The sequence below is a fragment of the Piliocolobus tephrosceles genome, chromosome 15 (assembly GCF_002776525.5).
Source record: "Piliocolobus tephrosceles isolate RC106 chromosome 15, ASM277652v3, whole genome shotgun sequence".
NCBI lineage: Eukaryota > Metazoa > Chordata > Mammalia > Primates > Cercopithecidae > Piliocolobus > Piliocolobus tephrosceles.
This window is the reverse complement of record NC_045448.1, coordinates 37,695,642-37,767,730: the sequence shown is the minus strand read 5'-3', so window position 1 is coordinate 37,767,730 and position 72,089 is coordinate 37,695,642. Positions and strand designations below refer to the sequence as shown.

At 42.5% G+C, this 72,089-nt stretch overlaps 1 protein-coding gene across 2 annotated transcripts; it reads left to right on the top strand.

Moving 5' to 3' along the window:
- Nucleotides 1–32,398: 32,398 nt before the first annotated feature.
- Nucleotides 32,399–62,795, top strand: CDC42EP3 (CDC42 effector protein 3). 2 transcript variants are annotated; one of them, XM_023216326.3, is made up of 2 exons: nt 32,399–33,065; nt 57,893–62,795. In XM_023216326.3, exon 2 carries the CDS (start codon nt 58,128–58,130, stop codon nt 58,890–58,892), a length of 765 nt encoding a protein of 254 aa, XP_023072094.1. In that variant the 5' UTR covers nt 32,399–33,065; nt 57,893–58,127; the 3' UTR covers nt 58,893–62,795. The 2 variants fall into 2 exon arrangements, with proteins under 2 accessions (XP_023072094.1, XP_023072093.1); XM_023216325.3 differs by having other exon boundaries at nt 32,399–33,728.
- Nucleotides 62,796–72,089: the final 9,294 nt, after the last annotated feature.

Here is a 72,089-nt window from a genome sequence, read left to right as displayed (position 1 = left end):
AGCCGAGCCCAGCAGATCCATGGGATAGTGAAACTACTATTGCCCTGAGCTACTAAGTTTGGTGGTATTACATTGGTGTAAAAGTAATGTGGTTTCCCATTAAAAGTAATGTTTGTATTCCGCAATAGATAACTAAAACGTGAAACATCCCCTTTCTTTACTCTCCGATCTCCCCCTCACCAACTGAGTATGTCCCTGGTCATCTCTTATGCTTCTTTTCTGTGCTATCATCTCTGTCTGAGGAAAAGGGAATGTTCTTTTGACAATTCCTCTCTGCTCAACACACACTTCTCAAGTCCTTTCTCTGAGCTGGTACTGTGTGAGGCTTTGGGAATATGAGAATGAATAGAACACAGCCCCTGCTTTATGTGGACATTGACCAGGGGAAGAGACACACCTGAAAAGTAAGCCTCACTCATAAGTGCCCCCCAGCCTGTAGCCCCGCAATTGTTAGCACAGATTGACCCTAAAGTCCATTCTCAGAGTCATACAGGTAGACAGTGGAGAGAGTAGCCAATATAGGCTATATTTGTTTAATCTCATTCAAAAATGATGCATTTTACCTCTATCAGATATGGGGGTATCTGGTCATTAGGCACCTAATATATGAAAATTAAATCTTAATAGACAGATGAATGAAGGGACAATTATCCAGCATGCAAACCTAGATCTTTTATTTACCTACAAGTTCCTTTTAAGTTACCTAATTATAAGATACTGGGTGGTCTCAGGGAAGCATTTTGAACCGGAAATTAAGAAAACAAATCATAAATACTAACTCTATTGCCAAGTAACTATCATGTAAGTAAGTCACTTGAATTTTCTCTCTCTTTACTTAAAATACCAGGAAATCTGACTCAATGATTACTAAGGTTCTTTTCAGTTCTGAATCCCATGATTACATGTAGATTTAAAGAAATAGATGTGAGAGAGACAGAAAATATCAAATATTACCATGAAGTGTTAGACTCATGGTCAAATTGAAGCTAAATTGCAATGGAAAACATCCCTGGGATAAAACTGTGAATCCAGGGGAAAGCTAGACTATATCTTTTTGGGCCATTGTCCCTGTGAATCATACCCTGTAAAGAGACAGAGACAGACAACGAGGATTTAAAGAACGGGCCTAAGATTGGGAGAGGATAGTCTTGGCACCAAGGGGCAGAGAAACTGGGGACATCCTGGATTGCCTGCCAATAACGTATCATCATAATTGGTCATTAAAGAAAATGTGACCATCTTAGCCCCCAAGTTAGCATGACTTGAACACAATGGACACACCAAGTTAAGGAGTTTGGAGTTTCTTCATAGACAGTAGAAGTCATGGAAGGTATGTTAAGTAGGAAACAGACCTAAGAAATGAGATAGACAGTAACATAATAATAGTGGGGGGCTTCAATACTCCACTGACAGCACTAGACAGGTCATCAAGACAGAAAGTCAACAAAGAAATAATAGATTTAAACTATACCCTGGAACAAATGGACTTAACAGATGTATACAGAACATTCCATCCAACAACTGCAGAACACACATTCTATTCAACAGGTCATGGAACTTTCTCCAAGATTGACCATATGATAGGCCACAAAATCAGCCTCAATAAATTTAAGAAAATTGAAATTATATCAAGCACTCTCTCAGACCACAGTGGAATAAAACTGGAAATCAATGCAAAAGGAACCTTCAAAACCATGCAAATATAATGGAAATTGAATAACCTGCTCCTAAATGAGCATTGGGTCAAAAATGAAATCAAGATGGAAATTAAAAAATTATTCAAACCGAACGACAATAGTAACACAATCTATCAAATCCTCTGGAATACAGCAAAGGCAGTGCTAAGTGGAAAGTTCATAGCCCTAAATGCCTACATTAAAAAGTCTGAAAGAGCACAAACAGACAATCTAAGATCACACATCAAGGAACTAGAGAAATGAGAACAAACCAAACCCAAACCCAGCAGAAGAAAGGAAATAATCAAGATCACAGCAGAACTAAATGAAATTGAAACAACAACAACAAAAATACAAAAGATAAATGAAACAAAAAGCTGGTTCTTTGAAAAGAAAGAAAATTGATAGATCATTTGTAAGATTAACCAAGTAAAGAAGAGAGAAAATCTAATTAAGCTCAATTAGAAATGAAACAGGAGATATTACAACTAACACCACAGAAATACAAAAGATCACTCAAGGCTGCCATGAACACCTTTATGTCCATAAACTAGAAAACCTAAAAGAGATAGATAAATTCCTGGAAAAATACAACCCCCTTAGCTTAAATCAGGAAGGATTAGATACCCTGAACAAACCAATAACACGTAGAGACATTGAAATGGTAATTTAAAAATTACCAACAAATAAAACTTCCAGGACCAGACAGATTCACAGCAGAATTCTACCACACATTCAAAGAAGAATTGCTACCAATCCATTTGACACTATTCCACAACATAGAGAAAGAAGGAACCCTAATTCATTCTATGAAGCCAACATCACCCTAATACCAAAACCAGGAAAGGACATAACCAAAAAAGAAACTAAAGGCTAATATCCTGGATGAGCATAGATGCTGAAATCCTTGACAAAATATTTGCTAACCGAATCCAACAACATATCAAAAAGATAATCCACCATCATCAAGTGTGTTTTATACCAGGGATGCAGGGATGGATTAACATACACAAGTCAATAAATGTGATACACCACATAAACAGAATTGAAAATGAAAATCACATGATCATTTCAATAGATACAGAAAAAGCATTTGACAAAATCGAGCATCCCTTTATGATTAAAACTCTCAGTAAAATCGGCATACAAGGGACATACCTTATTGTCCATCTATGACAAACCCACTGCCAACATAATACTGAATGGGGAAAAGTTGAAAGCATTCCCTTTGATAACTGGAACAAGACAAGGATGCCCACTCTCACCACTCCTCTTCAGCATAGTACTGGAAGTCCTAGCCAGAACAGTCAGACAAGAGAAAGAAATACAGGGAAATCAAATCGGTAAAGAGGGAGTCAAACTGTCACTGTTTTCTGACACTATGATTGTTTACCTTGAAAACCCTAAGGACTCCTCCAGAAAGCTCCTAGAACTGGTAAAAGAATTCAGCAAAGTTTCCAGATACAAGATTAATGTACACAAATCAGTCGTTACACATCAACAGTGACCAAGTGGAGAATCAAATCAAGAACTCAGCCCATTTACAATAGCTGCAAACAAACAAACAAAAACCTTAGGAATATACCTAACCAAGGAGGCGAAAGACCTCTACAAGGAGAACTACAAAATGCTGCTGAAATAAATCATAGATGACACGAACAAATGGAAACACATCTCATGCCCATGGATGGGTAGAATCAATATTGTGAAAATGACCATACTGCCAAAAGCAATCTACAAATTCAATGCAATGCCCATCAAAATACCACCATCATTCTTCACAGAATTAGAAAAAACAATTCTAAAATTCATATAGAACCAAAAAAGAGCCCACATGGCCAAAGCAAGACTAAGCAAAAGGAACAAATCTGTAGGCATCACAATACCTGATTTCAAACTATACTATGAGGCCATAGTCACCAAAACAGCATGGTACTGGTACAAAAACAGGCACATAGACCAATGGAACAGAATAGAGAGCCCAGAAATAAACCCAAATACTTACAGCCAACTGATCTTCAACAAAGCAAACAAAAATATAAAGTGGGGAAATGGAACCCTTTTCAACAAATGGTGCTGGGATAATTGGCTAGCCACATGTAGGAAAATGAAACTGGATCCTCCTCTCTTACCTCATACAAAAATCAACTCAATATGGATCAAGGACTTAATCGTAAGACCTGAAACTATAAAAATTCTAGAAGATAACATTGGAAAAACCCTTCTAGATATTGACTTAGGCAAGGATTTCATGACCAAGAACCCAAAAGCAAATGCAATAAAAACAAAGATAAATAGCTGGGACCTAATTAAACTAAAGAGCTTTTGCATGGCAAAAGGAATAGTCAGCAGAGTAAGCAGACAACCCACAGAGTGGGAGAAAATCTTCACCATCTATACATCTGACAAAGGACTAATATCCAGAGTCTACAACAAACTCCAATCAGTAAGAAAAAAACACAAACAATCCCATCAAAAAGTGGGCTAAGGACATGAATAGACAATTCTCAAAAGAAGATGTACAAATGGCCAAAAAATATATGAAAAAATGCTCAACATCACCAATGATCAGGGAAATGCAAATCAAACCCATAGTGCAATACCACCTCACTCCTGCAAGAAAGGCCATAATCAAAAAATCAAAAAACAGTAGATGCTGGCATGGATAAGGTCAACAGGGGACACTTCTACACTGCTGGTGGGAATGTAAACTAGTACAGCTGCTATGGAAAACAGTGTGGAGATTCCTTAAAGAACTAAAAGTACAACTACCATTTGATCCAGCAATTCCACTACTGGGCATCTACCCAGAGGAAAAGAAGTCATTATTCAAAAAAGATACTTGCACATGCATGTTAATAGCAGCACAATTCACAATTGCAAAATCATTGAACCAACTCAAATGACCATCAATCAACAGTGGATAAAGAAACTGTAGTATATATACATATGATGGAATACTACGCAGCCATAAAAAGGAATGGATTAACAGCATTTGCAGTGACCTGGATGAAATTGGAGACTATTATTCTAAGTGAAGTAACTCAGGAATGGAAAACCAAATATCATATATTCTCACTCATATGTGGGAGTTAAGCTATGATGCCACAAGGCATAAGAATGATGCAATGGGCCGGGCGCGGTGGCTCAAGCCTGTAATCCCAGCACTTTGGGAGGCCGAGACGGGCGGATCACGAGGTCAGGAGATCGAGACCATCCTGGCTAACACGGTGAAACCCCGTCTCTACTAAAAAATACAAAAAACTAGCCGGGCGAGGTGGCGGCGCCTGTAGTCCCAGCTACCTGGGAGGCTGAGGCAGGAGAATGGCGTGAACCTGGGAGGCGGAGCTTGCAGTGAGCTGAGATCCGGCCACAGCACTCCAGCCTGGGTGACAGAGCGAGACTCCGTCTCAAAAAAAAAAAAAAAAAAAAAAAAAAAAAAAGAATGATGCAATGGACTTTGGGGACTTGGGGGGAAGAGTGGGAGGGGTCGAGGGATAAAAGACTACAAATATGGTGTAGTGTATAATGCTCAGGCAATAGGTGCACCAGAATCTCACAAATCACTACTAAAGAACTTACTCATATAACCAAATACCACCTGTACCCCAACAACTTAAGGAAAAAATTATTAGTTCATTAAATGGCACAGTATTTGCATATAACCTATGCACATCCTCCTGTATACTTTAAATCATCTCTAGATTACTTATAATACTCAATACAGTTTAAATGCTCTGTAAATATTTGTTATACTGTATTGTTTAGGGAGTAATGATGAAGAAAAAGCACATACTTGTTCAGTAAAATAAAAGGGCTTTCTATTTTAGGGCATTTATCTGTTGTTGAACTTCTTAATTAGTCAAATGCTCAGCTACAATATCCGTATTGGTAGCATTCAGTAGAAATAATCAGATTTCAGAGGGTTTTAGAAGTTGGATTGTATAAGGAAAAGGTGTCTATTCTAGAAACTCATTTTAATCCTGCAAATGACTTCAAAATCATTTCTGAGTAACAAAGCAGGAGTTAATTTATGTGGTTCTCAGCATTTATTTGTTTTCTTGACCTCTCTATTTTTCCTTACTTTGTCTCCATTACCAGTGTAGAAGAAAATTTGAAATATTCTGATTAATTAAATGTGAACCTTCTGGTTAACTTTCTGATTGATGTATATTTTTAGATAAAATCACATAGATGGCTGTCTTGGAGCCAGTCTGGTTTCCACTCACCACACAGCTTATAGAGTTCATGGGGACTGCTGCCTGGAGACCCTATCACAGACTCCAAAGTCACTACCAATATTAACCGCCCTTGGCTGGAGCCACCCAAAGACGAATTCAGACTCTGTCCTGCCTAAAATCCTAAATTCCATGGAAGATCCTTAAGGCCAGCTGACCCTACCAAGACAAAAACCATATCTTCTTCAGTCACCAGACCAAGATGACTGCTTGATGATGATGTTTCTGATGCTCCCTGACTGTCTCATACACTGATTTCATGGGACTCTAAGCCTCCTGTCTGCATCCAATCATTCTTTCCCCACCCCTGCCTCCTAGCTATCAGCTGTGTCCTCTGGAACTTTCTTTCCATGACAGCCCAACCATCCTACATCTTCAATCTCTTTGCAGACACTCTCTTCACTTCCTGACCTTAACTGAAACCTGGTTCTCCCTTAAGGACATGGCATTCCCAAATAGCCTTTCCCAGTTGAAGATATTCCTCCATTGACTTGAATATCCTCAAAGGTACCTCCAACTCAACAAGTACAAAACCGTACATGATGTCTTCACAACATCATCCATTCTTTTTCTCCACCTCCATGACACAATGACGCAAAAGTTACTCTGTCTCCCAAAGCAGGAATCTGGCGGTCAACCTAGACTCATCTTTCTTTTTCATCTTCCATATTCTATCACCACCAAGTCCACCAATTTTTCCTGCTAAATAGTCCTCTAATCCATTCCTTCTCTGTGTTTCTGTTATCACAGCCCAGTTCAAGTCCTCAATTATCTCCTGCCTAGATTTTCACACTTTTTTCCTGCTTTTAATTTACTCAGGAAATCCATCCTCCACCTGGCTGCCAAAGGAATTGCTCTAACACAGAGTTGACCTTTCTCCTTCTCTCCTCTGCCTGTGGTAATCCAATGACTCTTCCAAGCCTCGCTGAGCCCCTCCTTGAGCCCCTTCTTGGGAAAAACAGGCCCTCTGTGATCTGTTTCTACCTACCCTCCAGTCCTAACTCTCCCAAATTGCCACTTCCCACTTTATACTTTCATAATACTAAACAACTTGTTCTTCACTGCAGTAATCATGCTAAAAATGCTCCTGTGCCTTCCTTTGGCCCGAAATGCCCTTCTCGACTCTAGCCCATTCTTGGACTGGCTGACTCTTACACACTAAGCTTTGATTGGTGTCATCCTATCCAGGAATCATTTCCTGAGCTATCCTGCCAAGCTCTGCAATCTCCGTGAGTGCTCCCAGCATCCTACTTTTGGCTTGTATTATCCATGTGAGTGTGTGTATATTTCCCCCTGTGTCTGTTTTCCTGGGGGCCAGAGACTGACATTTTTAAAATTTTTTACATTTGCATCTGTGGGTCTAGCAAAGTGACAGGAGGAACACATTAGGTACTTAATAAATATTTGATGCACCAAAATAATTTCCACTGAAAATGGATTTGCCAAGCCCTAGTGGTCTTCATGTATGCAGGCATTAATTTACTCTTAACTCATTCAGCAATAGAATACCTACTAAATATTTATCTTATTCATCTAGCATTCTTGACCTCTCTGCTGTTTAGATATGCTGTAACTTTTTGAAATGCCCCAAATTCAGTTTCACTCAGAAGCACTCTCACATGTAAACTACAGTGTCTGGCTTGTGGAAAATAACTGATATAGGTGATCTGGGAAGAGGCAAAACTAAGACTTCCTGTGTCCCAGTGGAATTTACAATCTGCACATGTGCAGTGTTTGGTAATACATAGTTTTTGAAAACCTTTCAGCAAATATAAATTACTAAAACACAAACCAAATACCTAAATTTCTAGAGAACCTGGAGAAAAAAGAATGGTCAGAACTAGGTCAATTTAATCAGAAACAGCTAGATAAGGTGAGGTTTGTTTTTAATGTAAAGACTGTGAACATGAATCACTTAACAGGAAGGAAAATAGTATTTCAGTTTCAAGAAATGAAAGGGGAAAAAAAAATGAAGATAAAAGCTCTATTGAAAAAAAGAAAAAACCAGCAGGCCCATTTACTTGGCTGAATGACGAACCTGAAACAGAGCAGAGCAGGTTGTTGGTATGTAGGACCTGCACAAAATACATCTATGAAGCTGAAATTAGTCTTTAGGGCCAAGTGTGATAGGGAGTCTCCAAATCCATATTTGAATACTTCTGAGACATTGTAGTAATTGTATTTTATTGGTAAAAATAACAAAGTTCAGGCCGGGCGCGGTGACTCACGCATGTAATCCCAGCACTTTGGGAGGCCGACGCGTGCGGATCACGAGGTCAGGAGATCGAGACCATCCTGGCTAACACAGTGAAACCCAGTCTCTACTGAAAAAAACAAAAAAAACAAAAAACAAAAAAAAATTAGCCAGGCGTGGTGGGGGGGCGCCTGTAGTCCCATCTACCCGGGAAGCTGAGGCGGGAGAACGGCGTGAACCCAGGAGGCGGAGCTTGCAGTGAGCCGAGATCGCACCACTGCACTCCAGCCTGGGTAACAGAGCAAGACTCCATCTAAAAAAGAAAAAGAAAAAGAAAAAAAGTTCACTAGAATGCAATACAAATAGTGAAGCTTTAAGGACAATGACAGCAACCAAGAAACTTGCCTCTGTTTCAGCTAATATACCATGTAATATTAGATTAGATGTGGGAGGAATGTAAAGTCTTCCAAACTGTAACTTCTTGAAGGGCAGGTTTCAGGTTTACTATATGGATATTTCTGCCATAATGCAACATAGACATGGCTGAAAACCCTGAAGTTTGCAAAAATTATGCACAAAAATGAAATGGGAATTATGGAGCTAGCTAAGGACACTGAGACCCAAGGAATAACAAGTGATAAGCTCCCCAGGTTTTCTTTTTACTTCGTATATGTCAAACTGAAGAAGCCAGCAATCCTAGAAACGTTCAAGGGTACAGACACAAAAGCCCCCCCAAAACACCTTTTAGCCAAAGAACCAAAAAAGGAAAAGTCTAGAAACACAGAAATTGAAAATACAGTATCATTTACAATTGCTCAAAAACTGGAATACTTTGGTGTAAATATGACAAAATGTGTAAAGCACATGTATGCTGGAAACTACAAAATGCTAATAAAAGAAATCAAAGAAAATCTAAATAAATGGAGAGACATACTGTGTTCATAGATTGGAAGACGCAATGTAGTAAAGAGGTCAATTCTCCTCAAGTTAATAAATAGGTTTAACACAATTTCTATCAAAATCTCAGCAAGTTTTTATTTTAGATGTAGGCAAGATTACTCTAAAATTATATGGAAAAGCAAAGTAAGTAAAAGAGCTAAAACAATTTTGAAAAAGAAGAAGAAAATGGGATGAATTAGTCTCCCCAATTTCAAGGTATGTAGTCAGGACTGTGTGGTATTCACAGAGGAATAGACACATAGATCAATGGAACAGATTAGAGAGCCCAGAAGTAGACTCACATAAATACACCCAACTGGTTTTTGACAAAGGTACAAAAACACGTCAATGAAGGAAGGCTAGCCTTTTCAACAAATGGTGCTGGAGCAGTTGGACATCTAAGGACAAAAAATTAATGCTTGACATAAACTCATACCCTATACAAAAATTAACTCAAAATGGATCACAGACTCAAATGTCAAATATAAAACTATAAAACTTTTGTTTAAAAAATAGAAAATCTGTGGGATCTAGGGCTAGGAAAAGTGTTCTCAGATTTGACTCCAAATGCACAATTCATTTAAAAAATGATTAATTAGACTTCATTAAAATTAAAAATGTTTGCTTTGCAAAAGACTGTTGAGAGGATGAAAAGACAAAGTATAGAAAGGGATAAAATATTTGCAAACCACATATATGACAAAAGTGCTAGAATCTAGAATATATAAAGGACTCTCAAAACCCAATGGTTAAAAAATTCAATGAGAAAATGGGCAAAAGACATGAAAAGCCATTGTAAAATGTTCAATCCTATTACTTAGTGGCACAAAATGTGAACATATGGGAAACACAGAAACCAACATTACTTTTGCATTATTCTGATATCATTCTTCTATTTACCACTCATATGTAAGCTAACTTCCATTACAGAAATGTGCTGATACAAGATGTTGTGTTTCTTTATTTCCAACTGATTATACTGGCATAAAGCAGTAAGGAATTAATGTCGAAAACAAAAGCTCAATGAATGAATTAACTGAAGTCAGAGATGGGATATGTGGATGAAACTGGAAAATGATATTTGAAGAAGATTCAGTTAACTGCTGACAATAGGACGTAACACATAAAGTTAAGACAAAACAAAAATTATCTAGTTTTTACTTCTGCTTCATGGTTAAGACAGAATCAGAGGCCTTGGATGCTGACAGTTGATGTGTCTGGTTTTTCTGTCTTTTTCCATTACTGTAACTACTACCTCAGCTTGATTTATAAGCAAAACCTGGAAAACATACAAAAATAAGTGTTTTGTAGTTTATCTAGAAATAATGTGGAAAATATTGCTGTCATTTTCGGTGAAGAAAATCAATTTTGCATAGTTTTATTTCAATCTAAATAAAATGTAAATTTTGTTCAAAAAATAATATTGTAATTAGGGGTAATGAAGACCTGAATTAGGTTAATCTGTAGAATGTTATGTAGTAGAAGAATCAGCAAAATTGCAACACAATTAAGGCCAAATTCCCAACCTTTCCCCTCACCAAATCTCCAGCCTAATTCTACGATATGGTTGGAAGCACTGGCAAAGATTTGTTTTAATTTTGCAGCAACAACACTATCTCAGGCTCTGTTTCCTTTTGCACACCCTAAACTGCTAAATCCTACTTCTGCAGCCATATCATCTCAAAAAGAAATCCTCTGAGACCTCCACAGCTACTAAAATATTCCACATCTAAGTGTAACACTGCTATAGCAAACCCTTCCACAAGTTCCCTAGATAATTAGTTTCACAAAATATTGCTTTTGCTGGAATGTTCTGCCAACAGCCCCAACTTGCCTAGTAATATCTGAAATAAAGATCAGGTATTTCTCTTGCCAACACTCTCACTACAAGATTATTTTAATAGAAGTTTAATTAACAGGAAGCAACACATAATAAATAGTATCAGTAAATGGGGAATGGAAAAAGCAATTCCTAATCCTGCCAAAATCCTACATCTTTATATGTGCATTTTTCCACTGCACTATAGTGACTGATGAGGTAGAATGACTTTCTGGCTTGGCTTCCCCACTGGCTTCTGATGGGTCCTTCCTGGCTCTCACCTTTTCCATGCATTTCCAACCTTTCTAGAATCCATGCATAGAGTTCCTGTGACAGCCTCAAACAAACATGTACGCAGCTATGTGGGATCCTGAGAAATCTGCCTTTCCAACGTATTCATGAAAGAGTAGGCAGAAAAGTCTCCATTGTTTCATTTGTGTATTCCAATTCATGTGCTTTTGAAGTAGTCCAGCACTATAGTTTGCTTCTCCCAGCTCTGCCTTGAGCCTCTGGCTCCTCATTGCTAGTTCGCCCCCTGGACCTCCAGGATACTGTCCCCTCCATAGAACTCTGCTGCTGTCACACTGACCTCAGCAAAAGGTGACACTTCCCTCTATTGTCACATTCCTTCATTCACCCCAGTCCATCGATAACACAAGGCTGTTGGACTTAACTAAGGGTTTGGAGATACATGTAATTATAATTTTTAATATTAAAATTTTAATATTCAGTTAACCTTAATCATCACTAATGATCCTAAAAATGACTGTGTTCCCAGGATCTATGAAAAAATCAAGTAGCAAGTTAAATCGTTTGCATAGATGCTCTTAAGAGTTCCACCCTCTCCTAGCCTTACTCTCCTGTCCTTCAGAAATATAAAAATAACTTTTTTTTTTTAAGTGTCTCACTCTGTCACCCAGGCTGAAGTGCAGTGACACGATCTCAACTTATTGCAGCCTCAACCTCCCAGGTTAAGCAATCCTCCCACCTCAACCTCCCAAGTAGCTGGGACTACAGGTTTGCACCACCACACCCAGATACTTTTTGTATTGTCTGTAGAGATTGGTTTTCTCCATGTTGCCCAGGCTGAGAAAGAATTTTCTTTTCTTTTCTTTTCTTTTCTTTCTTTCTTTCTTTTTTTTTTTTTTTTTGAGACAGAGTCTCGCTGTGTTGCCCAGGCTGAAGTGCAGTGGTAAGGTCTCGGCTCACTGTGATCTCTGCCTCCCAGGTTCAAGCAATTCTCCTGCCTCAGCCTCTCAAGTAGCTGGGATTACAGGAATCTGCCACCATGCCCACCTAATTTTTTGTATTTTTAAGTAGAGACAGGGTTTCACCGTGTTGGCCAGGCTGGTCTCAAACTCTTGACCTCATAATCCACCCGCCTAGGCCTCCCAAAGTGCTGGGATTACAGGCATGAGCCACTGTGCCTGATCAAGAAAGAATATTCTTAAATCCATCATGTTACGAGCTTCTACCTTCCTCTAGAAAACTTTATTCCCCTACTTAAGGGGGTTGGTCTTCTCCTAAAACACAATTGCCCAGTCCCTGCTAGGACAGCCATGAGACATAGCTCATTACAGCGTCTCCCCAAAGACTGAGTTGTTCAATCTGGGACACCACTATGGACCTTCAGCCAAACAATACATACTCACGTCTCCAGAACAAGTGTAGTAAAAAATCCCTCTACAAATACAGAAGACAGAAACATTGACCTGAAGGAGTATTATCTGCAGAATTTGTCTGAGGTCACAATGAAGATAGCATTTTAAAATTATTGGCACAGAGACTTCAATTCCTTTTTCATATTGTTCTGTTTCCAGACCTTGTCCAGGCTTTTCCTCACGTAAACCAACCAACAAAGAAGCCCCTTACGGTATCTTTGAAAACATCAGTGCCATTCGCTTAATTGCCATTCTTAGCTTTTCTTTTCTTTAAACCAAATCTTATTCTAGTCAAGACTTCTTCCCCATCCTAGTCCTGTAAGAGAGCAAAGACAGACATAGGGTACGTATATCACCGAAGCTATCTGTTCCTTCTCTTCAGGATTGCCGTTTTTCTATTTTGCTGGGCATGGAGGAATACTTAGCTTCCCTACAAGTCTCTCTCTCCCATGGGTCCTCAGGTCTCATGCTCTTCCTGGGTTGCACCCTGTCCCCCATCAATGAGAATCCCTGGCTAATCTGGCAGCTCATTATTTATGCCTAAAGTTCCATAAACTTTACTAGTATAGCATTTTATTTAAAACATCTCTCTAAAACTGATCTTTCTCTATCCAAAGTCATTCAAGATCTGCCAAAATCATCTTTTATCTCTTGCATTTTAAATTCCTAATCTGCTAACTCCACATTGTCTAAGTCCCTTTATTAGTTCCCAGTTCCTTGTCAGAGTTTACTTCCCATCCTCAGCTGGCTGTGACTCTACCAATTTTTCTTTCTCTTTTCCTCCAACTCCTCTGTTTATACCATTTTTCTCCAGTATTCCTCTTCTCTTACCCTTTTTCTACTCTTCATCTACACTTTTTTTTTTTTTCCCAAAAACTCCTGACTTCTCTTTAGAGTAACTTCTGACTTCCCACCTAACAGACTAGTTCTCTGGGCTATGAAACTTCAGGAAAATTTCCCAGCAACCCCTAAGCACTCTGGAGCCAATAGTGGTGAAATCACTACTGCTGTCAGGAGACAGTTCTACAGAGACCAGGACTCCAAATACACATTCCTTAATTAATCAGAGCCTTGATTATTATGTTGCAAGAGCATAACATATACATTACTTCAGCTATCTTATGAATTAGAAATGTACTCCAGCTGCATTATTAGTTAAACTGCTTTTGTGAGCTAGCCCAAGAATCTAACCACCTTTTATAGCGTTATCTGTTTAGAAATGAGGCTTCCATTCTAAATAACCACAAATGAAGTTTTAGACTTGTTCACACTGGCACCTATAGACATTGTCGTAATTTCCCACCCACGTGCAAGCTTCATCTGAGAATGAAGCAAAAGCTTTTATGTTTCAAAGACCTGGTTAGCAACAGAAGAAATGCGTTGCTACATACTGGAGAAAGCCCACGTGCTGCTCATAATAACAATAAAACCTTTATATCCTGTGTATTTTTTACCTTTGTCAAGCATCTAATTGTCAAAGCTACTCATAAGACTTTTCAGAGCAAACAGCATGGATTTGGGCAAAGAGCAAACTATTAGAGACAGGGGTCTGCTCTTTATTAGACAAGTAATTGGCCAAGTCACTTAATCCTCTGAGCCTCAGTTTTCCAAACGGTAAGGCAATAGTAGTAATAACAATGCCACCACTATCTTCCCTATCACATTTCAAGATTTTTTCAGTAAGGCATTGACATTAAGACAAATGGGGGTGGGAGTGGGTGTGGAGCTGCAGGGACAGGCGGGGACTGGAGTAACAACAGAAATTCAGACAAGCAGGTGGGGCACAGCAACCAAGGCAATTGAGCAATGTCCAGATACAATGCAGGCAAACACCAGGTTAGAAGGCAGGAGTTACAGAATGGTTCACTCATGGTCAGAGCTGGGTGAACAAAACTGAGTGGGTGCCATCTGGAATCCTAGTACTTCATGGAAATCTATACCAAAGCCAGGCTCCATTCCCTGAGGAGAGAACCCAGCAATAAGAATTGCAGGAAATAGACTAGATACCCAGAATGAGAACTCAAGGGAAGCCCAGTTCTATAAAATGAGGTGGACATAGGACACCTGGAAACAAGTGGCAAACTGTAGAGCATCTAGTGATGGTTTAGAGCATCTAGTGAAGGATTCTGATGATCATCCTGAGACCACATGTCCCAGCAGCAAAACCTTGGACCATGACATTGAAGTTCACACATTACCAGGGCAAGATACAGGTTATAGGAATGTGCATTGATTCAGCAGAGGGTGGTTTGACGAAAAATAATTTAGAGCAGAATTAAGGTTGACTTATCAGTTAGCTCAGTTGGCTGGGTTCTGTGTGGGTGGTGGGGTGCTAACGCCCAGAGCGGATGACTCCATCTCACTGCCTTATGGCCACAGGCCTCTTCTTTTCTCCTGCCAGTTACCCTATAAATGCAGGATGCCAGAGCACCATGGGCATGAGGTGAATCTGACTAGAGCAGGTGCTCAGCAAGTGTCAGATGAATGCAGGGACATAGGACTGAATAAATGAATGCAGCAGCTTTTACTGCAAAGTTATGTCATAAGAATAACAGAATCACATCCTTTGTAATTAAGCCTGCAGACATCCTTAGTGCTCTGCTCTCTGCACTTTGGAAGACAGAATGCAGTCCTCTGAAAGCATTTTAAGAGCTGTGTAGGAAAAGACAAGCTTAGAAGAATTCAGTGAAAGATGAGAAGCCAACTGTCAACAACAAATTCGAAATTCCTATTTAAGGCCAGTAGCAACTAGTAAACAAAAAAATGTGTTAGAGGGAGTTAATCACTTCATTAATACTTTAATGCCTATTTGAAATTGACTGACTTATCAGTCTTGGCATATCTCCTTTGCAATGCATTTAAAGAGGAGCATAACATAGGATGGAATCCAAGGTGTCACATTCTCAGCTTACTGGTGATTATACAAGGAATGTGGACTAGACCAGTAAAGTCTGTCCTTGAGCCCTGCAGGATCCAAACCTGTGTGTGAAACTCAGTGAATCCCTGTGTCGGGAAGGCATGTGGACCTCTGCTGCCCCAGCACTCATCCCTAGCAAAGGGCCCTTCACATTTCCTAATTAGGTTATATTCAGTGTTCACAGGGCTGGTAATGGATGAGATACTGAAGTGTAATCACAACCGATATTATTCACGTCCCAGGAATGTGCAGCCGAGGCTGCTCTGCTAGCTCCAACAGAAAACAATGGTGTGGTTGACAAGTAGCCTTTTTACATTTCAGATTCTGATCCAGATTTAGTCCTTCTGTTTGGTCATGATTGCAGAATATATATCTAGAAAGAAGAAATAAGCATGCTGTAAATTCCATTTCTTGGGTGTTTGCGGCTCATTAAGTCCTATACAGACTGGCGTAGCCTGCCTGTTAGAATGTTCAGAAATGAGGCTAACTGGGGCAGTCTCTGTGTCTGGTTTGTGATGTCTGGTTGATTAGAGGCCCAAGTAACCACAGAAAAGGTAATTAACTTAATCAACAGGTGTTGTGCCAGGCATTGTCCTAAAATAAAAGATGAAGATAAGTGCCTATTCTAAAATGGTTTGTGATCAGGTGAAAACACCAGACAAAGCATGCTAGCAACTATCTCAAGTCAGATGCAACTCAGTACTATAATGGAGGAATAAACAAAGTATTAGTGACTGGCCAGAGCAGAGGATAATTAACTCTGACTAAGGAAAGGAGGGCTGACCAGGGGGAATCTTAAAGCATGAGTGAGAATATATGAAGGAAGGGGCTGGAGTGTACATCCCAAGAGATATGAAAAGGAACAGAGTCATGGACAAGGAAGGAAAATCACCCAGTGAAAATGACCCCAGAGCACTTCACAGATGAAGTGATGCTTCTATTGAGACTTGGAGGATATGGAGGTAGCAGATAGTCAGATGGAGAGCAGGGGAAGGGCATTCTAAAAAGAGGAGGCAGCACGGCACAGAGTGAGGTGAAAGAACATGACAGTGTGGGATGTCATGTGATATGGTTTGGCTGTCCCCACCCAAATCTTACCTTGTTGTTCCCATAATCCCCGTGTGTCATGTGAGGGACCCAGTGGGAGGTAATTGAATTGTGGGAGTGATTAACCTCATGCTGTTCTCGTGATAGTGAGTGAGTTCTCACGAGATCTGATGGCTTTATAAGGGGCTTTTCCCCCTTTTGCTTAGCACTTCTCCTTGCTGCCGCCATGTGAAGGATGTGTTCGCTTCCCCTTCCACCATAATTGTAAGGTTCCTAAGGCCTCCCCAGCCACGCTGAACTGTGAGTCAATTAAACCTCTTTCCTTTATAAATTACCTGGTCTCAGGTATGTCTTTATTAACAGTGTGAAAATGGAGTAAGACACTGGGGATGGTAGAAGATGAAGTTAGAGAGGTAGGCACAGCCAGGGCATGACAGGATATTTTTGTAGTCAGCTGAGTACTTTGTATTTTATCCTGACGGCTATAAGAAGCCACATGAGGTGGTCCAATCTATTTGACTTGGTGGCTAATGGGATCTGGGGAGGAGGTGTAAAGGAACCAGGTGAGATATGATGAGCGCCTCAACCAAAGATATAATTGACAAATAAATGGCCTCATGTGATCTCATAGGTTTCACTAGGCAGGAGAAAAAAATAGAATAATTCTCCTTCAGTAATATTATTATCCAGTGACTACTCGGTACCTTTTTTCATTATCTATGCAAATTGTATTGCCCCTATTCAATCATCAGGTCCTTGAAGGAATATCAGAGAGACCTGTGTCTAATTCATGTTTGTGTTGCCCACACTTTCTAGCACAGATCTTGCACATATCAATGATGCTGTAAATACATATTGAATAAACAGAAACACAGAATTTATGTGGGGGGGTGGGGCCAGAGTCAGTATTTAAATCAAGAGAAAGCCCTTCCACTCCCTCCTTTGCAGAGAGATTCCTCATTATGCCATACTGCACATCCATAAGACATTTACAGCCTTCCAGAAACCTTTAAAGGTTTCATAACATCCCTGCTGACCATCTTTTTGGAGATGGTGGGTACTAGAGTCTATATAATTTCTAGAAGATTCTAAAGTAGACTGCCAGACATTAGAAAATGATCTGAATTTATGAGTCAGTCACCCATAAGAGCTACATGCTTGTCAGTGGCAGGGCCAAAGTCAACAGGACCTTCTTGCCAAAGTTTCAAGTTACCCACTCACCTATTTATTGATATCTAAAGGTTCAGGGTCACCAGGATTCTCTAAAGTCATCTGTTTGCACACATGTTCCAAGACCAGCAGTATTTTGTATATGAAAGGTATCTTGCAATATACACTAGCTGAATGTAATGACTGTCTTTGCCATGAACTTGAGATCATGTTTTCATTTCAGTAATGCAAACCACAACAGTGCTATGATCAACCCTTATCATCAGTATAGAAGAAATTATCTAGTCCTAACCCATGTTCTTACTGGTTTAATCATTTATTTCCAGCTTTCTGCTCTTTGTTTATTATTTATGTAAGATGTTTTAGCTCTTTATGCTGAGTTAAAATGTAATCATTTTATTAATATTTTTTAAAGAGTTAAATTTCCAATCATAAATTATAGAATGATTAGTTAAAGACAGAAATCAACTTTCAGCAAAATAACTAAGGGCATATCCTCTTCCCAGCATTTTTTTTAAAAAAGAAGTGTTTTATTTTAAAATATTTCTAGACTTAACAGAAAAATTACAAAGATAATGCAGAGTTCCCATATATCCTATACCCATTCTCACTTATTAATATTTTACATTAATATTGTCCATTTGTGATAAGTAATGAACCAATATTAATATATGGTTTTTAATTAAAGTCTATTATTTATTAAGATTTCCTTAGTTTTTAGCTAATATTCTTTTTCTGTTCCAGGATCCCATCCAACATAACTCATTAAATTTAGTTGTCGTGTCTCTTTAGGCCCTTGTTTGCCATGACTGTTAAGACTTCCCTTGCTTTTTATGACCTTGACAGTTTTGAGGAGTACTCCTGTCATTTCTCCTCACGTATTTTGTAGAATGTCCCCTAATTGGCAGTTAGATGATGGCTTTCTCATGATTAGGCTGGAGTTACGGATTTATGAAATGAAGACCACAGAGGTAAAATGTCATTCTCATCATATATCAAGGCTGCATACTATCAACAAGATTTATGACTGCTGATATTGACCTTAGTCACCTGCCTGGGGTAGTGTTTGTTAGTTTTCTCCACTGTAAAGTTACTCCTCTCATCTTTTATTTGTATTTTATATTATTGTTATTATTTATTTGTTTATTTATCATTATTTTAGAGTCAGAGTCTTACTCTGTCACCTAGGCTAGAGGGCAGTGGTGTGATCATAGCTCACTGCAACCTTGAACTCCTGGGCTCAAGTGATCTTCCTACCTCGACTTCCACAAGTGCTAGAATTACAGCCCTTCTCCCCCACAGCACCTTCCCACATTTTTATAATATACTCTGGAAGGAAGTCACAATGCATAGCACACAATTAAGAAGCAGAGATTTATACTCCACTCTTTGATGGCAAAATATCTACAGAAATTATTTGAAGTTCTTCTACCCAGGAGATTTGTCTATTGTCCCCCATTGATTTATTTATTCAATCATTTATTTGTATCAGTATGGTCTCATGGATATTTATTTTGCACTTCCAATACTATTTTATTTTGTTACTCAAGCTGTTCCAGCCCTGGCCATGGAGAATACATCCAGTTGGCTCCTGTGTCCCTGTAACATAGCCCTGTCATTATTGGATTTGGTTGAGTACTTTCTTACTTTTAGGAGCTACAACATGCTCTAGGTTCTTCTTGTATATTTCCTGTTCCATCCTAGAGTCTATGTCTCCAAGGAGCTTGGTTCTTTTATTGGAGAATGGTATTAGGAACCAAGACTTAGACGTGCTCCTTGTTGCAGAGGTGTTACTGCTTCTAGGCTCAGCTGACAGAGAAATAACTTATATGTGTGTAAATTCACCCATGTCTATACACATATATCTATGAATCCTTCTCTTGGTAACCATCTGTATCTATATTAAGCTAAATATGAGTTGATACTCATGTCTCCAATCCCAGCCCAGTAGCACATAAATAATTCTAACTTTCTCCCCCTTGCTTGTTTCCTCCCCCTCCTACAATGAAGAACCTGGCTTCTGCCATCAGAAGGAATAAAAAGGATAGCACACGACACTGGGAACAAAAAAGAAAACAGAATACAAGATGATATACAGATAAAGGAGATCTGTAAATATTTAGATTCTCAGGGAAGTGGAAAGATGTGAGAAGTGTTACATTTATTTCATTCATTTATTTCGTTGTTCAATTCCAGTGTCCTGTATAGTACTTCCATAATTGTTAAGCCATCCCCACATAGAAATAACTTGATAAGTTTGAGTGCTTATATAGAGCTCTTTTTGCCTTTAATCTTACAGACTCAATCCATTTCCGAACTTACTTAGGTAAGCATTTTCTCTCACATCCCCTTCAGTAAGCTTATTTCATGCATTTCTAATACAGTTAGATTATATTGTCATGTTTTGCATTTCATCCTGGAATCCTCCAACCTTCTAAATATTTTTTAAATTTTGTGTAATTAAGTTTCTCTCTGTATGCTGTAAAGTTCTATGGGCTTTGACAAGTGCATAGTATCATGCATCTAGCATTATCACAATATCATAAAAAATAGTTTTACCACCCTTTAAAAAATCCCCAGTAGTTGACCTATTCAATTCCTTTCACCAAGAGTTTCTGGAAACCACTAGTCTATTTGCCATCTCCATAAGAGTTTTGCCTTTTCCAGGATATCACTTAAATGGAACTGTACATTATGTAACCTTTTAAGACTGGCTTTTTTCACTTAGCAACATGCATTTAAGATTCATCTACGTCTTCCTGTGGTTTGACAGCTCATTACATTGTACGGATGTGTCACAGTTTATTTAACCATTCACCTACTGAAGTTTACTTCTAGTTTTTGGTAGTTATAAATAAAACTGCTATAACATTCTCATGCTGATTTTTGTGTAGACATAAGTTCTCAACTCAGTTAAGCAAATACTTACGAACATGATTGCTGGGTCCTATCATGAGGCTATGTTTAACTCTAAGAAACTGCCAAACTATCTTCCAAAGTGGCTGTTACCATTTTAAATTCACACCAGCAGTGAATGAGACTCCTGTTGTTCCACAAAGTTCTGTTGATCCTTGCCAGCAAATGGTATTGTCAGTTATTTTTGGATTTTAGCCATTCTTATAGGTGTATAATAGTACTTCGTTGTTGTTTGACCGCTTTTAAAAATATTAAAAGTTTGTCAAGAGTGAGGAGTAAAACTTAAAAACTAAACAAGAAATCTGAGTCACCAGCATGAGCCATGGAGAACAGTATTGAGATAGCTCAGGCTATAGAAGAGGTGCTCCTCTTCTGGGTCCTATAAGAAGCGGAATGTAGAAACCACCACTTGTTTCCTCCACTTGACTTTAGCTCTTATGTTCTCCATTATCAAATAAGAGAGCAAACAAAGTTGTGGGAGCTATTAATGCTTTACAGAAAATAAATGAGAAAGAGAGGAGAGAAATGCAAAAAGTAACTTCTCAGAACACAGAAGAGATTATCCTTTCCAAACCAAAATGAAAAACATGCCCAAAAAGAGAAGAGAAGGCTGTCATCTAGATAGAGGAGATGATCCTAGAAACCCTGATGGCTCCTTTTTATTAATAGAAGAGTACCTGGGATTTGTTTTAATCAGGTATGGTAAGACGTGCAGAAAAGACAGTCATGAAGGAATAAGTTTTTGTACTTACAGATACCTAATAACAGGAGGCACAGCACCCTAGGTAGGGCCATATGGAGAAGGGTGAGTCAAGAGAAAGAAGGATTGAGGGGGGATCATGGACAAGAGCCTTTATTGAGAAGGGAAAGGCAGAGTAAGCAGGTTTTGGATTGGGTCGTTTGAATAATTTCAGCAGGATCTGGGGCATAGGGGCTGTCTCTGGTCATCTGGTATCCTGTCCTGGCCTAGGGTGATTAGGACAGCGGGATAGTGGGTCTGCACATAAGAGCCAGATAAAGGAGGTGGTAGAGGTGTGGGCTTTGGATTGGCTGGTTTGCATATGAAAGATAGGCTCCCAGGCAAATTGCTATCTCTAGGAATTTCATAACCCTGGGAGGGGCAGTTCCTTTCAATGTCAGCTAGACTCGAAGATGTTGAAGAATCAGACTAAAAAGACATACTTAATACACTTCTCACATAGTTTTTATTGTTGGGTCTATTTTTGCTGAAGCTGCCTGCGACTCTCCTCAGTCTCTTCCCCCTTGATCTCCCTGGTTCCTGAGATCTGAGCAGTGTAAGCTTCTCCAGATGCTTGAGGCAACATTGTCTTCTTGAAATTTTAGTAAGGTGTGTTTGCTTCTGGTACTGATGGCTCCTATACACCTGTTTTGCACTTCATGCTTTGCAATGCATGTCAAGTACACCTGTTGTCTGACCCTCTGTGACCACCCCCGGAGGTGGAGAATTCATTTTTTACTTTCATTGCTCTTTAACACTTCTCACATCTTTCCCCTTGCCTGAGAATCTAAATATTTACAGGCCTCCCTTATCTGTATATAATCTTGTATTTTGCTTCCTTTTTCATTCCCAGTGTCGTGTGCTATCCTTCCCTCTAGGCCACTCCTGATGCTTCATTCATCCAACACATTTTGTCACACACAGACTGGAACAGGAATTGTGCCAGGGCCCAGGGACAGAGACAAATATGGTATCCTTGTGCGGTGGGAAGAACAGATAAGAGCATATGTTTTGAGGCCTGATAATGTGTCAGTCACATCGGTAATAATTGTTTCAGTTTCACTTAATCTTCACATCACACTCAAGGTGGGTTCTGTGATAACCTCCCCGTACCACCACCATTCTTACAAATAAGAACTCAGGCTTAGTGAGCTTAAGTAATGACCCAAGGTCACAGGGCTAGCTGATGGAGAGCAGGGGTCTGAACCCAGGTGCCTGACACCAGAGCACTTGCTCTTCATCTGGATTTCATTAGCCTCCCACAGACGTAACTCAGAGCACTTTCCCATCCTAACCCTCGCAAGGATGAACCTCCTTTTTAATACAGAAACAAAATTATTTAGCAAAACAACCCGTCTACAGTAGGAGCCTCTGCTACTAACTAACTGGACAATCTTGAGAAAAATCACTAATTTCCTTTAGTCTCTGTTTCCTCTGCTGTAAAATGAGAAGGCAGGACTAGTTGACCTCTAAGATCTCATTAAGCACTGATATTCTTTTAATTGATCAGATACATCTGCGCCTCTATTTTAAATAACCATTTTGCTTTGAGGTTCAGGAATACGGGAGAAGGAAAGTCAAGGATGGCAAGGAGCTCACTTGGTGAAGAGAAACATCTTGAAATATTTTTAGCTGGTTTCTCTAACAAAATATGTCCTTTAGTGTTGCAAACTTACTGTACTAAAACCATTGTATACTGACATCAGGAATAAAACAGAAGAGAGCCAAGACATTTTAAAGACTGGCATTCATTGACTTGAAAACATGCAAAATACAAACATCTCCTGTTACCAAGCCACCACCTCCAAGGCTGACCGAACTCACAAGGGCGATCCTAGGGGTCATTCCATCCCAGCACCCTCATGGACTCCCCTCTGCCGGCCTCCCCAAGGCCAACAACAGCCTGGTGAAATAGCCCTGAACTACCAGCCGACCTGGGCTCCATCTTGAACAAAGGCATGTGTTCCAGCCTCTGAACATTCCTCATGCCCTTCTTACTGCTGCATCACTATCCTTCTTGTCTTCACAATTTTATTCATTTCCTAGGGCTGCCCTAACAAAATATCACTATTTGCTATGAGTCTGCAATTAGGAAAAAGAAAGAAAAAATGAAATAATCACTAGGTATTTCGCTAGGTTGCTTGAACAGCAGCAATTTCTTTCCTCATAGTTCTGGAGGCTGGAAGTCCAAGATCAAAATGCCAGCAGCACTGGCTTCTCCTGGGTCTTCTCTCCTTGGCTTGCAGACAACCATCTTCTCGCTGTGCCCCTCACACATACCGCTGGATTCTGTGTGTGTGTGTGCAAGTCTCCTCTTCTTGTAAGGACACCAGTCACATTGGATCAGGGTCCGCCTATATGACCTCATTTAACCTTAAGCCCCTTTAAAGGCTGTATCTCCAAATACAGTCCTTTTAAGGTACTGGTGGTTAGGACGTCAATGTATGAATTTGCTGGGGGAGACACAATTCAGCCCATGCAGTGTTGGAATTCTACCCATCCTAATCCTCCTCAGATGCATTTCCCTTCAGGAAGCATGAAACTCAGCCAGCTGGAATCTCTCCTTCCTTGAGACCCCATTTCTCCACTCCACCACTTAACAAAGGCCCAAAGGAGTGTAAGTTCCTTGAATGACAGAACAATGCCTTGTTTTATAAGTAGTGTCTTATATTATTATGCCTCCCAATGGCATATAGTTTAATACCCCATTCAGAGTAGGAACTTTACAAATGTGCAATAAATGAACAAATAAAACACTGTGGTACCTCCATACAATGAAATATTATTCAGTGCTAAAAAGAGATGAGTTATCAAACCATGAAAAGATATGGAGGAATCTTAAGTGCATATTGTTAAGTAAAAGAAGCCAATTTGAAAAGGCTACATACTGTATGATTCCAACTATATGACATACTGGAAAAGTCGAAACTATGGAGACAGTAAAAAAAATGAGTGATTGCCAGGACCACTGGGGTGGAACTGGGGAAGGAAAGGAGGAATGAATAAGTGGAGCACAGATGATTTTTGGGGCAACAGAACTGTTCTGATACTAAATGGTAGATACATATCATTTTACATTTGACAATTCATAGAAAGCATAACATAACAAATGAAACCTAATGGAAATGATGGACTTTGGGGGATAACGATGTGTTAATGTGGATTCTTCAGTTGTAACAAAAATACCACCCTGTTGTGGGATTTTATAGTGGGGAAGGTGTGCATATGTGGGGGTGGTGGGAAGATTATGGAAACTCTGTTCTTTCTGCTTAATTTTGCTGTGACTCTAAAACTGCTCTAAAAAAATAAAGTTTACTTAAAAAGAAACCCCTCAAAAATACAGTTTTTAATTGAATTGAATTTTCTGCACAGCCCTCATATTTTTACAAATATGAGTATGGCTTCCATCTTTGGGTTTTCCATAAGCCCCGCTTTCCTTTATAGCAAGCTAGGTCATTGACAAGGAATAATAAATCAATTAAAAAAGAGAATGGTATCTAAGACTTCATCATTCCTCCATCATAATCCTAACATTTGGAGATTTCAGGACAGCATGAACCTCAAAGTATGCAGCCTCCCTCCCAAGCAACATGTGAAGCTTGTTAACTCTACTCCAAGATGGTATAAAACTTTGATTAGCCTGAATGCTACACTAAACGACTAGGGTTCTAGTTTATTGGTCTATGGCTCTGGAGTTCATGCCTGCCAAGCCAGCCCTCTTTGGAAGCAAGCTCAGCATTCCATCCTTGGGGATGGCACTATTCATCCAACATTGCAGTGCCCAGGGTGTGTGCTTCTGGGATCCATTGCTAAAGAAGAAATATTAGCCTCCACTATGAGTACTGCTGCTGACAAAAGACAAATATCCAGAGGACCCAGGGCTTTAGGCTGAGAAACGGATGGCAGGAAGCCACCTATAGTGGACAGAGAGAAGAAAGAGGAGGATTGAGGAAGAGGAGGCCACAGGAGGCTGGAAATGAGCTTCAGATCCTTCACCACTTTACCTGAAATCCACATAGGCTGTGAAACTCACCAGTCAAGTCCTGAATCCTCACTGACACCCTCTATGGAGGCCATTACCTGAGTCATAAAGATCTGTACCACAAACAGGTGCACTCAGACCACATGCCCCAGCCCTATACAATGGAAAGCCCAATAATCACCCCATGTTAGTCAGGTCATCCTGGTTACTCTAACCAGAAGTATTCTATTTACTGATCATCTCTCTGTAGTTTCAGCTGTTTCTTGGAGTCTTATTTGTTTAAACTAGTTCAACAAAAACACCATAAACTGGGTGGCTTAAAGAACAAATATTTATCTCTCACAGTTCTGGAGGCTAGGAAGTCCCAGATCAAGGCCAAGATTGGTGTCAGATGAGGGTCTGCTTCCTGGTTCATAGGTAACCCTTGTTGCTATGACCTCACCTGGCAGAAACAGCAAGGGAACTTTCTAGGGTCTCTTTTATAAGGGCACCAATCCTGTTCATAAGAGCTCCAACCTAATCACCTACTGAAGGCCTCTCCTCCTAATACCATCACCTCAGGGGTTAGAATTTCAACATATGAACTTTAGGGAGATATAAATATTCAGCATAAGCGAGCCAATGAGAATCAAGAAGGAGTGTCAAGAACCCCCTTGACGAGAGAATGGGAGTAGGGGGACTAAGAGCGAAGGACTCCTCACTCGCTATAGCTCAACCAGAGCAGCTGCACATTCACCTGTAATAAGCATTGAGGTCTTGCTTACAATTCCATTCAAAAGGGAGAAAACTTCAAAACCACCAGTGTATAGTGAAATATCAGCATTAGTGGGCCACATATCCCAGATAATCCCAATTGCAATACATATTGTCCCACTGTCAGATAACATATCAGAATATGTATCCCTATTTGGCATTTGGAAAACAGAGAATTGATCATGTTTATTATATATTATCTGGTCTTATAGTGAGTGGGTGCTTGTTTTATCATCTGTACAAGTTTAACCTGCTTAGGTGTAGGAAGCATATTTCATCTTTGTGCCTTTTAGAGTACCTGTCACAATGCCTTACACTCTGGTGTTCAATAAATATAAGTTGAATGACAACAAGAGTGTTAGGTCATATTCACTAGCAAACAGATCCATGCAGCAGATTCTAAGGGCTACAATATAATAGAATGAACATGCAAAATTCTACCTTTGTTTTCTAGGCAAACCCATAATTAGAAACAATTTAAAGATAAGACTTCACAAAGCAAAAAGGAAGTCCTAGACCACTCTTAGGCACAAAGATTTTAATACAGTGACACAGAGGAGATGACTACCTTGGAAGAAGCAGCTCAGCATTCAATGCTCACTTGTGTCAGTCTAACAGCATTTCCAGACTAAGGGGCAAAGCACAGGATGACCAAGTATTGACTCTTGTATGGGTGCATGTCCTGATGCTCAGACAAGTGACCTGATTACAGTCAGGGGCATCTAGATGTCTCTGGAGTGTTCAGATGGAGGCTTTTGACAACATACTTTCCACATCTAGTCCACAGGGTTGAAAAATAAGAGGAATATAGGTCAGTCCAAGGAGAGTGCCAGCACTGTTGGCCCAATTCCTTGGCACGAAGTAGACACCCAATAAGTATGTGTTAAATGTGCAAAATGGTTCCCCTCCTCTCTGGTTCCAACCTGTTCAGTCAGCAGCCAGGGAACTCCAAGTACTGTCAAGGCCCCGCATCTATCTATCTGCTATCTTTGTTGAAGAAGGCATCACAACCATTGTTTCTACAGAGTTGACAACCAGTTGAACATTTCTGAAAATCAGGCATGGCCAACAAGGGGCCTTCAGAGCATCCACAGTACTAGGTTGAAGAGGCATGCTCAAGAGCCCAGCACATCAGAGACATGAGCCACAGGGAAGGATGCTGGCCCCAAGTGTAAGCCACCTTGGGGCCCTAAAAGGAGGAAGAGACAATTGTCTGATGCAACTTGCAAATATCCCTACGGGTTATTGTTTGGGAATAAATGCAAGAACAATCCTGGGTGTCCTCTACTGCACATTTCCTGGTTCTCTTTATGGGAGTCCAAATGAAGTGATCTGTAATTAACCCTCAGAAGATGATCTGTTCTTTGTGCACACTGGTAGGTGTAGGTGTGTGTGTTGGGGGTGGTATATGAGTATGTGTTCTTCTATCCATGTGCGTGAATGCATGCAGGGAAGCAGAAGTGAGAGGGGGCGTATCATTGCAGACCTTTTTTTTTTTTTTGAGATGAAGGCTCCCTCTGTCACCAGGGGTGGAGTGTAGCTGCATGATCTTGGCTCACTGGAACCTCCGCCTTCTGGGTTCAAGCAATTCTCTGCCTCAGCCTCCTGAGTAGCTGGGATTATAGGCATCTGCCACTGCACCTGGCTAACTCTTTTGTAGTTTTAGTGGAGACGGGGTTGCCCCATTTTGGCCAGCCTGGTCTTGAACTCCTGACCTCGTGATCTACCTGCCTCCGCCTCCAAAAGTTCTGGGATTACAGGCATGAGCCACCGCACCTGGCCAACCTCTCTCTTTTTTATTGTTTCTCACTAACCCAGAGCATTAACGGAAATAATCATTTTTTCTTGCTCATCCTGTAATCACTATCAAAGCTGTATAATGTTCAATTTTTGTCAGGTGCCAGAAGGGATGAACAAAGAAATTTTGACATTACAACAGACTGGATTTACTACCAGGTATACAAATGAAGACGGCTTGGAGAAAGAATTAGTGGGGATTCGCATCCAGATAAAGCAAGTTATCACTATCTGCATAACCTTGAATGAATCCCAGGCCTTTCTCAAGCTCATTCATTAAAGCTTTGTTTAATTCAACAAATATTTATCACATGCCAGGCGCCTGACCTAAGCACTGGGGCTTCATTCATTTATTCATTCAACAAATAGTTATTAAATCCCTACTATGTGCCAAGCACTGATCAGGGGGTTGGGATACAGCCATGAATAAAATAGGCAATATTTCTACCCCTCATGGAGTTTATATTCTAGTGGTATGGGGAGCGGGGAGGCAATAAACAAAAAAATAGACAATCAACATGTGAGGTGTTAAGTGCTATGAAGAAGAATAAAGCGGGTACTGGGATAAAGAAGGCCATGGGTGATACTTTATCTAGGATGTCTTGGAAGGCAGTCCTCTAGGAGCTCAGATTTAAGTAGACACGGGAAGAAAGCTAAGGAGGGAGACATACAGGTATGTGGGGAAAGAGCACATAACAAAGAGTACAATAGGCATGACTCAAGCAATTATACCTCAGTAAAGCTGGGAAAAAAGGAATGACTCATTCTATACAAAAGCCTTCTACGTTGCCTCAAATCCCTTCTGGAAAGAAGAAATGTGTAAATCAACCATAAATGCCTTACCTACCCAGCAAGAACAAAATGACCTAAAATGAAGATGAAATGAAAAAGTGTTTTTGGAAGTATAGAAGGCTATATAAATATACAGTAATGCTCTTTATGAGTCACTGGTTTGCACTAACAGGATCAAGTATGCATGTATATTTGAAGGTGTTATGCAAAAATTAAATTGGTGCAGGCCCAAGTTCAAGAGCTAATACAAATGCCAAAAACGTATTTGGTGGTTATGGTGAGTGACTGTGTAACCTGCTTAGAACTGTATCCTAGGCCCGTAGTCCCCATGCAAACATAGCCTCTTGTAGTATATCTCATAGTATACCATTTCCTGCTGCATTTGATTAGGCAAAGCTGAAATCTCCCAACCAAGATGTGACCTAAATTTCTTTCTTTACAAGGAAATCACTGGTTAGAAAATTCCTTAGGTTGGCAATTAGTCAATCAAGTTCATTAGCACAGGTTGACATATTTCCAGGACTGGTGAAATTTTAATTGGGTAGCAAGGAGGGGAATACTCAAGTTCTAAGGAAATTCTCATTCAAAATGTTCTAACCTTCCAGCTTCTCCTACATTTTCCTTAAATCTAACTTAGGGCGATAATCGAGACCATACACACATGAATTCAGTCTGGATGTGGCATTTTGGAGGAAAACCCCAGCTGAGTACACACGAGTGTGTTTCAGCTTTGCCAGAAGAAAAATAGTTATGCATTATACATGGACTATACAGACATTTTTTGTAAGCCTTACTTTAAAATGTTTGAATTTTCAACCTTAAAATGTTCCATGTGTTTAGTATTTCTTGTTTCATTAGACTAAAAGAGAAGTGGTTGAAAATTCAGTCTCAGCAAACATGTGGTATATTCCAAGAATGTTTCATATATTATGATTTCTGTAGCTATAGAGTTTGTAAACACGGCTTTTACACTCATTACTGGTGGTAGTTAAAAGATCATTTATTCAATAAACATTTATTGAGTACCTACTGTATGCCAGGCCCTATTCTAGGTACAGGAGATACAGCAGCAAATAAAGTTCGTACATTTAAGGAAACAGGCCATAAATGAATTTATAAATAAATATAATGGCAAGTAGTGAAGCAATTGTTCTTCCTGTTGTATTTAGGGAAAGGGAATGTGGGAGGGACTGCTATTTTAGAAAGAAAGCCTCTCCCTTGAAGTCTTATTTGAACAAAGATCTTAATGAGCCTTCTGCTGATTTGCGGAAGAACTGCCCCACGCAGACAGAGTGGGCCAGGCTCTGTTGTCGGGAGTGCCTGGAACAGCCTGAAGGCCAGTGTGACTGGAGCAGGGTGAGAGGTGAGCAAAATAGTAGGAAATGAGATCTTACGTGAAACCCCCACGTCATAGGGTTCTTGCACACCCAAAGTGGAATGACTACTGAGTCCACAGTCTGGCTTCATTTTCTGGATGTTCAAGTGACGATAAGGAATTGCAGGGAAAGCCTGCTATCAAACAATCTCCTCATTAAGTTTCACATGAACACATACAAAAATGGACATTCTCTCTTTTCCCTCTCAGGACCATTTACCTTTGCATTTCAACAGCTTGAAATACTCTTCTTTACTCCTCTTCCTATCAAATTCCTCCAAGTTTAATTTAAGCTCTGCCCCCTGTGAGAATCTTCTCTTAACTCCTCCAGCTGACGCTGAGTCAATGTTCTTTGTGACTAGGGGGTCTTAACCTAGGACTTCCCTGGCATCGATAGATTATTTATAGGAACGCTGAAACTGCATATGAAAAATTTAGTATCATTCAATATGTTTTTCCAAGGTTGTTCATAAATCCCATGAGATTTTCAAATGAGTTTGTAGCTTTAAAAGGTGGAGAACCACCAAGCATTCACGGAAGGTGCTTCTCAAACATTAAATCTGCATGCAAACTATCCACATTTCATTACACTGAAGATTCCAATTCGGTAGCCCTGGAGTGAGGCTTGGTGCTGCTGGTCCTGGGACCGTACATGGTAGCAAAAGACTAGAATGTGGTCAGCATTATTTGCTTGTGTACACTGGCAAGGTGCTCTCTGCACTTAGGTAGATCACAGGTTTCTGGACAGCAAGGGCACCGCCACTACTACTTGGCTTCTCCCAAGTAGGGACTAATAGAAAAACAGTCCACTGTTGGGCCTCACAGGTGTTCTACAGATAGCAGTCTCAACTAGGCTTCTAAGGTTACCACCAAATGTTTAAGGCTAAACTTTTCCAAAATTCACAGCAGAATCTCAAAACCCCTATAATCTTTCTGAAGCGAAGTTTTTCCTCTCTTCCAGTAGTAGAGTCCCATAACATATTGAAACCTAAATCCATCAACTCTACAAGCTATTATAGTTAGCACGGGAAATGCACTCATTTAGAATAATAATTCACTCTATGAGGGCATCATTTGCTCACTAAAAATGTTCAATACAAAGAAATAAGATAAGGCACAGGGTGTGGTGGCTCATGCCTGTAATCCCAGCACTTTCGGAGGCTGAGGCAGAAGGATCACTTAAGGCCAGGAGTTTGAGACCCTGGAGAAAAAAAAAAAAAAAAAAAAGGAAAAGAAAGGAAGGGGAGGGGAGGGGAACAGAGGGGAGGCAGGGGTGGAAGGGGAGGGGAGGGGAACAGAGGGGAGGCAGGGGAGGAAGGGGAGGGGAGGGGAGGGTGAAGAGGGGAGGGGAATAGCGGGGAGGGGAGGCATCAAAGGAACCAAGATAAATCAAACCACCAGGCCCTTGAATGAGCAGGTCCTGGATAACTGTTCCGAGTCCAGCAGTGAAGTCTCATTTAAACACAGCAGAGGGAGAGAAAGCCTCTAAAAGGCAAGGGATAATGTAGAAAAGTAAAAATAGGTTTTAGAACAAAACTGCCACTTCAGACAACCTGCCACTCTACATTTGCACACACTGTAAAAGAACTTATTTGGCCATGTAGAAATAAAGTACTTTTAACAGCAGCTAACAATAGATCACATAAAAAAAATTACATACAAGACATGTGTGTCAGGAATGTCTTTATGTGTTCAAATGGAATTTTTCATGTGGTATTTTATACATATATATACACACATATTATTTGGACTTATAAAATACCATATGTAATGAAAACTATGCATAAATATTTATAAAATACCTTTTTCTAAGTAGGCCAGGAACATTTAATATTTTTCAATAAATTAATATATAAAATATATACATTAGTGCCAAATGGAACATATATTTTGAAATATGAAACCCAAGTAAAATGCTCAGGAATCTGGAGTAGAATCCAGGTATCTGCCAAAGGAAACTTTGGACGAGTTGTCTTTTGAAGAAGGGAAACAATGCTGGGTCTCTTATCTTCATGGACTGTTTTGCTTGTCAAACTTCTAACATCACTTCAGCCGAGTTTCGTATTTGACTTCCAACCTCATGGCCATTTGACCTGCCAACTATTATTTTTCTTTGAGGCTTTTAACACCCCACCCAAGTATTTTGCTTTCCAGATTGTGTCCGTTTCCTTTTCACTTCACCTTAAAGTCAGCCTGGGTTTACAACATCGGCTTAAGGTGCACCCTCTAGGGTTTCAGACAGACCTAGAGGACCACGGTGATGACTGAAGCTAGATAATCTCTCGGCAAAGCCAAGGTGCCCGGAAGGTTCTCCGCGTTGTGCCAGGATTTCCATCCAACCTGAGAGTCTCAGGGCAGAGACCAGGCCCCGAGCATCCGACTCCCCGGGGTCCCAGCCCCCTCCCCAGGCTAATCGTGCGGGCTGGGACCTCCCAGCCGGAAAAAAACCGCCCTTTCCTGTCGCCTACTCCTTCCCCAGGCCGATGACTCGCGGAGGAGGAAGAGACGGAGGCCGATTAAGAAAATTAGCATTCATTAACCCGGTTCACGCTCGTGCCCCGGCGGAGGGGAGGGGTGCGCCAGGCGGCGGCGCCGGCTGTGGCCGGCTGACCGGCGGGCGCAGGTGCCACCACGGGCGGAATTTTACGCTCCCGGGCCGGCAGCTGCGCCACTTGCGCCTCGTCGCGCGTCTGGGGCAGCCGCCACCAGCTTGCTTCAGCTTTAGGCAAATCCTTTTGAAAGACCCTGAGGGAGAGGAAACGCCTCCCTCTGGACAGGAGAACCTGTAGCGTCTGCTGTTCGTCGCTGGTCCAGTTGCTCAGCCCCGAGCTCCGGCATCTCCAGGGCGCGAAGTCCACTCTCCGGGTTTTGGCTGCAGCTCCAAGGGGAGCGAGCTGGAAACTGACAGAACGCGACCCTCCCCCTCCGCGCCCACCAGAACACGGGCTGCGAGGGACCTGGGGAGCTGCGGCCTGACCGGGGAGGCGCGCTCAGGTGGCCTCGCTTCCCTGCCGGTCACCGCCTGCCACGCCGGAACTTAGCACAGCTAGGTCGGCCTGTTGGGATCGGGAGAGGTGGGCGCACGAGGTTTAGTGCGGTAGTCCGGGGTGCGGGCGGAGTCCTATTGTCCCCGTGCACCCGGGCGGCAGCACCTCCGGGTCCCTCTTTAAAACGAGCGTCCGGCGACCTTTCTTTGTGCTTAGGGAGTCGAAAGCGGCATCTTCTCCGAGGGAAGTCGCCTACTCGGGGGTAGCGCTGGAGAGGTAACAATGGGCGCCCGTTGTCCTCCGAGGGTCCAACGGTGACACCCCCTGCGCGCGCGCCCGGCTGCCGGTTGGCCCCGGGCCAGGGCACAGGTACAGCGGCCTGGAGGGTCGGCCCTGGGGCCCGCGCCCTCCGCCCCGCCCCAGTCCGTCCCCGCGCCGCCGGCCCCGCCCCGCGCCGCCCCGCCCCGCCCTCCGCAGGTTCAGTCCTCGCGTCCGGCCGCCCAGCTCTCAGTTGCGCGCACCTTCTCTCGCGGCCGAGGGGCCGCAGCGCGGGGTTAGCCCGGAGACCCGGCCACCGGCCTGGGGCGCCTTCAAGCTGTCTCGGAGCGGGTCATGCGGTGAGAAGGCACCGCGCCGGCCGACTTGGCTGGATCTGCGCACGCCGGCCGGGGCTGCGTGCGCCCGCGGGAGGCCCGGGGCAGCGGCTGGGATTCTCAGCGGCGGCCGGTGAGTCGGAGCAATCCAGGGTTCCTTCCTCTCTACCTGTCTGTGAGTCTGTCCCGCCCGCGCCGTGGCCGCTTCCGGCGTGCGCTGTTGTTAGGCTGGGAAACCAGCAGGGAGCCGGGATACCGAGGGCATCGCTTTCACATCTGGTGTCCAACGGACCGAAGGGGACATAAAGCAAGCCAGGAGTGGGGCGGGCGGCATGACCGGGACTCAGAGCTCCACCATTTGTGCCCACCACTTTTCAGGGTGGGGCTGCGCGGCCACATTGCACCCTCCGAGCTATTGACAGAGCCATTCTGGGCGCGTATAGCATTTTTCCATCTGAGAACAAGCCGCACTTGGCTACCGCGCCCCTCGCGTCGTGGATTGGTACCAGGGCCGCACATGGGTGCATCGCACAGCTCTGCCGTGGGCTCGCCTGCCCGGTGCCCTCCTCTTAATGGAGGACATTGTTAGTGGGGCGCCAACCTGGAAATCTGGTTATTGACTTTTTTGTTTTTTGACGGTGAACAGCTGAAACGTTTACAAGGTTTTTTGTTTTTAGTTTTCCTCCCTTTCTCCTTGAAACTAAGTGGCTTGACACAGACAAGTATCAGACATGTGAGGACGAGTGGATCTGGCCAATCGTTTTTTCGTTATGAATTATTATACTCTATCCCCCTCCGACTTTGGGAGGCATGTGTTTCATCTTATAAATAGAAAGTAGCATATTTTTTGGCAGGATCTCCTTTATACTGTGCAGTCTAGGAGAGGTCAGTTTAAAAATAAATATGCACTTGAATGTTACATTACCGAGAGCCAGGCTGTGGCTGGGACAAGCTGCGTGGACAGCAGCTTCAAAGCCGGGAGCGCAGCTGTGTTGAAAGGAGTAAAAGCCCCAGAGTGCAGCCCAGGCTGACAGTCAAGTAATTACATTTTGTTTAAAAAAAAAAAAAAAGTGAGCGAATTAAAATGAGGAATGTCAGGAGGGTATTGCAACATGAATCTTTCCAGCCCTGGCGTCTTTGGAGGAGTGGGCTGCTGGTGTGTGCTGAGGGTATAGGGGGACTCTAGGGAGGTAACTGATGAATACGTTAGGGAGACAAAGATTCCGTCCCCATCTCCCAGATCTTAGTTCTCACAATATCCAAGAGTTTCTGGGAGTACTCCCGTTTAAAAAGAACAAAAATCAGGAGAGCAGCAGATGTCTGTATTTTAATAGCAAAGCCAGTCTTAGGGACTTCCTCTTAACATCACAGGGAGAAAAAAGACTCGCCAGAAACCAGGGATGATGCCCCAAAGGTATCCCTAAGAGAATTTAAACGACTCCTGTAGTGTTCTAACTTACACAAGAGCTTTCATCTTAAAACCAGGAAAAATGTACCTTCTCTTCTTTTCTGGACAGTTCCAGAAGTCTATTCTTTCATACCCCCTGCAATTTGTGTGAGTTCTTGTTGGTAGTTAATAAGCTACACAGGTAGGTGTGTGATGCATACCCTTTTCAGAATAGATTTAGACACTCAGAAATAAGTTGGAGTAGTTGTGAATTATTTAGCATTTTCATGTATCATGAAATACATGATAAAGGCCGTTTATATAGTCAAGGAATGGTGGAAAGTTCTTCATAAAGTCTCCCAAATAATGTGGGTTTCCCAGTGGGCCTCATCCATTGAATAAGACAGCAGCAGCCTCTGGGTTCACAGATAAGAACTTTAGAGGAGAAATTTGGAAGCATTTCTGGTTCCATGGCAGTTTCTGTTTTCCATTGGTATCATCTGCTAGAGATTGACATGATGAAGTCTATGATTAGAACGTGGTGCTGAGGCTGTGGCAGCAGCTACAGGCTTGAAATAAGATGAGCTCCTCTTTCCCTCAATCTGAGCAGTGAAATTGTTTCGCATATCTCTATGGAACAAGTAAAAGCAGCTAGAGTAATACGTGTTGCACACTTTTTGCTTGTTATTGTACATTTAAGTGTGGTGCAAGATGAGTAATACAAAGCCGTAACAATGACTGCAGAAGGGCTCACGTGAGTTCATTTGCCCTGTCTGCGCTCCAGCCTTTCCTTTAATGTGGTGTTTTGTTTTATGTCCAACATGCTCACGAAAGCTATGCTTTTTTACATATAAAGTTCCTGGTATTCAACAGTGTTGGGGATAAAATTGCTTTAACCTGTATCACCCAAAGTTTTTTTTTTTTTTAACCAGGCCATAGATTTTTCACAAATTCTTTGCCCATTAACTGTAACATTTATCCAGTGGGTGAAATATAATTCATAACCTAAAAACCTCCAAGAAGACTGCTCTGATTGTATTATTATTATTAAGATTCTTGCTTTCAGTCTGATTTTATCTAGGCCTCATTTCAGTATCTCCGTATCCAGTCTCATTTCTTACTAACCAGAATCCTGTGAACCTGTTTTTCTTTTTATTGATTGAATGAGCAATCTATTTTTAAATGCAGTATGTTTGCTAGAGAACAAGGATAGCCATTTGAAAGTACGGGATTCAGCCAGCCACAAAATCTTGTGTGCCTCACCAAGCCACAGAAGACCAAGAATTTTCCTAATATATTGCGTTGTTCATTACTTTGGATGTTAAAAGCACTTCCTAAGTGGAGCCTGTCCTATGTGTCAAGCACTCTTCTCAGCCTTTTGATTATCTTATTTGTTTCTAGCAATCATCTTATGAAAGAACCGTTCGTATCCCCATTTTGCTGGTGTAGAGACTGAGGACAGACCGGTTGTATAACTTACCCAAAGTTGTAACAATAAGAAAAACCTAAACATTCATGTGCAGTTTAACAGCACAATATGTGCAGGCATGAGTGGCTAATCCTAGGTGAAAGTCAGCAGCTCTTTGGGTTAAGGGGATGGGAAAAAACCACAACTTTGAACTTCTGAAGCCTCCGAGTCAGGCTGCCTGGGCACATGTCCTAGTTTTGGCGCTTAACACCTTGTGACTTTGGGCAAGTTACCTCGCCTTTATCTCAGTTTATCCTTTGTAAAATGGGGATAATATTATTTCCCTGAGGATTAAAGGAGTCAAAAAAGATTATGTACTCAGAACAGTAGAACAGTGCCTGGCCCAGAGTAGCCACAATAAAAGGTTGAGGTTTCAATGTTGCTTTTGTTTTTTTCCTAGGTACTTAATACTGGTTCTGTCATGTAATATTCATCACTATTCTTTGAGAGAGACAGTACAGTGGTCCCCTCTTATCCGTGGTTTTTCTTTCCGGGGTTTCAGTTACCCATAGTCAACCATGGTCTGAAACTAGGTGAATACGGGACATTTTAAGAGAGAGAAAGAGACCATATCCATATAATTTTTATTACATTGTTATAATTGTTCCATTGTTAATCTCTTACTGTGTCTACTTTACAAATTAAACTTTATCACAGGTATGTATGTATGAAAAAAAAAACATAGCATATATGGGGTTCAGTACTGTCCAAGGTTCAGACACCCACTGGGGGTCTTAGAACATATCCTTTGAGGATAAGGCAGACTATTATATTGCTCTTCTTTTCCAGATGAGAACACAGGCTCAGAAAGGTTTAGTAATGTGGCCATGGTCACACAGCTAAATAGCAGAAGCAGGGTTTGAACTCAGGTCTTTTTGACCTTATGCTAAATACCATACCCCCACCAACAGGGAGGAGGGGCAGAGAAGTTGTTAAATCTGATTTTTGTTATGACTTTCGGCCTCTGGCAAGGAAATAATTTCGTATCACCCTGTATCTCACAGTTGAAGATGACAGCAATTGCCAGCCTTGGGGAACAATATGTAAATTATTTTATTATTAAAGATGATTCAATCCCACATATATGGCACGAAAGTGGATCTAGCATGAACACTGCTAGGGTTAACATAAGCAGTTTATGCCATAAACGAAGAGATTTACTAGGTGAAAATGTGGGACTCTATGGTGAGAAAGCAAGCCAAGACACAGCCAGGGACAAGGACTTCCTGGGGCTGGGGATGAAGTGAAGCTCTAGCGTAGACCATGTGCTTGCTTCAGAATTCTGGAGAGCCAGGGGTTGCAGAGTCCAGTAACCACTTCTGGACAATCCCTTCCTTGAAGGCAGGAACCACACTACCTTGACCTTCAGTCCCGGCACTCAGTGGGCGTTTTAGTCCATGTTTGTTGATGTTGCTGCAAGAACTCAGCCGAAGAGGAGCTACAGGTAAGGTGAACAGAAAGGCACTGGGCTCTGTCCATGGCACAAGTCAAGCCCTGTTACAGCTCGGCATATGCCGTGGGGCCCTGCTAGATAAGAAACACAGAACAAGGAAACCTTTGAAACCTAGAGGGGTGCCCCGGAAAACCCAGAGGGCCTGCCTTGGCCTCCACTGCTTTGATGCTCTGGGTGTGTGATTAGCTGTGGGGATCAGCTCCAGAGACTTCTCAGACTGCAACAGGGTTCTGGAAAGGACAGCCCGAAGTAACTCAGGTAGCCTCAAAGCCAAGGGTTACAGCCTTGGAGCTGTCCAATTCCATTTGAAATCTTCTCCTGTCCCCACCCCTTAAAGGCTACAAAACAAAACAATACCCCACAAACCAGAATAAGTAGCCATGTAGTTCTAAAGCAATAGTCAGGTACATTTCTTTCCTTAAAAAAAGCTTTCATTGGCCTCAATATACTTCAGTGCCAAGTTTCATCAGAGTCACATGATGATGGACTGAATTTGACAATACCTCTGGTAGAAAAGCAGTTTTCAAATTTTAACCCTACAGTTTTATAATACAAAGCATGATATTAATATTTAAAAGATTACTATTTCTAAATAGCCAAGTAAACTGTGTGAAAGCTGATGAGTTCCAAATGAGTCCTTACTACTTGCCTAAGTCATGAATTAAAAGAATTCTAGAATCCCAAATTTAAAACTTTTTTAAAAGGATTTTCAGTGGATTGGGTTTTATTTCCATATTGGATAAAATTATTAGCCGCCTAGCCTTCGGCCCTTTGTTAAGCCATGTTGCAGAGGTCACACACCTGCAATTAGATAACAGGGTACCGCCTAAAGTGTACCTCGAGCCATGAATGGCATAGAAGTATTCTGTGGGACCCCAGTTTGATGAAGGTCCCTTTCTGCAGGACTTTTCAGAATATTTAAAAAGCCAGTGTATACAGTGGATCTCCACAGGGAGGTAGTGTGCCGGAGTTTCTCAAATAGTTTTGCCCACTGAGCAGCTGCAGGACTAGCCTGGCAGGAAACACACTCTGGGAAACGCAGGGCAGAAGCTACATAACCGCAGTATGCCCTACAGAGCCGAAACAACCCAGGGACATTTTAGTTAGAGAACCACAGGCGTTACAGAAAGAGAGCCATGAGGATGTACCAGGAGATCCTGGTGAACACTGATAAAACTAATGGAGAATTAAGTGAGGGCAATCAAAAGGGGTGTCTGTGTGTGGTGTGTGTATAGGAATGGAGATTTAAAAAAATACAGATTCTGGTCTTAGCTCTGACCCAAATTGTATAACCTTGACCTCTTGGGGTTTTCTTGTTCTCATCCCTAAAACATGGCATTTGGCAGGAGATGATCTCAGATAATCTCTGACTCTAGAATCAGTGAGCCAGGATCAGTGGCACCTATTAGCATAGCTGTCTTACTACTAATAATGTAAGACTCTGGATTGAAAAGCAGACCCGTGCAGATCTCTGGCAGAGCAGCCTGAGCAAGCGTGGAAGGCAGGGAACTTCAAAGTCAGGCCTCTATTTAGACAGCTTCCACATATGGGAATCCGTCATGTTCTGGTGACAACCTGAAGGTCCTATTTGTAGACACGTCATGCCAATGATAGATCGTTGTCATGAGTTTAGTTGAAAAAGAACTTTTCTGTCCAAATACATCATCATCATTTAGGCTACATATATTTTTTAAAATAAGCAGAGGCATTTTTGGTGAAATGTGGCTTTGCCATTCAGAATGTGTTTGATTTCTCAACCTTTGTATTTATTTTTTTAAACTTTTGTTTTGCCAAGGGTCAGTTCAGACTTAAAACATTGATTTTAACACAGTGGGAGATGAGGCTCTAAGCCTTTGGCCGACTGGCTGGTTAGTCACAAAACAAATCCTTCCCCTTCTTTGGGCAGGCTCCATCCCATCACCTGTGAAAAAAAAATGGCAGAGTGGGAAGGATGGGGATGGGAAGGGAGGCCAGAGAAGTGTGTAGATGTTCTCTAGGCCCTCTCCTGGCCCTAAACTGTGATTCTGTTCCTCTTTTTTCTTCTATCACAGGCATTTCCGTAGTGTCTTGTACCTTCTCCTATTGTAACACTTATTACATTTAGATTATTATATATATATATATATGGGAGTTTATTAAGGAGTGTTGACTCACATGATCATAAGGTGAAATCCCATAATAGGTCTAACTTTTAGGTATGGGGCTACATGTGCAGGTTTGTTATATAGCTAAACTCGTGTCACAGGGTTTTGATGTACAGATTATTTCATCACCCAGGTACTAAGCACAGTACCTGATCATTATTCTTTCTGATCCTCTCCCTCCTCCCGCTCTTCTCCCGCCAGTAGGCCCCAGTGTCTGTCGTTCCCCTCTTTGTGTCCATTTGTTCTCATTTAGCTCCCACTTACAAGTGAGCATATGCGGTATTTGGTTTTCTGCTCCTGTGTCAGTTTGCTAAGGATAATGACCTCCAACTCCATCCATGTTCCTGATTGACACAAGTGGCTGCCTAATTGGACTACTGGCTCCTCCAGGGTAGGGACTGAATCTCATTTATCTTGTCATTCATCTTGTCTGCAATAGGACTTAATGACAAAGTAGGCAGTATAGCCCTTGCTATACTACCTGATTCTTTCTGCAGCGTATCTCTTTAAGTTGTTGGCAGGTCAGAAATCTTTGTCACTTACCATGCTGTGTTAGTCAGGGTTCTCTAGAGGGACAGGACTAATAGGGTAGATGTATATATCAAGGGGAGTTTATTAAGGAGTGTTGACTCACGTGATCATAAGGTGAAATCCCATAACAGGCCGTCTGTAAGCTGAGGAGCAAGGAAGTTAGTCCAAGTCCCAAAACCTCAGAAGTACGGAAGCCAACAGTGCAGCCTTCAGTGTGTGACCAAAGGCCTGAGGAGCCTCCTGGCAACCAACCACTGGTGTAAGTCCAAGAGCCAAAAACTGAAGAACTTGGAGTCTGATGTGTGAGGGCAGGAAGCATCCAGCACGGGAGAAAGATGAAGGCCAGAAGTCTCAGCAAGTCTAGTCCTTCCACGTTCCTCTGCCTGCTTTTATCCTAGCCATGCTGGCAGCTGATTAGATGGTGCCCACCCAGGTTGAGGATGGGTCTGTGTCTCCCAGTTCACCAACTCAAATGTTAATCGCCTTTGGCAACACCCTCACAGACACACCAAGGATCAATACTTCACATCCTTCCATCTAGTTGACGCTCAGTATTAACCATCACACTTGTTTATTTTTAAGTCCTGCTGTAGTAAAGTTACTCCTTCCCAGGCTACAGAACATTCAAATGCAAGGGGAATCACCCCCAGTCATTTGGTTGTGGTGATATAGGTCATCTGAGGGCCCTGTGGAAATAGGTCAAGTCCCTGCTGGAACCTTCTCAAGATCTCATCGGAGACATTGGCAACCCCCACCAATGCTTTCTCATGCCCTGGGAGTGACTGAGGCAACCTGACACCCATGTGTCCACTTAGAGCACAGAGTAAGGGTCCTTGTGTTTCCTCGTGCTGCCTAGACCTCTCGCCAGCCATTAATGAATGAATAAACGTGAGCCATTTATTTATTTGTTATATTAGCGTCAGTCTCTCCACAGTGGAGTGCATCATTGCTGCAGCCTTAACATCTGGAATAGTGCCTGGCACGTAGTAGGCCCTCCGTGGATGTTTGTTGTTGAATACATGAGGGACCAGCCAGGGGCTGGGGAGGCACATAGAAGGCTTTTTTTTTTTTTTTGAGACGGAGTCTCGTTCTATCCCCCAGGCTGGAGTGCAGTGGCACGATCTCGGCTCACTTCAAACTCCGCCTCCCAGGTTCACACCATTTTCCTGCCTCAGTCTCCTGAGTAGCTGGGACTACAGGCGCCCGCCACCACACCCTGCTAATTTTATGTATTTTTTAGTAGAGACGGGGTTTTACCATGTTAGCCAGGATGGTCTCAATCTCATGACCTCGTGATCCGCCCGCCTCAGCCTCCCTAGGTGCTGGGATTACAGGTGTGAGCCACCGCGCCTAACTGAAAGACTTTCTAAAGCCGGCTTCTCATGGGTTGAACCAGCGAGAGGCATGTGGCTCACTCTATGCATGTCACAGCACCAACTGGAGCCGGTTTTCTTGCTCTCAGATGGCTTCAGAATGAAATGTCTTCCAAAAGAGTGTTGATTTTTGGCCTTCTATTAAGTTTAGCGAAAGTTTATGCTGGTGATGGGGCTTTGTTTTGTATTCCCTGTGGGCTCACCCGGGAATGGTGGTGCTTTACTTGCCAGCCTGGGAGAGCGAGCTTCAGAGAGATGTCTCTCAGGGCGGTGCAGGGAGTAAAGCAGGGACTTCTTTCAAATTCCGTTCCTTTCCCAGAGTGGGGAATTAAACTGTTGGACCCAGAACATTTGGGAGTTTTTCACACTATATTTAAAACAATCAGTTGAGGCAGCCAGATCCCAAGGTCTAAAAGGAGTAAGGTTTTAGAAGGAATCCCCACCATGAGCTTCCTGCTCATCTTCTTCCTTATGCAGCTGTAGCTTTTTGGAGTAATTAATAATAAACATTACCCCTTCCATTGATTTAGGCTCATTGCCTGCCAGGTGCTTTGCCAAGCACTTTATGCTCATTGTCACCTAAGAAGACTCCCACCATTGCTGTTTGCACTTCATAGATGGGGAAACTGAAGCTCCCAAAGGGAGTCACTAGCATGGCTCAGGACCCTTAATTGAATACCAGGAAGGATGGGAAAGGATGATGAAAATTGTATTCGCTGGTAAAACGTATTTTGATTTTAAGGGTAGTCTTACTTTCATTAAAAATATTACTTTTTTTTTTCTTTTTTGGAAACTTCCTAGAAGCTAGATGTTTCTGCAAATAGAATGACAGAGCCCTACCATTTGACAGATGGAAGGGACCTTATCTCAGCCCCAGTCTCATTCTGACATGATAAAACCAAGGCCTTAATTGTTTAAGTGACACAGAGTATGAATCTTCCTCCTAGGCCCAGCTCTCTGTCAAACTTTTTTAGGCCAAAGAAAAGAAAATCTTAAGCCTGAAATATAAGCAGATAACATAATTTCTTTGGTTAGAAAGGAGAGAGATTGGCCCTACTTATCAACTATTTAGGAAAATAACAATATGCCCTTTTGTTTTTTCTCTTCTCTCACACATCAGCAATTCTGGTGGGGTCTATCCAGAGACCTTCAGATGGCTATGAGTTTTTCAGCCACCTCCTCATGCTGTCAGCTCCCAATAGCCTTGCCATCCAGTTTATAAGCACCAGCAGCCAGAGCGTGCCCCATTCTGCTCAAATGGAATTATTGAATTAATTTTAACCCAAAAGCAGGACTTTCTGTTTATCATCATTCAGTTCATTCTTGTGGACTTCATCCAGCCCCAGCTCTTGGTCCAGGTAATTCTGGACCCCAGTTAGCCATCGGCACAGTGAGGCTCCCTCTGGGTCTCCAGTTTAGATTGGTAGTAAGTGCATCTTCTGTGTCTTCCACGTCACTTGCCCTATCAATAAGATCCCTTTAAGACTTGGCTAAGATTGGCAGATTACAAGTAATCGACCCTTCTAGCAACTGTGTCATGTGTGTAAGCAAGTGAGGTGCCAGTGAACTTTTTATCAGTGCGGACTGAGCATATATCTCTTAAGTGTTCAAAACCCAGACCTTTACTGAAGATAGATGTGATAGTAGTCACCAAGTAATTGTCTCTTCCTTTTGGAAAATGAAATCATTTGCCTGTGTGTGTGTATATATACACTCACACTATATATATATACACACACACACACTGTATACACACACTATATATAATATACATACATACATATACATAAATACATACTACTCCCTATAGTTTTTCAAAAGGTTTTCATAAATGGTTTCATGATCAAAAGGAGACAAGTGATTTCAGGACCTTAGGCTCTTCTTACTCATCAGGCCTGGCAGTCTGGACTCCCATATGGTATGAAGTCCCTTCCAATGATTACTGCTCCACTCTGGCCTTCCATTTCCCTTTGACAGGGTTAGTTGTGCCAACTCCCTAACCCTACACCCTCCAGATCCCATCACTTCCAGGTCTTGCCACTTTGAGGTTCATTCCATTTACTTTTCAATTTTTTTTTTTTTTTTAACCTTAAGGTAGAGGCAAAATAGAAGTTGAATAAATCAGAGAAGGTAATATTCCCCCCTTTGGTCTCAGCTTCCTTTAAAAAGTAAAACCAAATGAACTTAAAATGAACTTTAAATGGAAGTAAAAGGATTTTCCTCTTAAAATCATCCATAAGGTAAAGTAAGTAGGTCACCAGAGAATTTAGGAGAAAAAAATGTTAGATTGTTTGTATTTATTTATGTCTTAAGGTCAGGGGCTACTATAAGAGATCCCAAGTTGGTATTAAAACACTGCTTTTATCTGACCTATATAGTAGTTGTTGTAATTTTCCCAACTCAGGGACGTCTCGTTTGTTCCCAAGGCTGGAATAGCCCCAACTGGAGATAACCGATGTATGTAGATGTGAATGAGAAGATAGCCCCAGCCCTATGTCCCATGGACAGGGGAATTAACCTCTCATCAAGCTGGTGGTAGGAATCCCTTCCAATTGTGGAGACTGTCCACAGGATCAATAGGAACCATTTTATTAATGAGTGATACAGGCGAAATTTAAGGAGAAAGTAGAAGTGTTTATTTTGGCAATTAGAATAGTTTCCCCTCCACCCTGTATTTCAGTAGACAGTCTGGTTTCTCATTTGGGGAAAAGATACTGCCTTGTGTTTACATAGCACTATAGATTTTCACACTCAGCTCTGACAACCTGTGGTTATTATAAACTTTGGAATGATTATCTCCATTTTACATGAAGGTAACTGGTACCCAGTGTATCAGGGCTTCTGCGTCTTACAGGACTGGCTCATAGTTTTGGCCCAGCTCTTTCCCCTCTAAGGCCAGGAACAGCAGTGAGTTAGCTGTTTGCTTGGCCCATACAATCGGTGTTTCATTTGGTTTGGTTTGGCAAATGTTTTGATAGGTTAATTTTTCCCCACGTATCTGATCTGTGCCAGTTACATATTGATCTTCCAAACAACCCTTTCCTGTAGACTGTCCATTATAGTTTCTTAAAGCTCCCTTGTACATTTTAGGCCAAATGAGCCAAGTTCTCCCTTAACACATCTCATTTTGAAACAAGAAAAGAGCAAGTTCATTGTTGCTCCAGGGCCTCTTTCCTTAAGTTTGATTTAAGTAGAATCAGTGAGTTTGAATTCAGGGGACTGTATTGTCTAATTTTCCTTGAGTCTTACCTAAGACACTGTTTGCACATTGCAGTCAGGGATAGGAGTCGTATCACTTTCAAACAGCATGTCCACAAATATTTGCCTTAAAATCTATATTTTTTATCTGTATATTTGCCAAAGATCTGTATGGTCCTGTAGAATTACTCTGGCTTGCACTGATACACTGTTAAACTATTACCCGGCATGGATAGAGGAAGGTTAAAATGGCTTACAGATGGAAAAATGAAAGATAGCCTTTGCCACAAGAAAAGGAGACAGCTGCTTGTTACATGTTTGTTTTCTTCTGTAAGAATCATAGATTCCAGCTTGCATTTTCAGCAGAGCGGGCGGGGTTGAAGAGGAAGAGGCACAGCAATGTCTTTCAAGCTTTCTCATTTATTTATCCATTCAACTTTTCAGTATCTGCTATGAACAAGATCTCCGTTCTCTCCCTCAGATTATAGCCTGGTTGGGGAAGAGTTAAATAAGTAGTGATAACAATCCAGTGTGATAGTTGCTAGGTTTGAGGTGTACACAGAATGCCATGGGGAACTGGCAGGAGATTCAGCTGCAAGTGTAGCAGGCCCCCAGATTGCTGAGGTGGGCTTCACAAGCTATTTATCTTATCTCCAGGCTGTAGGGACAGGCCTGCCCTTAAAACCCTTGAAAGGGTTTTAAAGCAGAGAGTGATAAGGTTACATGAGGATTCTAGGTACCTCACTCTGGTGTAGATTGGAAGATAAGGTGGAGGGACCAGGGAGGCAGGGAGGTAGGTAAAGGGCAAATGTCCTTGTGCAGGAGAAAGATCATGGGGGCCAGGAATAAGGCTGATGGAGCAGGGATGACGAATGAGGAGAGGCAGTCCAGACAGACTGATAGAACTATAGGACTTGATGTAGCGAGGGAGGCGGGGAGAAGGGATGATAGCTAGGTTATGGAATTGAGTGACTTCTGCCATTTACCAAGAAAGCATAGTGTGGGAGGCAGATGCCTAGGGCAGGCAGGGGGAAGAAAAATGGCAAATCCCGTCTGGGACAAGGTTTATGACTATCTGAGGGAAGCAAAGTAGAGAAGTCTGGAATATAAGGGAAGGAAAAGGCCAATGCTTCTCAAACTCTCTGGGAGGGGCCACTGTCTTTTTGTTTCCATTTCCAATCCATTGTACAGTACTACTGTGCACAAGGAATGTGGAGCTTGGGCCACACACAACCCCCATGCAAGCTCAACAGCATACAGCTCCCAAACTTGTCAATAGCCTGTTCAGTAAGAAAAAATCTATTGGTCACATGTTTGATATTATGGTAATGTCAAAAAGATCTTGCTTTCAGCTTCTGTATTTATCTCATCATGGACTGCATGAACCCACTTTGAGTAGCACTGGTCTGGACTTAAGTAGATGCATGTGGGTTGAAGGTACCGATTATCCGTAGAGGTGGTATGTGATTGCGGGGGGAATTGTTGAGGAGCGGGGGATGGGCAGCAGCCATCCAACCCTATGAAAATGCCAACATTTGAGACAGGGGTTCAAACTTCTTCTGTACGGGCTCAGTTAATATTTTGGCTTTGAGAGCCACATACAGTCTCTGTCACCGACTACTCAACTCTGACCTGATAGAGCAAAAAAAGCACCTTTACTGGGATTTCTCAACTTCACCACTACTGAGATTTGAGGCCAGATAATTCTTTGCTCTGGGGAGTTGTCCTGTGCGCTGTAGGATGTTGAGCAGCATTCCTGGCTTCTACCCACTAGATGCCAGGAGCACACCACTCCCAATCATGAAAATCAGCAGTATTCCCAGACATTGCCAAATATGGCGTAGGGAACAAAAATCACCCTCAGTTGAGAACCCCACTGAGCTGTAGACAGTACATAAATGAATAGGCATAGGTGTGTTCTAATAAAACTTTATCTATAAAAACAGGCGCAGGGGGCCAGATTTGGCCTACCTGTAGCTTGTAGACCCTTGACTTAAGGGATGGTCAGAAAGAAAACTAGAAGAGCTTATTCAGTAAAATTTGAGGGCCTTCTGTGTCCCCAGCTCAAGACGAGGCTCTGTAAGTGACTCAGCATAAAGAGGAGGGGAGTTTTCTCAACAGTGGCACTCATTTATAGCCCTTTTGCTTACCTTATTCTTTTTGAGCTCACCACCCACCTGGAAATAGCAGGCATTAAAACCACAAAACAGGAAAACAACAAATCACGTAATACAAGCCCTCCACAACCCCTAAGAAACCCCCTAAGCAAAGCAGTAGCAAGGCTGGATTACGTGAGGTGCATTGGAGTAGACTTCCTCCAGGAAGGAAACGAGTCTGGAGCAGGTCTCAGAGGATGTTGTGAATCGAGGCTGATGGTAAGAAGGTGGGAGAGCTTTCCATGTAGGGAACACAAGGTTCTTAGTTTCAGGTTAGGAGGGAAATGCAGTGTCAGTTAGGAAGCTCGGGAGCTATTGTCCCAGTGAAAGCTGTGATTGTTCACTGTTGCATGCAATGGACTTCCTCTGGGAAAAGAATGAACAGCACTTAACACGATTTTCTAAGAACAGGATGTTTTTCTCCTGGAGGATCAGGGGGTCTTTGTTACTTTACAATTCTAATCTTTATTTATTTATTATTATACTTTAAGTTCTAGGGTACATGTGCACAACGTGTAGGTTTGTTACATATGTATACATGTGCCATGTTGGTGTGCTGCACCCATTAACTCGGTATACACCCAAAGAATTCTAATCTTTTGACGTTTACCACAAAGTCAAATCCCTTTTGAGATTCTTTTTGACAATAGCAAAAATACTGAAAAGTCCTAGTGAGTTCGAGATGGAGGGACCGTGTCTAGGACCCTTTCTACTCATTCTTGGCTTTTGACATGGTCAGGTTATCATCTCCACCTCTCTTCAGTGCTGAGCTCTTGGTGTGTCATTTCCTCTTGGGATACATAGTCTTCAGGTTGGCAGTCCTCGAGTTATCAAATCGGCAGTGGCTACAGAATGCAGCTGTGGCTGGAATCCTAGCTCCTCCACATTTTGGGTGATTGACCAGAGACAAGGCTTCATCTAACACTGCTTCCTAAGAGGTGTGCGCTGAGCATTACGTGCCTGTCTGGGGCCCACAGAAAGCACTCATGCTAGCTATTACTCTTTACAGGTGTAAATTCTTTAGAGAACAAAGCCTTTCAGATTTGTCAGTTTCCAGAGAGCCTCTATAGACATGCTCTAGGGTTTGGCTCCCGGGAGCAAGTCAACCTGGCTCTCATGATGGAAAGTCTAGCAGGGGTTATGGATTTAACACTTGTGAATTTAAAGTTTCCTGTGGGCCATGTGTTGTGGCAGGCAAAAAGATGAATAAGCTCATGCTCACAGAAGAGCTTTCAGCCTAGTTAGAGGGAAATCATTCCTCAAATATATTTGTACTAACACGTATACAAATAACACAAGGATGTTGGCAGTGGAAGTAGGTTGAGAGTAGAATGAGGACCACCAGATTCCACATACAGCCAGTGCTGGTATCATACAGAAAAGCCATGTTTCAGCCCATCCAAGGAACGTGGATTATTGTAGACAGCCCGAGCAGGGTGACAGAATAGCATGGAAGTCCTGTATTTGTCCCTTTACCCCATCAGAGAACTAGAATATTCAAGGGGCCTAAACTTGAGAATGTGGCATAAAGGCAAATGGCTAGGAACTTTGCTCTCCAAGGTAGTATGGGTCAAATGACCATAATCTGAATTTCTGGACATTGTCAGCTTATTATCTGGGATCATTTGAAATTACCATTACCAGAACTGGAGTACTGCATCGAATAATTGCTGACTTAAATATTAATAGTTCTTTTGTGAGCAACTTAAGCACGTTCCTTGCTTTTGAGCAGAGATTAGAATGAATATCCTGGCAGAATATTGCTGAAAACTTCAGAGTCAAGTTATTTTCCTGTATTGATATTGTCCTTGCAGCATCACAGACCAAGTCAGATCCATTAGTTACGGAAGCACGTGAGCAGTTCGCAGCAATGGCCTTATCAGAGATTCACATGTGTGAAACTAGAGTGCTGCCTGCCTGGGTGCTTCTGACCAGCCCTGGTGCCATGCAAAACGCATCCTGATAAATGAAGCAGGCATGAGAGGACTTGCCCTCCTGCCTTGTTGTAACTGCCAGAGATCAACGTCCACGTTGAGTCTTCCCCAGTAACTCATTTTTATAGGAAAAAAGGCCCTGATGGCCTCTGTTCAAAAGTGCAGACTTGGTACTATGTGAGGTGGACCTTCTGTCTTCCAATTTTGCTTCTAAAAGACCTTTCAAATTAGATCCCATAAAAGTGAGACGTGTACACAAATTAGCACTGAGTCTCACATATGGTATTTGTGGGTCTGTATATAATCAGGGTTGTAAAAGAACAATGAATTCAAGCTGTAGCTGAATCACAAACAAAAAGTCCCTTTAAAATCATGGAAGGTGAGATGTATCAGACTTTAAATGGGTCTGTAAAATACCGCCTGCTCATTCTGGCTAAGTTCATTTGCATAACAGAGCTCAGCAGCTGGGGAGCCAGCTAATAGAGTTTCATAGTCTGAAGCTTAGAGCTGTGTCCTCAGTTTAGATGATATAGGGAGAGGGTAAGAATCTAAAAATAGAAAAGGCATCTTCTTATCTTCTCAAATGGGTGGAGTTAAACAGACTGAAAATATGAAAAACATCCCCTTCGGGATGCTGGTTACCGGGTGCTTCTGGTTACACTGATTTTCGCCTTAGAAATTAAACATTGAACTTAGTAACACTATCGGTTTTTTCCCCCTTTGATTTTAAAATTATTCGGAGAAGCACTCCTACAGAGGTTTCTGAAAGGATTGATGTGAGCGCCCATGCTGTAGAAATATTTTAGTGTTTCTGATCCCAAAGATTGGCTGGTCATTTCTAAATTAGTAAAAAGACTGCCATGTTCAAACAGAAAGGCTTTTCAACGGAAAGTCTGTGTGCGTTTTTCTATGGGAAAGTGACTTGGGACCATAAGGAAATTGGCAGTGATCATGTTCCCATATAGGAAACTCAGAATAAATGGGAACGTGAACACCTCCCTTCACGCACTGTCGGGGAGGTGCAGGGTATCCACCCTCGCCTCATCCCATGGCCATACTTGCTGTCCCCTCCCCACCACAGCCCATTCCATCTTTTGAGAAAACTGAGTTGTTACTTAGAGGAGCCAAAATCTGTTTCCTTGTAGTTTCTGCTTAGCTCTAGGGCCTCGCAGAACAAGTTAATTTCTTTTTCATTACAATTAAATGAATCGTTCAGATCCTTTAAGATTAGTTTTCTTTCTATGAGTTTTCTTTAAGCTGCTCTATTCCTTCAGCCTGTTCTCACATGTCCCAACCGAGCTCCTTCACTTCCTCCCATTTGTCCTGCTCTGAACATGTGGGGACATGTTCCAGGTAGCCTTTATCCCTTCTAAATGTGGAGCCCAGGATCATGTTCTGGGCGCTTGGCACAGTGGAATTATCTTCTGGTTGGTAGCAGAGAGACATAGCCCACAGATGGTTGGGGGTAGGGAAGTGGCGGAGGGTACTTGGCCGAGTCGTCATCCTCCCCTAGGACTCGTGGTTCCAACATGCAGGAGTCGTCACTGGATACTCCAGCATGGGGCTCAGATGGTGCAGTGGTGCCGTGGCTGGCTGCATCAATGCGACTGTGCTGAGGCAAAGTGAAAAGTGATCAGAAGCTGGAATGTCCTTGAAGGATATGACAACCAAGCCAGAAAGGGGAAGTCGGATGCAGGCTCACTTCCTGCAAGGAGGAGAAAAGAACAGAGCCTCAGGTCCCTGGGGACAGTAGCACCCCTCACCCCACCTGCCCCTGTTTTTATACGTGTGTGTTTTAAATTAACACTGCAACCTGTTTTGCAGGATGCAAATTTTTTTTATTCTTTCTCTCCACTAAGAATTAATCTAAAAACAATTAGTAGGCAAACCAAACATTCCTTTAAAATAAATGGAATTTTTAAAATATCCCAACCCCTTTGTTCTTTTCAGAGTCCTGTAAGTTGCCAGTGCGTCAACTCTAAGTAACTTAGGAACTGATTTTTCTGTCATTTTTTATAACCCCTTGATTTTCTCCTCCTCCTGGCTGCTGCCCTGTTTTGGTATTTGCAGCATCATTCTGTTTGCCAAAAGGATGGTAAGAAATGAAGCAAAGCACCGCTTCCGTTTTTCTCTTAACTGAATTATTTATTACTGCTGTGATTATTTCTGTTATTATCACTGTTATTTACACTGCAGTCAGTCACAAGAAACTAGCTCTCTTCCTTATCAAAACCATGGCCATAGCTTCCTCTCAGGTCCTTTTGTGTATTGAAACCCTTGGATTTCTCAGAAAACCTGTAAGGGAGCATGTCCGTTCTCAGCAGCATTGTGCCCACCTGTCTGCTTGCCACATGTTCTCTCTGACCTGCCACATGACTGACTGGCAAGCTGAACACTTGTTGGCAAATCTTTTCTTCTAGGGCCCCAGGAACTAGAGCATTTTTTAAAGGAATCTAATTTCTGAGATGAATATTATATCCAACATCATCTACGAAGGGAAAAAGGAGCAAACCATGATCCAAGAACTAGGAGAACGTTTGTGGAACTAGAAAGAAACCAGGAATAATTGCAGAAAGTTCCAATTTCAGGGTCAAGGTTTTTGAGGAAGGGCTACCTATAAGAACCTTTCTGTCTGTCTTTTAAGATTTAGGTAAGAGAGTGGGTGTAGAGAAATGCAAGAAAACTAGAGAGTCAGGCATGGTGAGGCTCATCTGTAATCCTAGCTACTCAGAAGGCTGAGGCAGGAGGATCACTTGAGACCAGGAGTTCAAGACCAGCCCGGGCAACATGGCAAGACCTTGTTCTAAAAAAAATTTTTTTTAATTAGCTGGGAATGGTGTTGTGCACCTGTAGTCTCAGCTACTTAGGATGCTGGGTCAGGAGAATAGCTTGAGCCCAGGGGTTCGGCACTGCAGTGAGCTGTGATCGTGCCACTGTACTCCAGCCTGGATGACCAAGTGACTTGACCCTTGGTTGCAGAAAAGGGGTTCAAGACGAGGACAGACAGACACAAGTGAGTGCGCCCAGCACCCTCGGATGGCTCAGTACCCACAGGTTAATGCTGGTGTTAGAGTTTTAACGGAGACAGAAAGCTAAAATTCTCTCATCTGGGTTGTGGAACACCCAGGAGGACCCGCTCCCTAGTTGTAGTCTGGTAATTCTCTTCCGGCCTGTAAGCCCTTCCTGTTTAGCTCTTCCTTTTCTCTTTTCCCAACATCCCTTCCTCCAAGCAGGTCCTTCCTTCTGGGCAGAAGGCAAAGCCCTGGGGTTCCCCTGACTCTTGCTGACTGTTCTGATGTGTTGGTCATTCACCAGCTGTCTCCTGGAACCCAGGTGTCTTCTTAAAATGATGAGGAGGGAGACCGGGCATGGTGGCTCACACTTGTAATCCCAGCACTTTGGGAGGCTGAGGTGGGTGGATCACAAGGTCAGGAGATCAAATCATCCTGGCTAACACAGTGAAACCCTGTCTCTACTAAAAGATAGAAAAAATTAGTTGGGCATGGTGGCAGGTGCCTGTAGTCCCAGCTACTCAGGAGGCTGAGGTGGGAGAATGGCGTGAACCTGGGACTCAGAGCTTGCAGCGAGCCAAGATTGCATCACTGCACTCCAGACTAGGCAATAGAGTGAGAATCTGTCTCAAAAAAAAAAAAAAAAAAAAAAGGAGGAGGGATAGGATTTCATGTCATGGCATTTAGGCCCATTCCATCATCAAAGGTTATCTGTGTGTCACTAGTCACCCTTGCACAAGAAGCTGTCCTCATGGGCCCAGGCGATTCCACCTGCCTGCACTTCCCTTCTCGCTCATGCCCTGACCTGCAGCTTCTCCTGCATCCTCTCCCACCTGTTGGATTTTCTCACTTTCCCTTCCGACTACAAATGTTTCTCTTCTGAGATCTCTTCCCTTTTACAAAGTACAGATCCGTGCTGCCTCTTTGGTGAAAGCCTGTTCACAGAAGGAAAAAGTGATCTGTTCCATAGCCAAGCTCAGGGGAGACATGCCTCAGGCCTTTTGTGAAGTCTTCATATACCCACACACTGCCATTGCAGACACTGCTTTTGGACACATTTTCGTGATGTTTGTGCTATGATCAGTAACTCATAGTAGGCTTTTCAGGACCTAACAGCCATGTATAAAATTGGCTCTCCAAGAAAGCCTAATCTGAGCCCTGCATACACATTTGTGATTTTTAAAAATATAGCCAATTCATACACATGATTTGAAAATCCAAAATCATAAAAGGATAGTGAAAAATTTCTTTGCCACCCTGTTCCCCCCTCCATCTACTTCCCCTCTCTGTGGGCAGTCACTATTATTGTGTTTCCAGAAATACTTTATAGATAAGCCAGTACAAATATAAATACACGCATTTGCCCCTTTTTTTTCCTTTGATGATGTACATCTTTGAGCTCTTCTCGGATGAGCACATTAAGCGCTTTTCATTCTTTGTTAGATCTGAATAGTATTCATTTGTATGGATGCACTTAATTGAACCAGTCCTCTATAGGTGGACAATTAAGGTTGTTTCCCACTCTTGACTGTTATAAACTGTGCTGGTTTGAACAGCCTTGTTATTTCTTACATATGAAGTAACAAGTTGAGTTGGGTAAATCCCTGTAAGTGCCGTCTGAGGTCAGAGGGCATATGATTTGCAGTTTTGATAGATATTGCCCCACTGCCTCTACTGAGTTTGGACCTGTTCGTACTTCAACTGTCAGTGTATGCAGGGCCTGTTTCCCATCCTCATCAGCCCAGCACATTGCCACACATTTGTGTTTTAAGCAGGCTTTGGAATACACCCCTTTCATAATTTGGGAGCAGACAATTCCCAGAAGAGTACTCATTAAATGTCACATCAAGACCTCAAAGCTCAGAGCCTAGCCACGTGGCTTCGTGCTTGGCAGCCATGCAGCCTTGGCAGTGGCCGGACATCAGTTCTTCAGTAGTGATCCATTTGTAAAATGGGGATAGTAACAGTAACAGCTTCATGGTTTCCTCAGCTAGTCCATGTCAGGGGTTGGAACAATGCTCGGTACACAGAGAAGTCCTCAACAAATACTGACTTGTATTAAGTGCTGCTGGTACCCAGGAGATGCTCATACCCTCTCCAGGAGCAGCCACTTCTTGCCAGGGAAGAAACTATCCCATTAGGTTTCTGTATAAGTAATTGGCAAAGATTCTGAAAGAGCGGTGAACCCAGGAAGCAGAAAGGAAAACTGATCAAGTTGCATGGACTTAGCCCAGAATGTTCAGAAAGGAGAGGAGGAAGTGGTCAGTTCAAGAAATTATGGGCATTGGATTATGAGCATTGGATTGCCTCTCCTGGGATCAAGCATGTTTGCCCCTGAGCTGGGGAGGAAAGAGAACAGATGAAGTAGAGGGACTAGATCAGAGCTGCCAGATACTTTCCCAGCAGCACAAACGTCAACATACCTAGAGTTGTAAAACTGACATTTTGCCCAAAACTCTTTAACTTTCAAAGTATTTGGGAGCTCTTAGGATTGGCACATAGTACAAATTCAGTTCAAATTATTTTTTTCTACAGTCTTAGAAGCCTATGCCCCATCATGCAGTAAATATGATGTAAATATTTGTAGAAAGAAAGCAAAATGCCTCTGAAGGTATCTTCTCTAGTATCTCCCACTCACCAGAATCTCACTACAGCTTAGGTAGCCTCCCCACCAACCCTTTTCTTACCTTTTTATTTTTTGCTGCTTCCCTCCAACCTTTGCCTCCATGCCACTGACATGAAGCCCAACTTCAAGACGCGCGAGCCTCTGGTTGAGGCCCTTGGTGCTAGTGCCTGTGGCTGGGCAAGGACTGGCCAAAGGCTGGGGCTTGACCAGCATCTTGCTCCCTGGTAGGTGCCCAGCCAGGAAGCCTGCAGACTGGGCCCTCCTCCCCTGCACCCTCAAAGAACAGCATGCATTTCCTCCCCCTTTGCTCTTCCTCCTCACTGTCCCAAATCCTTAAAGGGTGGATGTGAATGATCCAGTCAGAGTGGCAGGGACTCCGGCTACATTTTCATGGGGTTTTTTTTGAGACAGGGCCTTGCTAGGCTGTAGTGCAGTGGTACAATCTTAGCTCTCCACAGACTTGAATTCCTGGGCTCACCCAGCCCTCCCACCTCAGCCTCCCAAGTAGCTAACACTACAGGTGTGTGTTACCATGCTCAGCTACTTTTTAAAGAAAGTTTTTGTTGAGATGAGGTCTCATTATGTTTCCCAGGCTAGTTTCAAACTCCTGGGCTCAGACAATCCTCCTGCTTCAGCCTTCTGAGTATCTGGGACTACTGGCGGGTGCCCCCATGCCCAGCTACTTTTTTTCATAGACACAGGGTCTTGCTGCATTGCCCAGGCTGACCTCAAACTCCAGGCCTTAAGTGATCTTTTTTTTTTTTAAATAATTGGAACACCCTACCCTGGGACCTGGCCTTGCATAACCCTGCCTCCATCAGCTGACCCCAGGCAGTCCTGGCATGCCCTTGAGTTGTGGTGGACAAACTGTATCTTTCCATGGCAGCTGCCTTCCTGGCCATGTGTGCTGAGAACACCACTCCTGTGGGCAGCTGTTCCTCAGGCCACCCAGCTGCTCCTGCAGGCAGTCAGCCACACTCTGCCCAGAGGGCAGGAAGGCTACCTCTGAACAGCAGGGGTCCTAGGCCAGGACTAGGTATTGTATACTCATACAGGAAGGAAGTTCTGATATTTTAACAGGAAGAACGTGAGTTTTAACTTTTGTTACCACAACAAGACCCAAATTAGAGCTAAAACTATGAGAGCGAGTGTCAGGACCCATGATCATGTCATTGTTGGCAGCTCCATGATCAGCCCGCTCTGCATGAGTACAAACCTCCTGGTACTTCCTCTGCCTCCTCCCCACAACCAAAGCCAGAGTGGGGCTGGTGTCTCCCGTGCATTGTTCTCAGGCTTCTCAGGCCTGGGTTGCTGGCCAGCATGCTGACATGCTGAGCTAGCTGCTTCCCAAACTGAGTTAGCTATTACTGAGTCAGTGGGTGGTGGAGCACAGTTCTTGTCACCTGCCACTGGTAAATGAATTTAAAACTCTTGCTGAAAGGAAAGAAATATGGGGCAGATGCAGACAGCCTCCAGCTGCTACAAAGCAAATGTGGCTCCCTTCAAAACACAAGCTAACCCACCCAGCCCTTGGAATATTTATTCGCAGGCTCTGCAGCCAGGGGGAGGAGCTCCTGAGGGAAGAGGTCATGGTAGAGCCATTTGGGGAGTTCCTGCAGTGGGGAACGGTTTAGCTTCTCTATGCCAGCATCGGAGGTGGAGGATTATTTTCAAAAGATAAGAGCATCTCATCAGCAAAAGAGGACACTACATCCCCAATGCCTTCTTATAGCTCACGCCCTCCTAATCTTACCATCTAGTATGTGCAGGGAGGATGTGTTAGCTTTCTACACTGGTAACAAATGACCACAAACTTGAGGGCTTACAACATTTACCATCTCACAGGTTCTGTGGGTCAGGAATCTGGGCAGGGCTGAGTTCCAGCATCTCACTGAGTTGTGATTCAGTGTGAGCCAGGGTGATGGTCTCATCAGAGGCTCAACTGGGGAAAAGATCCACTTCCAAGCTCCCCAACATTGTTGGCAGATTTCATTTCCATAGGCCCTCACACAGTGTAACTGCTCACCTCCCACAGCCAGCAAGTCTTCTCCCTTGTCAGCTCAGATGGAATCTCCTATATTGTAACCTAATCAGGGAGTGACCTATCACCTTTGCCATATTCCCTTGGTTAGAAGCCAGTCATAGGTTCTACTTACAAAGGCATTAACACCAGGAGGCAGATCATGGGGGCTCCCTTCAAATTCTGCCTACTGCAGGGAGGATATAGCCTTATCAGTAATATTTCAGAGGTGTTCCCAAGTGAAGGCCCAGCCTATAATAGAAAATTACAATGTTATCTCTTTGAGGTGAAGCAGTTTTGTTCATCTCCTCCTACCTCAGAATGCCTTCAAATCCTGACATCCTGGACAGCCCAATACTTTGCCACAACCCGATTCCAACTCTAGCTCTCGTGTTTATTGGCTATATGTTATTGAGAAAAGGTAACTTTCTGGGGGAAGGGCTTATCCTGACATCTGTAAGAATGTATTCCACTAATATTTTATAGGACAGTAGCATATAAGTTATTGTCACTTATTAAATAATTCCAGCGCCTTTCCTTGTAGGACTGTTCATTTTATTGCATTAACTTAGGTACGTATGGAACTCAATGAAATATCATTAGTCTTGCTAGTATGCACATCAAAGCAAAAGGAAAATGTATTTTAAAACAAATCCAGTTGTATTTAAGGAGCTGAAATCACTGATCCTATGCTTACAGCAATTCTTAGAATAGAGGAAAATGACTAAAACTGTAGACATGTCCAGAAGATGTGTTCATGGCTATGTCTAAAAAGTACTGGTGTCATAGATTTGGGGTTTTTAGATCTTTCTCTTTCCTGTTTTGTTTTCTCTTTAAGATTAAGATGAAAATTTTTATCCACTTACTGGAGGGAAACAATAAGTTCGCATTAGTTGGAACTGGCCTTGCCATTATTTACAGGCTCTTGTGAAAAGGGAGACCCTAGGGCACCCAAATGGGTCTTTAGATTATAACCTGCTTTGGTTTCTTCTCCAGGTTTCTCCTGGTTGTGGTCAAGACTGGATGATGTAACTGGCTCTCTAGCAAGCCTCACTTGGCCGTAACCTCAGGAAGGTTCTCTGACCCCATCTCATTTCAAAGCCACTTCTGAAGCCACTTGAAAAAATGATGTGACAGTTCCTATCAGAAAGGATTATTCAGAAACATATACCATCTGTGAAGAAAGTGGCCCTTTTTTCCACTTGCAAAATAGACATTCTCAAATTCCAAAATGCCAGCCAAGACCCCAATTTACCTGAAAGCAGCCAATAACAAGAAAGGAAAGAAATTTAAACTGAGGGACATTTTGTCTCCCGACATGATCAGTCCCCCGCTCGGAGACTTTCGCCACACCATCCACATCGGCAAAGAGGGCCAGCACGATGTCTTTGGAGATATTTCCTTTCTTCAAGGGAACTACGAGCTTTTACCTGGAAACCAGGAGAAAGCACACCTGGGCCAGTTCCCTGGGCATAACGAGTTCTTCCGGGCCAACAGCACCTCGGACTCTGTGTTCACAGAAACACCCTCCCCGGTGCTCAAAAATGCCATCTCCCTCCCGACCATTGGAGGGTCCCAAGCTCTCATGCTGCCCTTATTGTCACCGGTGACATTTAATTCCAAACAGGAGTCCTTTGGGCCAGCAAAGCTGCCCAGGCTAAGCTGCGAGCCTGTCATGGAGGAAAAAGCTCAGGAGAAAAGCAGTCTGTTGGAGAATGGGACAGTCCACCAGGGAGACACCTCGTGGGGCTCCAGTGGTTCTGCATCTCAGTCCAGCCAGGGCAGGGACAGCCACTCCTCCAGCCTGTCCGAACAGTACCCCGACTGGCCAGCTGAGGACATGTTTGACCATCCCACCCCATGCGAGCTCATCAAGGGAAAGACTAAGTCAGAGGAGTCCCTCTCTGACCTTACAGGTTCCCTCCTCTCCCTGCAGCTTGATCTTGGGCCCTCACTTTTGGATGAGGTGCTGAATGTCATGGATAAAAATAAGTAACAGGATGCCAACTTTTTTCCTTTGGGGTAAAAGGTACAAAAACTAAACTAAACTAACCACAGTTGAAGAGAAGGGCTTCCGGAGCTGTATTTGCAGTTTTGTGATGGGTTTTCTAAAATAATATTCTTACAAAGTATTTTTTTACCTGGTATGCCCTCCTTGCAAAAACAATTTAGAAAAAAAACAACAAAGCAAAACCTATCTTGGCAAAAAGAGGAAGTGAGTCAGAGCCCGTTTTCAGCAGGCATTGGTGATGTTCAGCTCACACATTGTTTGCAGACACACAAGAAATCTGGCTTGGCCAGGATTGGCACTAGCTATGAAGGGCTGAGCGAGTCACACTGAGGAACTTTATGGAACCTTACAGCACTCCGACATTTTCTGAGCAAGAGGAAGTCAAAATTAATTTAACACCTAAGCCTTTTTGTAGACTCTTTTCTATATTGCTTGGGCTCACCATAGCGAATTCTCCAATGTTAAAACTTTTCTGTTTTCACATTTGAACTTATGGGTTTTGGGGATTTTCTTGTAGTTCTTATATATCCCTCTATATCTATATTGCAAAATTTTGACTGTCAGCTACATGTTGGTAAGACACAGGCAAAGTATTACTGTAACTAAGTTATTTTTAAAGTTAAAATATATTTTTACGTGCCTTTGGCTTTTTATTGCAGAGTCTACATTTTATAGATCCTACATCAGATGTCACTTGACTTGTTTCCATTGGGATTCCACTGTAAGCTGTGTATGTGTGTGTTTGGAAACGTATATTCATACTTAGTTTTTTTTCTTCATCTGTTATCATACTTTTAACAGCAACCAATAACAAATTGTAAAGTATAAAGGCACAGGTTACTCATGATGCTTCTGCAGAGACTGTGGGCTACACCACATAATGTTATTTGGAAATATAGGTATTTTAGTACAGTACATACTTGCATTACATAGGTACTTCAAACAACACAATAAAGAGTAAATGATAAAGTGAACTTGCTTGTTTATAGTAATAAACAAGACCATAAAAGAATAAGTCTAGCTAGAGAAGTTGCTTCTCTGAAATGTATGTGAGCCTTTAAGGTAAGAGATGCTTTCCATCTGCTCTAATTTTGATTACTTCCTTATGGTTTGAGAGGCTAGAAACTGAGCCTCTCTACTTTAGGAAAGATGAACATGTGAGGTCAGATTTTTTTTTTTTTAAGTCAACACTGATGCCACCCTCTCAGTGCTCATTTCTGAGCATCTTCCTGACTTGAACCCTTCTACTGCAAACTCTTGCAAGTCCAGTTTCATCCCTCTAAGGCAAATGTCTGTTCATGCAGAAAGTGCCATATAGACAAGATTAAGGCAGCTAAAGCGAGGGCAGTAGAGAGCACTTACCCCATCCCAAGGTGCCAGAGATGCCCTGAGGATGGTGGTTAAGGAAACAGGAGCAGGAAATGTATACACAGATCTTTGCCAACCACTCCTTCCCCATCAAAGAAAAACACTTGCACACAATAACTACCAGCTCCTTCTCTCAAACTGGTATTTCTCCTTGAAATGTATCTCAGAAATGACCTCCTCTCCCAACCACTTCAACAATTCTTTCTTTGGGTTTGGGGTTATTGCAATTCTATCATCTAAAATAACCTTTGGACTGCAGGTGAAATGCAATTAGGACAACTAACCAAGTAGACGAAACAAGTTCCCCTAGGCAGGGGTGTCCAATGTTTTAGCTTCCCTGGACCACACTGGAAGAATTTTCTTGGGCTACATGTAAAATACACTAACACTAACCATAGTTGATGAGCTTAAAAAAAAAAAAAAATAGAAAATTGTAAAAAAAAAAAAAAAAAAGACTGTTTTAAGAAAGTTTAAAAATTTGTGTTGGGCTTCATGTAGGCCAAAGGTTGGACAAACTTGTCTTAGGGCATTGCATGCTTTCCTTAACTTTCCAGTTGTATTCCATTATCCATGACTCTCCAGTGTTCTTTTTCTGTTGGACCACACCCATCATAGTTCACAGTTCCAAACAGAAATTTCCCAGCCTATTTTAAATCTTGTTAATGAGGAAGAGTCCAATGTATCGCATTATTTGTAGCCAATTTTAGACTCTTTCAATACCTCCCCCCATTTTAATTAGTACTGATCGTATTCAGTCTTTCATTTTACTCTTCATCTGTAGCGTGACCTCAAGGTAAAGATGAAACTATTTCATGAAATGGGGAGGAATGTGGCTGTGCATTATCTCTGCTCCCTCTCTGGTAAGTACTGGGGAGAGAACAGCCCTGCCAGTACTGGGTTTGTTTGATAGAGTCTAAATAATCACGCATCTTGCCTATAGTTAGCCATTTTAGTTTCTGGGAGTCCTTTCATGTACATTTTCTTCCATTAATTGAATTAGGTATAATTGAGATGGCAATAAATGTGCCCATATTAGAAAAAGGAAACAAAGCTACATCTGGCTTATAAATGATTTTGTTGAGTCACTTCTCCCAAGGCAGCCTTTCCAATGCCTGGTCCCTTCCCCAGAGAGCAGGTGGACAGCTGGTGGTGGCTTGCTTTCCTGCAAAGAGGCACTTTAGACCTACACCTGCTATGAGCTGAATTGATGTTCTCATCCTGTGAACCTTCTCCCACTTTCACCAAATTTATCTTTACTTGTTTAAAGATAAGGAAACCCAAGATGTACTTTATTTGCAAACTCAAAGCAAATGGCAAGCCACCTGTGACCCAATAACCAGAAAAGAAACCAAGCCATTTGTGTAAGTAAAGACCCTTCTTGTTGAGGTAGGCAAGGCTCTTGTGAGCGATTTTTTCCCCCTAGTGAGACCTAGCAAAAGACAGGCTATATTATTTCTGCCTGAAATTATCTGCTTGAAAAGAGCAAAATATCAGGATACTTAGCGCTTCACAAATATGAAGTCATTATCACATTTCAGTGAGCCAGAAATCACTTAACAGCACACACAAAAGACTACACTGGTTGAACAGCAAAGAGAAACCCGGGTCTCCAGAATCACAGTTTAGTCCTATATTACTGCAAGTGACCTGTTTTTTCTGAAGCCTCCCTGCAAATGAAGTCCTGGAATGGAAAAAATCTGTAAGTCTATAAATTCACTTGATAAATATTTTAGAACAGACAAAAGATAATACTGAGTGATGTAGTTCTAATCCTCCTTCTAATATGGAACCTGGCAAGACTGAATCATTTTACTGTGAAATATATAAACACAATAGAATGAGCCAACATGATGATGGTTTCTCTCCAGTAAGAGTTTTTCTTTTGGAAATTAGGTTAACATAGCCCCAAATCTAGCAATTCTCATAAAATCTGATTTTAGAATTAGCCTCCCAGATTAATCTGAATGATTGACTTATTTTTTCTTAGGCAAGTCAGTAAGCCATACAATCAGGGTTATTGGGTGCTGCCCTGTGTCCCCACCCACTAGAGAGCCATATCCAGCAAAATAAGAGAAGTTTCCAGATGCCAAATGATAAGCCACTATCAACCCAGAGGGGAAGCCTTTTGGTTGGTTTGGCTGTATGAGATTCAGGAAGGCCAGAATACCCAAAATTACTCACACCACATTAACTTATTGGTACTGGCTAAGCAATACATGTATTTCCTAAAGAAGGAGATGGTCTTTCTGGTAGATTTATGGACATACTTGCTTGTTTCATCTGACTGTAAATATATTGCATGCTTTATTCTGATGGTGCACTATTTCATCCAGCAAGCTTTTCATCTGAGAATGTTTAATGTTGACCTTATTCTTAGAGCAAGTAGATCTAAATATTTTTTAGCTGAGTTGTTAGGGAGTCATTATTCTGTGGTAAAATGCTGCAAAAAACGTGGAATAATGGGAACTATGCTTACTTTATGAAGTGATGTATAACACAATGAAATCTGTTTTACAACTACTGTGCTGCATTTAATTATCTTCCATTTTTGCTGTTAAAAAAAAATCTGTTAATGATGTCACTTCCATTGGCTCCCAATGGAGGTCAGTAATCCATCCTCTGAAGGTCAGCCAAATTTCCCTCATGGAAAGCAGATCGACACGGGTGATAGATAAAAACATCTGCCCAAACCAAAGCCATCATGCAGAATAGAGTTAATATTCCAAAGACTCATCACTCAGACAGAGATGTCTGCCATACATCAAAATGAGCAAAGCTAAGTGCAGAATAGAGTTAATATTCCAGAGACTCATCACTCAGAGATGTCTGCCATACGTCAAAATGAGCAAAGCTAAGTAAAGTGGGTATTATGCTCACCATAAAGTGATTATTGGAGTATGTCACAAAGTATGCATGTGATTCATTGCCAAAAGGATCATTGGGGGGAAAAGAGGAAGTTGAGTTCTGGGGAGGGAGAGACCTGGGGCAGTTTTGTGGAAGAGAAGGACCCAAAAGGTATCTTGAGGGTCTGCTGAGATCATTTTAGAGAGAAGGGGCATTCTTGGAAGGAGAAGAATATTATGAGCAAACCAAAGGATACACTCACATCCTAGTAGTGCTTCTATTCAAAACGGTCCAGGAACAGGGATTGGCATAAAAACTGCCCACTTCTAGGTCTGCAAAATTGGGACCCACTCCTGAGAAGACTCCAGTGGAAGAAGAAAAGATTCTGGAATCAGACTACTGAACAGGTGGTTCCCAGGATAGATATTAGTATAAAATTAGCCAACATTTTGTGAAAGCTCATGCCCAGTCTATAGTGCCCAGAGACCTGAAGGCCAGAGTAGGGACACCTCAATAGTGAGGCTGATGTGAGGTGCTCAGGGAAAGTCACTTAGGAAGATGAAGGAAGTGAGAGGGACTAAGTGTCTCCTGAAACAACTCCAGATGAAGCAAGCTGGTATTACAGTCCCTGGGCTGAACACACTGGGCAGCTGTTCCACCAGCAGTATCCCAAGGAACTTTTTCTTTGAGACAGAGTCTCTGTCACCTAGGCTGGAGTGCAGTGGCACGATAGCTTACTGCAACCCCCGCCTCCTGGTTTCAACTGATTCTCCTACCTCAGCTTCCCGAGTGACTGGGACTACAGGTGCCCACCACCATGCCTGGCTAATTTTTATATTTAGTAGAGGCAGGGTTTCACCATCTTGGCCAGGCTGGTCTCGAACTCCTGACCTCAAATGATCCACCCACCTTGGCTTCCCAAAATGCTGAGATTACAGGCGTGAGCCACTGCGCCCAGCCCCAGGAACTTTTTTTTTTTTTTTTTTTTTGAGATAGAGTCTCACTTTGTCACCCAGGCTGGAGAGCAGTGGTGCCATCTCGATTCACTGCAAGCTCTGCCTCCTGGGTTAATGCCATTCTCCTGCCTCAGCCTCCCTAGTAGCTGAGACTACAGGCACCTGCCACCATGCCTTGATTGATTGATTGATTTTTAGTAGAGGTGGGGTTTCACGATGTTAGCCAGGATGGTCTCGATCTCCTGACCTCATGATCCTCCAGCCTTGGAACTTCTTTCCCAGGCTGGCTTACACTTTGAGTATCCCCAGGATTGAGGAAGAAAACTCCCCAGGAAACAGGAGAATCCAAATGTCATTGAAGAGTCTCCTGGGTGATTAGAACCCAAGAGAGCCAGGAGTTCTGGCTTACAAAGTAGGAAAAACAATTCAATTGAGTAGAAACAAATAGCCCCAGAGGGTATCTCAAACTCCTTGAAGTCCAGATTCATGAAACTGAGGCTCAGCCCAGAGTTCCCAGGACCTGCCTATTCCCAGAAGTGATGTCTGGACTGTCCACCCCTCAGGGAAACTCACACTCACTCCCAGGGTGAGTCCTTACCCTACAAGAAACTTCAACAAGGTGGTCATTATCAGCATAGCACATGGTCCCCAACGTTTACACCACAAATACCCACAAAAATACAGATGGTTTCCAACGTAGGATGGTTCTTAATTGAAAACACCATTTTCTACTTATATTTTTTAACTTACAATGGGCTTATCAGGACGTAGCCCCCACCATAAGTCAAGGATCATCTGTGGTGAAAAGATTCTTTCATTACTTTTGGGTCTTGAAAATCCCAAAGAATCCTTTTGAGGTACTGCGTCCATAGAAAATTCCCATCTTTAAGTCTCAGGAAATGTGCATTAAAACTCCAAAGGATGTCATCCTTATACCCATGGCCAGCATTGCTACAAATGAAATAGGCAGAACTTGTGTGACCCTAGAAAAACAGTACTGCTCAAAACAATTTCTTCTACACTCAGCTGCCCCGGGGCTAGAAAATCTACCCTTGGAGATGGGTTCCTTTTTGGGTGAGGCTTTATATTAGGCATAGAGTCCCCTTAGAATAATTGCAGGAGTAACACATCTGCAAGCCACCAACAATGAAATGTGAAATCACTTATCAGATGCCCACTGTGGGAGCACAAGTCTCTATCAACTGGCCTGGGACAAGGTAGCAAGAGAGACCAGGAAAAGCATGAAGAGTGAGTTCATGTAATGCATAATTTTGCCTGGGACCAAAGAAAAATGGGCATTGAAGTGATGAGCTTTTCTAAGAGATTTACCTGAGAGCAAATGTGGCCTTCACCAGAAGAGATAATGAAGGTTATTGTTGGCTGGTCTCCCTAGTGTCAGAAGAGTACTTGCAATTACACCTAATTTTGAATCAACCAAATTAGATGGTAGAGGAGATTAATATAAAACTCTCCATAACTGACACGTTTCCATACACCCTACAGGCCAGAAGGCTTCAAGACAGTAATGGCTTTAATGCCAAATGTGCATGTTTCTAAGTCATTGTCTGGTCTTTCCTCTACCTCATCCCCGACTCTTAACAATAGCATCTTAATGACATGATTGCATTGAGGAGATCATTATTTTCTCCTGACATCTCCTTTATAAGTTCTTTCTGCATTCTAAGGTAAACCATTAGCAATGCCCCAGAAATACTTGAAACTTCAGAAGGCTTGAAACGACATTAAAAATTACATACTGAGTTTTTCAGAATAAGCAGTAATGTTCAGACACAACTTTGTACAGTAAGCAGGGCATTGTTAAAAGTAGAAGGAAATTCATAATTATCTTCCAAACCTGACTCCCATTGCATGAAAATGAAATTGGGATGGGACTAGAAACAAGAAACAAAACACTTGTGATGCTCTGGCAGGTTTTTCACCATAAATGGCAAGAAGGAAAAGCAGACAAACACAATCTTAGATATTAGATTAGCAGCCAATAAAGTCCTCCCATCCTAGTACCAGACCATGGCTCCTATGACTAAATAAAGCACTGTTTGTGAAGCTTCAGTAATCGCTCTCTTTTTTTAAAAAAAAAAAATAGTGGTAGGTTCACCGTTGATTAAAATTGCTCATTTTCAACACATCTGGCACTCTGGACTTCATAAACACGTTGAATATTCATCAGGTACATCAGGTAATTGAGAGAAAAAATTGTAAAAGTGTCATGATAGCAAAATATAGACAAGCAGCAGACCTGATTGTGTGAGACCAGGGAAAACAGGACCTTCTTACTAGAGCCCACACTCTTGGAGACTCTTCTAACCAGAAGTAAACAAAGTATTCAAAGCGAAATGGCTTCTGAGAGTGGGATGCCCACCCCTTTAACCAGCCATGAGATAAAATGCATGGGAGAAACTTCTTCCAACCCCTGGATCATCTGAAACCTCACCTCCTCAGGGAGACTCCTTGGCTCTGTAGTCCCCAGCCCCTCCCCTCAGGCGAAGGTCATGTGGGAGGACAGAGCCATGGGTCTAGATTATGGTATCAAGGGTGTGATCTTGTCTGAACACACCCAGCAAAAACATCTTTGTGTCTCCTGCCTGTGCAACAAGGGCTCTTCTTGTAGGTCAACTGTTAAATGATATATTATCATTTGTTAAAACATCAAATGATATATTATGAACAATACTCCTGTGGTTGGTGGAATAATGGCCCCAAAGGTAGGAGATTCTAATGTCTGGAACCTATAAAAATCACCTTATTTGGTAAAAGGGACCTTACCGATATGATTAAATTAAGGATCTTGAGACGGGGCATTATTCTGGATTATCTGGGTGGACCCTAAATGCAATCACAATTGTCCCTTAAAGAGAGAGGCAAAGGGAAATTTGATCAGAAGAGTAGACAATGTGACCACAGAGGATGGAGTGATGGATCCAGAAATCAAGGAATGCCGCCTGCCACCAAAAAGTGAAAAAGGCAAGGGGCAGATTTCCCCCTAGAGCCTCTGGAGAGAGTGCAGCCTTGGTGACAGCTTGATTTCGGCCCAGTTATCCTGATTTCAGACTTCTGGCCTCTAGAATTGTGAGACAATAAATTTCTGTTGTTTTTAGCCACCAAGTTTTTAGTAATTTGCTGAAGCAATTACAGGAAACTGATGCAATACCCAAGCACTGGAGAGAATACAGAAAAATGGAGAATGTTAAGGATAATGAGGTGGACTGAATGATGTTCCCTTAAAATTCATATGTTGAAACCCTAACCCTCAGTGTGACTATGTTTGGAGCTAAAGCCTTTGAAGAAGTAATTAAGGCTGAATGAACTCATAAGGGTGGGACCCTAATTGGATAGGACTCATATGCTTATAAAAAGAGGAAGAGACATTAGGGATGTGCACACACACAGAGGAAAGGCCGTGGGAGGACACAGCAAGAAGGTGGCCATCTGCAAGCCAGAGAGAGGTCTCAGGAGAAACCAAACCTGCTGGCACCTTGACCTTGATCTCCAAAACTGTGAGAAAATTAGTTTCTGTTAAGTCACCCAGTTTCAGTTCCTGGTATTGGCAATTGCAGCCCTAGCCAACTAATACAGAGGGTTAACAGGGAAGACCCCCTTGAAGAGTTAGGTTTTTTAAGGAGATAAGGCCAGGATGACCCCACTTCCCAGGTCCTTAGTCTTCCCTTAAGAAGGGGAGTTTACACTGACTTAGTGGTGCTCTGGATGGTGACAAGGAAGAGGAGAACATTCCAGGCAAAGGATCAACAGGAGAAAAGTCTAGCCCTGCACCAACATTACCAGAAAGCACCTCCTACTAAGAGCACAAGAGAAAGCTGCTTTCATGTGGCGCATGTTTTCAAGCAGGGTAACAGTGTCTAATCAGACACAGGTATGGTGCCTGAGCCCACAGGCTAAGTCGACTACCTTTAGGAGGGTCACCGTCACTCACAATTGATCGCTGGGGGATAACCTTAAGCATATGCATGGTGGGCAGACTTACGGGAGATGGGGGGAAATAAAATATTTAAAACATGTGTTGAGGCTTGTTTCCAGCCCCAGACAGCATTTGATGCTGGCAGAGGCCAGATTCAATCCCTGTCATCCAGATAACAACAATAGAGAAGCAGAAAACACTGCAGAGAGGATGCTTCGTTGTTGCTGGGGAGATTGTCTTCCAGGAGCTCTTTGCCTAAGTACTTCTTCCACACAGATGCCAGGCAAAGTTAAATGGCCTTCCCAGTATGCAGAGGGCAAACTGAAGAAGGGGCCAGAGGGTTTGCCCAGACCCTGATGCGGGGGGGCATTTAAATACCATTCAGGAAACCAAGTGACAGCGAGTCAGCCAATGCGCTGGCGGTGGAGTCTCATCAGGCAGTGCTTCCCACATCATGACAAAGAGAATTATGACATTGGGACAGCACCACAGGGAAATGAAAGGGCTGTTGTGGCTGGCCCAGGCCCCACCTACCTGCCACAGGTACTGAGGGTACAATGCCTCGATGTCCTCATAGCACATTTGACACCTAATGTTTGTATTCTGGGAAGCCTCTCCTCAGAGTACATCATCTCACTGGCTCCTGGCTATTCACGGGACTACCCTGTAGCTCTCCTGAGGGCTCTGAGTCCTCTCTGAAGGCACAAGTGGGTGAAGGAATGGGGATACCAAATGTCATACCAGGTGAGACATGACTGCCCTGGTGGCAGTGGGGGTGGCAGTGATAGGGGCACAGCAAATCCTTCACCTCTAACAGGGGTGATGTGGTTTGGCTGCGTCCCCACCCAAATCTCATCTTGAACTGTAGTTCCCATAATCCCCACGTGTCATGGGAGGGACCAGCAGGAGGTAAGTAAATCATGGCGGCAGTTACCCTCATGCTGTTCTCATGAATAGTGAGTTCTCACAAGATCTGATGGTTTTATAAGGGGTTTCCTCTTTGCATTTCTCTCTCCTGCTGCCATGTGAAGGATATGTTTGCTTCCCCTCCCACCAAGATCGGAAGTTTCCTGAGGCCTCCCCAGTCCTGCAGAACTGTGAGTCAGTTAAACCTCTTTCCTTTATAAATTACCCAATCTCAGGTATTTCTTCATAGCAGCATGATAACAGACTAACACAAGAGGTGAACAAACCCAGAGCAAACCCAGAAAAGCCTGGGAGCCCTGGGAGCCAACTGGTGATTTAAGAAAGAGCAAAAGTATTCAGTGTGACAGAGATAAGACAAGGAGTAGAATTGAGACTCTGCCTCTGACTACATGACAATAGTCTTTACCAGTCTCACTGACTGACAGGGCTTCTGCAGAGAATATGCTCGAGCCCCTACCTCTGAAAACCAAACCCAGTCCTGCCTCAAAAATGTGAGCTGCTTCCACAACCTCAAGAGAGGCGTTTACACCAATGTCTGCATTTGCTCACCTCACATACACTGAAGTCACTTTCCTCCAGATCTACTGCCACCATTCACTGAAGCTATGCTCGGCAGTCACCAACGAACCACTTTCCTAAAGTCACAGATGTTCCCCATCCTACCTGCCTTCCTTCTCTGCAGCACTTGACTCTCCAGGGCACTGCTCCTCCTTTCACTCCCTTCTCTCCCCCCAACTACACCACTGTGAATCCTTCCCGGTTCTTCTTCTGCTACTGATCCCATTGCTATCATGCACCCTAGGGTCATTCTCATTCTTCTGCTTGGTGATGTCTTGTTTCAGAGCTTCAACTGCCAGCTATTTTCTGATGACTCCCACATCTCTATCTCCTACCCAGATATGATGCCTGGGCTTCAGACCTGAATATCCAGATGAGCCCTGGACATCTCTGCTTGTTTGGCCTGCCAGAACCCCAAAATTTACCATATTTCAAATCAAGTTCACCATCAAAAATATGCTTCCATCTTCCTTCTCCCGTGCTTGTGAGTGGCAATCCCATCCAACCAGCTTCTCAGGACAAAACCCAGGAGGTGACTCCTTTCTCCACATAACCCTCTTCTCTTTTGCCTCGTAAATATTTCTCACGTCCAGTCTCTTTTCTCCAATCCCACTGCCACTGACTTCATTCAAGTCCTCATCATACCTTGCTTCTATTACATAGCAACAGTTTCCTAACTATTTCACTGTCTTTAGTATGACCCCTGCCAATGTTTTTCTTTTTTAATTTTGTGAGTGATGGGCTCTAAAAATATTTTTTAGATACTTTATTTTAAAAAATATTTTAAGCTTCTCTAACTGAACATGTAAACCCATTAAGTCCCAAATTAGCAACCTTCAGAAACTCTCCTTTGCCATATAAAGCCCAAACTCCTAAACAGGTATACAAGGCCTTCCATGAACTCTTTGTGCTAGTGGCACAACCTGGATGTAAAATCCAATGAATAAATGAAAGTCAAATATTCACTCTGCCCAACACCCTAATTCGTACAAAGAAGGTGGAATTAAATCTATGCTGCTAAGGGTAAAGTGGGTTAGCTGTATTAGTCTGTTCTCATGCTGCTAATAAAGATATAACAGAGACTGGATAGTTTATTAAACATACAGGAAAGAGGTTTAATTGACTCACAGTTCTGCAGGGCTGGAGAGGCCTCAGGAAACTTAGAATTATGGCAGAAATGGAAGCAAACACATCCTTCTTCACATGGTGGCAGCAAGGAGAAGTGCAGAGAGGAGGAGGGGAAAACCCCCTATAAAACCATCAGATCTCGTGAGAACTTACTATCACAAGAACAGCATGCAGGTAACCACCCCCATGATTCAATTACTTCTCACTGGGTCCCTCCCATGACACATGGGGACTATGGGAACTACAATTCAAGATGAGATTTGGGTGGGGACACAGCCAAACCATATCAGAGGAGGAAAGAAGATAAGCATCCTTGCTCCTGATTGGGGTACTTCATTCAGAACTTCTTCCTTTAAAGTTCAACTTTCTTAAAACAGAGATCACTTCTCTCTTTTCCCTTCCTAGCAACTGATAGGATAAGATTGGACGGAGGCCTCCTTATGGTTGGAAAGCAGCATCGTCTTTTTTTCCCTCTGTTAGAAAACCAAGCAGGAACCAGGTAGAGTCCAGGAGAGAACATCCAAAGATGGATGTCATCTTAATTGCTTCTGAGTTCAGAGGAGGCAAAGGGTTCTGACATCTTGCTCACAGATTGACCCAGGTCCATGACCCTGGAATAGGCATTTTCGTGAGGTGTCAGGGACAAAGCCCTAGCTGGTAATAAATAGCATGTTCTTATTCTGGAGTATTCCTCAGGAACCTTCTGTGGTAGCAGGAAACCAGACAGGATTTGGGTTTTTAAGATCTTGCCTATCTTATCTTGTATCTTTGTAGATGTGACTAACCAGTAGGTCTTCAAACTGCCCCCAAATAGGCATTAACCTTTGGGTCACCCAACATTATACTGGCTCTCCTAAAAAAAAAAAAAAAATGTTATGTAGCCCTAATAACCTAGAGCTCCAGGGGGACTGATCTCAGTGCAGTTACAGTGAAAAAACAAATCAAGATGTAGCAACAAAGAAGAATTAAAGCATTTAGAATATTTATATTCTTCTCTTAACTCCTAAGAAAATCCAACTCATAATCCATAGCTCTGTTAGAATGTTCCTGGAGGGGAGAAGAGGAAGAGGGGCTATGAAGACTTATGCATTAATTTTTTATCTATTGTATTGCATAATAAATTTGTCTGTAATCACACAGAAGGTCTTTGCCTTAAGTCCTTGTTCCCTCTCACAGTTATTGTGAGAGCCTCTGATTCCAATAGTGCCCACTCTAAGTCACCACCCCGACTAAAGGTTCTTATGAGGTCTCCATAGCCAGAAGACAAAGTCCAAACTAAGTCTTGGAAATGGCATTCAAGTCCCTTCGCCTTCTGGCCTCAATCTACACATCCCTCCTCACTCATGCCACCAGCCACACACATTTAGCTTCTCCCTCATTTATCATTACAGAACTCCCCAAATACCAGTCTTTTCAGCCTCTCTGTCTTTGCATGAACTCCTCTTTTCCTAACCCATTAAAACCTCT

What these genes read in the sequence shown, in the direction of transcription:
- CDC42EP3 (XM_023216326.3), top strand. Translation starts at nt 58,128, where the DNA reads ATGCCAGCCAAGACCCCAATTTACCTGAAAGCAGCCAATAACAAGAAA.